Source organism: Sturnira hondurensis, unplaced genomic scaffold (assembly GCF_014824575.4).
Source record: "Sturnira hondurensis isolate 20B ecotype Veracruz unplaced genomic scaffold, ASM1482457v3 Scaffold0016663, whole genome shotgun sequence".
Taxonomy (NCBI): domain Eukaryota; kingdom Metazoa; phylum Chordata; class Mammalia; order Chiroptera; family Phyllostomidae; genus Sturnira; species Sturnira hondurensis.
This window is the reverse complement of record NW_028089294.1, coordinates 15631667-15702152: the sequence shown is the minus strand read 5'-3', so window position 1 is coordinate 15702152 and position 70486 is coordinate 15631667. Positions and strand designations below refer to the sequence as shown.

Here is a 70486-nt window from a genome sequence, read left to right as displayed (position 1 = left end):
ACCATGGTGGGAGGGATCTAGAAGCCAGATCAAATGTCAAATAAACTGTGAATATTGAGTCTAGAGAAGAGCAAATGAGGGAGAATGCATAACTGTAAGTGAGAACTCTGCCTCATAAGATAAATGCAATCAATTAGATGATTGATTGGCTAATATAAAAGGGAGGATTGATTATGTAGGCTTCAGGAGTGGCGGGATCCAGAGCTCAACAATGTCCTTGAGGTCTCTGCCTCTCTCCCATCCAACTGCCTTTCTAGTCGGCACTACCCATGGCTGGATCCTGTGCCTCAGACTACAGCCTGAGGGCTCTGTCTCATGCCACCTCTCAAGTATTTTCTCTCCACGTAGCAGGAAGCCTTGTTGACCCCCAGGAGCCCTAGATTCAGATCCTATCAGTTTAGAGACCCTGCCGGATGGCCTTTCCCAACAGCTGTCAGGGACGTCCTGGGTTTGACCGACTGGCCCAAATTAGAAGCACAGGCTCCTCCCTGAACGGACATATGTGGCCAGCAGGTCGGGTGTGCCTGTTGGCCAGGCCTGGGTCACAGGCACACCCCCTGCTTTCGAGAAGATTGCACTCAGCTCTACCCGAATCACCTGGACTCGGTGCCTGCAGGGAGGAGCGGATCCATCGCTGCAGGACAACAGAAGAGGAGCTCGCCGCACATAGACAGCAGAGACCCACCACGGCTGTCTGCAGATTCATGAGGTAGTCCGGGCTGTTTTTCTTTCTATGTGAGGTAAGTTTGATCACATCACCGTCTTGCTTAATATCCTTCAGTGGCTCCCCAGGGCCTGCAAGATAAAGTCCAGTTCTTTAAAATGGCTTGCAAAGCCCTCCATGCGCTGGCCCTGGGTCCCCACTCAACCTCACCTCCTGCCGCTCTCTGCCCAGTTCTGTCCTCCACCCCCAGCTCCACTCCACCCAGAGCCAGGCAGGCCTGGGTCCCTCCGCCCAAATCACGGGCCAGGCTCTGTCCTAATTCTCTAGACCACAGCCAAAGGCACGTTCACAACACTGCCTGAAATCTTAAGGGGGCAAAAGGAAGTACATATTAGAAAGCACCCCCAGAGCGTTTTTAGAAGTGGCTCAGCTGAGAACCCCGTGCTAACTTCAGAGTTCTTCACTAGCCCACTGCCCAGCTCACCTGCCACTGCCTCCATGTGGTCAGGGGTGAATCTCCTCCCACCACCTGCCCCACGCCACACCCACCCAGGCTCCTGGAAGTAGTTTTTCCTTCTTGCCCACACCTAAGATCTCAAGCCCTCCTGTCCTTTCCCAGAATTTGCCTCCCCCATACAATGCTTCATTGACAATAGGGATATCAAAGCAAAATATCCATCAGGACATCTTTTGAAAGTTGGGACAGTCACATAAAAATAGAACCTCACGTGAAACACCACCCCCCAAGTGCAAGCTGGACTGTGCCAGTCGGGGTCATTTGCATAGTTGTTTTCTCCAGTCTAAGCTGTAGAAGTGGGCACGTCTCTCCCACATTCTTCTCCATCCCAGCCCGCATCTTGTGCAAACAACTGATCCAGAGAAATACACACCACTTGGCAAGAACACACCCATTTCAGGTGTAGGGTAGTCTGATTCCAAATTAGGAGATGCTCAGAGGCAGATTCTATACCTGACCTTCTGGCCAATCTAAGTAAAACGATACTCAGAGGCAGAATTCCACACATTCATTCAGTGTGTATTACTAAAGGCTATTAACATTTCAGACTAAGAAATCCCTCTTGGGGCCCCATCAGCGCCTTCCCCTATTCACCAAGAATGATAAGTAGGTCCTCGAGTTACGCTGGCGTAGCTGAAAGGGCCAACGCAGATGCTTCATTCCAAAACAAAGGAACATCAGCCACAAAGCAAATTTTAGCCTCCGTCCTAGAAGGCAGACAGTTCAATGGCATTTTTCCAGTTTTAGAAAAAACAACTTATTATAAACTCATTACAGAGTCATTTTGTAATTCCAGGACAAAAGACAAGAAGGGGCGCGATGAGCGAAGGCTGATTTCAAAGGTTTGTCTTGGGAGACCTATTGTTACCTTCAGTCAAAACCAGAGGCGAACTGGATACGGCAATTTTCCAAACCTGCTCCAAGCAGTGAAATTTTGCAAATTCTTTAATATTTTATTCAGTGAAAGCCCATAGCTGAGCCCAAAAGCAAGAAAAAGAAAAATTCTAGGCACCAAAAATGAAATAGAAACCCATAGAGAGTCAAAAGGTACAAACCCCCAAAACAGTAAGTAGAAAGAGGTGATGGTGAAATCAACCCACGAGAGGCCTTAATAACTCAGAGCGGTTACAAGACTGTTGTGAAAATAACCCCTACTGAAGATGACCTCACAGACAAAAATTATAAAACACATGGGGAAGTCCAATGCCAAAATAGCCATTCCGCTGGCTTAACAAATGGGAATCATTCACACCAGAGGAACCGGAAACTAAAAAATGATCTGAAGAGGACCCCAAGTTTGATTAAGAGTTTAAAGAGACAAAGAAAGGCCTGCTTAACTAGAGTAGGGAATTGTGAATTAAGGACAAGAGAATCTGCAGTCTCTGACTGTAACTGCGGTTTCTCTATTTCTCCCTGCAGTCCTGTCCCACTTCCTGTATTTTGCAGCTTTAGTAGGTGCATACACGTCTAGGATTACTACGTTCTCTTGATGAATTCGTCCCTTTATCACTATGAAATGGCCTTTGTCCTTGGAAATATTCCTTGCTTTGAAGTCAGCTTTGTACAACATGAATATATCCACTCCAGGATTCTTTTGATTCGTGTAAGCGTGGTGTATCTTTATCCAACCTTTCACTTTTAGCCTATCTATGACTATATTTAAAGTGACTTTCTTGTTCTGGCCAGCATGGCTCAGCTGGGTGGACATTGTCCCACAAAGCAAATTTCGCCAGTTCAGTTCCTGGTCAGGACACACACCTGGTTTGTGGGCCTGGTCCCTGGTCGGTGCGCGTGTGAGAGGCAACTGATTGACGTTTCTCTCCTCCTCCTTCTCCTTCCCTTTCCCTCTCTCTAAAAATGAATAAATAAAATCTTTTAAAAAATAAAGTGAGTTTTCTGTAAGCAGTATGTGGTTGGATCTTGCTTTAAAAAAAATCCAATCCCATAATCTATGCCTTTTAATTGAGGTGTTTAAAACACTTACATTTAATATGATTGTCAATATGGGTAAATTTAAATCTGCCATCGTTCTGTTTGGGTTCGATGTGGGCCATCTGTTCTTTGTTCTTGATTTTCTCTTCTTTGAGTTAACTAATGTGTTCTATGATTTCATTTTATTGTAGGTGTACTTTATTTGTAAGTTATCATGTGATATTTATTTTATCATAGGTCTATCTCATTCTTTTTTAACCTCAATACAGAGGTTAAAAGTAGTATGGGTATATCACAGCTTATTAATTCATAGAAATTTAAGTAATTTTCAGTTTTTTAATTTTACCAAATATCTTGCAATTAGCATCTTTACTCATGCTTCTTTGTATCACTGTATTTCTATAGAATCAAATCTCAGAACTAAAACTTCTGGGTCCAAGGATAAGCACCTTTTCATTTTGATAGAGTCCGCCAAGTTGCCCTCCAAAAATGCTATATCAATTTTTTCCACCAAGAAATGGCCGTTCCCTCATCCTTGCCAAACCTACATAGAATCAATCTTCTTTTACTTTTATTTTTTTGTCATTCTGTTGGGGAGGTTGTCAGCTATTGTTTTTAATTTGCGTGTCTCTGGTTTTTGATCATATTAAAATATTGACATATTCAGTGGCCATTTGTACTTCTGTGAATTTTCTATTGTTTTTGGCTGAATCGTGTGCCCTCCCCAGATTCGTAAGTTGACGTCCTAACTCCCAGCATCTCACATGTGGCTATATTTGGAGCTAGGACCTTTAAAGCAGTAATTAAGGTAAAATGAGGTCACGTGGTGGGCCCTACTCCAATGTGACTTTTGTCCTTATAAGAAGAGGAGATTAGCACACAGATTGTGTGCGCAGAAGGAAGACCATGTGAGGACAGAGTGAGAGGGCAGCCGCCTGCAAGCCAAGTAAAGGGATCTCAGAAGCAACCAAACCTGTCGACACCTTGAGCCTGAACTTCTAGACTCTAACTGTGAGAAAATAAATTTCCCTGTTGTTTAAGCCACCCAATATGTGGTATTTTCTATGGCAGCCCTAGCAAACTAATACTGATGTTTATATGTATTGCCCATTATTCTCCTGGATTGTTTTTTTTTTCTTATTGCTTTATAGGAGTTCATTATATATTATCAATAATAAGCTCTTGCCTATTATCAATAATAACCCTTTATCATTCATACCAAAACACTCTTGAGAATGACACATGCTAAACCAGATGAGACACCAGGACTACAGGTACAAACCAAAGTGCCCTGAGAAAACTAAATTGGATGCCCACCCTATTATTATCTGTTACAGTTGCTGCCAAATTTTTTGCCAAGTATATTGATTATTTTTTCATTTTTAAATAGACTTCATTTTTAGAGCAGTTTTATACTCATAGAAAAATTGAGCAGAAAGTTCCCCTATTATTAACATCTTGCATTAGTGTGGTAATTTGTTACAGTTGATGAACCAATATTGATACATTATTATTAACTAAAGTCCATAGTTCGCATTAGTGTTGGCTCTCTGCTCTGCAGTTGTATGGGTCTTGACAAATGCATCGTGTCATGTGTCCACCATTAATTACAGTATTATACAGAGGAGCATCTCTGCCCTAAAAATGCCCTGTGCTCCATCTATTCATCCCTCGCTTCCTCCCCTAGAACTCATGGCAAACATTGATTTTTTTTTACTCTCTCTATAGTTTTTTTTCCTTTTCAGAATATCAAATAGTTGGAATCATACACTATATAGCCTTTTCAGACTCACCTCTCTCACTTAACGATATGCATTACATGTCCTCCATGTCCTTTTATAGCTTGGTAGCTCCCTTTTTATCATCAAAAAAGATTCACTTGTATGGATGTACTACAATTTCTTTATCCCTTCACCTATTAGAAGATATCATAGTCCCTTTTAATTACAATTTTGAACATAGCTGCTATAAATATTTGTGTGAAAGTTTTGCATAGAAAAAGTTTTCAATTCATTTGGGTAAATACCTAGGATCAGGATTGCTGGATTGTATAGTAAGCCTATGTTTAGTTTTTGAAGGAACTGTCAGACTGTCTTTCAAAGTGGCTGTACCATTTGCACTCCTACCAGCAATGAATGAGTGTTCTTGCTTCTCCACATCCTTGTCAGCATTTGATGTGGTCAGTGTTTAAGATGTTAGCCATTCTAATAGATGTGTAGTGGTATTTCCTTGTTCTTTTGTATTGCAATTCCCTTATGATGTATGATGTTAAATATCTCATATGCTTATTTACCATCTGTACGTCTTCTTTGTTGAAGGGTCTGTTCAGGGTTGGTTTGTTTTTTTCTTCCATGTTTTAACTGGATTGGTTGTTCTCTTGTTGAGTTTTAAGAGTTCTTTGTATTTTGGCTGCAAGTCCTTTATGAGATGTTTTCTGCAAAAGATTTTTCTCCCAGCTTGTGGCTTGTCTTTTCATTCTCTTAACAGTATCATTCACAGAGCGGGTTTTTCTGTTTAATGAAGTCCAGCTTAGCAACATTACTTTCATGGATGGGTGTTGTGTCAAAAATTGTTGCCAAACTCCAGTGACCTAGGTTTTCTCTTGTGTTATCTTCTAGAAAACTTGTAATTTTGTATTTCACACTTAGGCCTATGATCTATTTTGAGTTAATCTTTGTGAAGGGTGTAAGTCTCCGTCTAGATTCATTGTTTTCGTATGTATATGTCTGATCGTTCCAACACCACTTGTTGAAAAGATTATTTTTTCTCTATTGGCTTTGCTCCTTTGTCAAAGTCTGTTTTACTATATTTGTACGGGTCTATTTGTAGTCTCTTTATTCTATTCCATTGATATATTTATTCTTCTATCAACACCATGTCTTGTTCACTTAGCTTTAGAGTAAGTCTTGAAATTATGCCACATCAGTCCTCCGACTTTGTTTTTCTGCAGGTTGGCCTTTTGCCTTTCAATATGGACTTTTGAATCAGTTTGTTGATGTCCACAAAATAACTTCCTGGAATTCTGACTGGGATTGCACTGAATCTATATACCAAGCTGAAAAGAACCAACATCTTAACAATTTGGGGCCTTTCTATCCATGTACATGGAACATTTGTCCATTTGTGTAGATATTCTTTGTTTCNTATATATATATATATATATATATATATATATATATTCCTCACATATTTTGTTAGATAGATACCTGAGTCTGCTTCTTTCTTTCTTTCTCTCCTTCTTTCTTTCTTTTCTTTCTTTCTTTCTTTCTTTCTTTCTTTCTTTCTTTCTTTCTTTCTTTCTTTCTTGTGTTAATGTAAATAGTGCTGTGTTTTTCAATGTCAAATTCTAACGATTTGTTGCTGATCTATAGGAAAGTAATTAATTTTTGTATATTTACTTTGTATCCTACAACCTCGCTATAATCACTTATTAGTTCCAAGAGTTTTTTTATTCATTCTTTGTAGTTTTCTACCTAGAAAGACAGTTTTATTTCTTCCTTTCCACCTCTATATCTTTTTTTTTCTTGTCTTATTGCATTAGCTAGGTCTCTCAGCACAGTGTTAAATAGGACTGCTCCTTCCCTTCTTTTATCTCTTATAGGCATTGTCCCAACAAATCTCTGGCCTTTTATACTCCATGTTGGTGTCTGCTTTCTAAAAGACCTAAGCAGATACAACTTTCATGAAGCTTTGAGTTGTAGGGGGAAAAAGACTGCAGAGCCTCTGTTTCACTAGCATAGATTCTGGCAGAGCCGGTGTGGTTTTGGAACAGTTTACACAGTTTACACAGCTGTAAACCAACTTAACAACAGGTATATTCTTGTTTTATTATTTATTATTTATTGTATTACTTTCCATACAAATCGTAAACCTACTTTGCTCACCCTGTACAAGTATATAAAATATGTGACCTGCTATGCATGGTGACTTCCTGAAAAGTGTGTAGAACAGCCTGGGCTTGTAGGTAATCCTACAAAAAATCTCCTCCCCACTTAGCTTCTAAACACCCATGCTGCTATCTGGCAGCTTCCACACTGTAGCCATGACATCTCCTTCAGTTGCTTGGTTCTGCACTGTGGCTTTAGAAGTTGTTCTGGTAAGCCCAACCTTAAGTTTTTCTCCCACACTCCCTCCAATTCTGGCAGCTATACATACCTTCTCTCCATAAATTCCTTTCTGATTAAGATAGCTAGAATTAATTCTCTTTCAGGAAGTAGAGCTATCACTAATATAATATCTAACCTTTTTTTTTTTGCTGAGTGGGTAATCTTGTCCCCACACCATTTGTGAATAGCCACCCCTTTCCTAGTGATTTAAAATGCCCTTATAGCACAAACTAAATTTGCATGGATAGGGTTTTTTTTTTTTACTCTATTCCATTTTTGGATTATCTGTTCTTACACCAATATCACTCTGTATTGACAACTTTATAGTAAAATTTTGTATCTGGAAGAGCTGTTTCTTCCACACTGTTCTTACTGTGTCAAAAATTCTCCTGGCTATTCATGTGCATTTTTCTTCTAGATGATGTTTAAAATGAGCTTGTGAAGTTCCATTTTTAGAACTCTCAAGTTTTTATTGGAATTTCACCAAATTTATATATTAATTTGGGAAGAATTTATGTCTCTGCAATACTGGACTTTCACCAGGACTTGTTTGTATTGGGTACTGGCTAAATGGTTTGGGACTGGGCCTAAAGCTTGAGGGCACAGGGCTATACCAAGCCAGTGAACTTGGCGAAGAGTAGTTTGTTGGTGTCATAGGTCTTAAAGAAAGCATGAGGGGGGTGCGGGCAGGGTTGGGAATATAAGACAGAAACCTGTACTTGAACAAGAATTAAATAAAAATTATATTTAAAAAAAATATAAAGAAAGAAAGCATGAGAAGTTCTGCAAAATGGTTGGAATGCAAGCCAGGCCACCTGGAGTCAAGGATGGGTCTAATGAAAATACATTGAAAGGTCATTAAACATCTTAGATGTAAAAGGAAGTAATTTAAACAGTACACTGTAGCTGAGGAAGGGACACTGTACTTACAAACTCTTCCATGAAGTGGCTATCTCTATGCATTGGTGTAACCAAAAAGGCCCCCAAATTCTGAGTGGCATCAAGATGGGACTGAAGAGCAAACAATACTGAGGCCCCCAGAGAACTTGGAACCAAAGGAGAATGAAGGAAAAGCTCCAGTTTCTGGTTCCCTGGAGACAAGGGCGACTGAGAAAGAGCTTGGCAGATGCTGTTGGACAGTGAAGTGGGACTGGGAAGGGAGGATAGGCTCCTCGGACAGCCAACAGGAGAGGGACCAGCCTTGGAAGAGATGGGATGTGCACTGGAACAAGATTTATAGAGTCAGGGCAGCCCTGTGCCGGATTCGCCTGTAAGAGGAGCCACAGATTAGTCCTGTGTCCAATTGGCAAGGTGTCCTTCATCAGGCCTCCCCCTACTGAAAGAAGCCTCAGCTCCTCTCGGTACCACTGGCGTGGATGTGCACTGTTGTTGGTTGTTGACTTATTCCAAGTGGAGAGTGAAGATCCATGAAGGTTTTATCTCCTGCGCAGGGCCAGAGCTTCGAGTCCTGCTGGGTGGCAGAGAAGGAGTCGGAAAAGGTGGGCAGCTACCCCAGCAGCTGCTTGGAGTTGGAATGCTCTCCAGAGGGTCTTCTGGATGGACCCAAGGTCTTCTGGGGCCATGCGGGTCCTTGCAGCCACTGCTGGGCTCCAGACTAAAACTTTTCTCTTCTACCTTTTCATTTAAACAAATTTGGCTAGAACTTTAGAGCTTGATCTCTATTCACAATCTCATTGACCTCCTCAAAATGCTGCGTTTAGATGCAGCTATAATTACTGATGGGGAAACTGAAGCTCAGAGAGATTTTTTGACTCACCAAAGCTACAAAGCTACTAAGTCTGAGCACTGTTTATTCACTCAGTAAATGTTTGCTAAGGGCCTGCTGTGTGCCCAACACTCTGGAGAGACAAAGCTGAAAGAAACCTGTCCATGGTCATCAGAGTGCCCCCAGGCTGGTGGGCAGGCAGGCTCATGAACAGGCAATTCCAAAACGATGCCACTGCCTCGGGGGCGGTGTGTTCCAATCTGGACACAGGAGAAAGTCCCCAGGATGACCTGGGGGAGTCCTCTCAGAACCAGAGGTGTCATTGGAGCTGAGACTTGAAGAATGACTAAGAGCTTCCAGGGAGAACAGTGGGGAGATTGTATTCCTGGAAGCAACAGCATGGGCAGAGGTGCCCAGCATGAGAGGACACGCAGTGTTCGGGGAAACTACACGCTGTTCTGGATCACTGAATCACTCAGCAGTGAGCGGGGTGCAGGGTGGCGGGGGGCAATGGCTGCAGAGACACAGATGGCCCCTCTGTCCCTGCACTGATTCCTGGTGGTCCTTGTTCATGTTTCCTTCTTCTTTCTCTTCTGTGAAGGCCTTTAGGATAAAACTTTACCTTGTTCATCTTTGCTTCCCTGGCACCAAGTCGGAGCCTGGCAGAAGGCTAGCAATCTGTGGATGTTCAGTAATTGGAAGAAAGGCGGGACTTGTTGGGTTTGCTCATTTCTGTGGTGCAAACACCTCCACCCCGGCCTACAGCAAGCTGACCAGCCTCAGTTATTGCATGTGGAATTGGAAAGAAAGGCACATTAGGTCACTGGCTTTCCGGAGCCAGGATGAGCTCCAGTGCATCACTTACCAAACGCACTTTACTGAAGAGAAAACCGAGACTCAGAAACTTGCCCACATTCACACCATCAGCCGGGACAGGATTGAAACCCAGACCTGACTGCCTGAATGTTGGGTTCCCCGCCTTCCATGCCTGGTAAACAAGCACTGTCTGCTGCCACGTGCTCATGGGCAGAGACTGAACCTAAATCCGAGGGTAGGTTTGGAGCTTGACTCCAGCACTCTCCACTGGTGAGACTTTGGTTGCACCCCTTAGCCTCTCTGGACCTAGGGCCTTGGGCTCCCCATCTGTTCAATGGGAGCAAGTGCATAGCAGACACAGCGTCTCTGCGGCTTCAGTGAACACAGCTGGCCGTGCCTTGTGGCAGAAAAGCTGTCTCTAAGTGAAAACAGCTGGCACCACGGCAGGATGAGGAATTGCTGCTGGCTCAGGGAGCCCACCCGCTTTGAGGACACTACTTCCCGCAGGCCTTGGGGCTCCTGCCCTGCCTCCTTTTGCTCGAGGGTTTGTAGCCAAAAGCAGGTGGAAGCATCCTTGGGTTCTGCTTCAGTCCTACCATAGACTCTGACCCCTCGACCTCCTAACTCTTAACATTCCTGCTCGGGGGCCCTCCCTTCTGCCTCTGCCTGGGAGCTCAAGTGGCAGAAATCAGAACCCTTCCCCAAACTGCTAGAATCTTGGCTCCATAGATCAGGGTGCATCCTGAGCCATGGGACCAAAGGAATGCTCTGGAAAAGTAAGTGAATCTCCTGATGACCACTTCCAAACATTGTCCCACACCCCGCTGAGCTCAGACCGGTCCCCAGGATTAAGCCACTCCCACTGCTGCTACCCCACCCCACCCCACCCTACCCCATAAGGACATTTTGTATTCAAGCAGCGTGGGGCAGAAAGGGCCCCTTGACAGGGCTGAAAGCTCAGGGCTCTGGAAACCATGCCTTGGTCTGCGATGTGACCCAGGGAAAGTGTCTCTGCCCTCTCAGGACCTGCCCTCACCTGACCTGGCTGACCTTGAAGGCGGGAGGCAGTCTTTGAGCACCTTTGTATGAAAGGAAAGCTAGTGTGCTCTCTCTGGGGACCAAGCCTATCCACAGAACATGTGACTCTCCCCTCACACACAAACACAAACACACACGTGCACCACACACTCCTACCTATGCCCACCCTGAGCTCCCNCCCTTGACAGGGCTGAAAGCTCAGGGCTCTGGAAACCATGCCTTGGTCTGCGATGTGACCCAGGGAAAGTGCCTCTGCCCTCTCAGGACCTGCCCTCACCTGACCTGGCTGACCTCGAAGGCGGGAGGCAGTCTTTGAGCACCTTTGTATGAAAGGAAAGCTAGTGTGCTCTCTCTGGGGACCAAGCCTATCCACAGAACATGTGACTCTCCCCTCACACACAAACACAAACACACACGTGCACCACACACTCCTACCTATGCCCACCCTGAGCTCCCTCGGATTTCTGAGATGCACCTTGCGATGTTGACTCTGAGCCTCAGAAGAGGCAAGGGTGAGATTTCTGGGTGACCTGAATCTCTGGGGGCATGTAGGGGGATGCAGAGGGAAAAGCATAGCTGGAAACTGGGCGTAAGAAGCAGGAGAAGGGGTTTCCTGAGTGAGGGGGTCCTGGAACTGCCCTCCAGAGGGGCAGCTTCCCTGGTGCTCAGTCACACTGCTCAGTAGGTCTGACCTGGTGCTGAGGGCTGACTTAGGACCTGAGGAAAAGACCATTCCTTCTGAGTGACTGGGGGAGCTCGGGGGAGGGCTCTGGCCTTAGGCAAAAGGATGGAAATGAGGAAGGGCGGGCAGTGCGGGGGAGGGGGCGACTGCAAACCCCTCTCAATGGGCCACAGCAACTGGCCAGAGTGGCCTGTGGGGGCCAGGGTCATCCCTGCCCAGAATGGTGGGCAGTGCCATTCCAGAGCTTTCCTTTAAGTGTTTGCTTGAGGAGCGGTCTGAACAGAGATAGGCTGGGGACGGGCAGAATTCGGAAGCAGCAGTGGTCTTGGGTCAGCATTTGTCGCGTCTTCTCGGCATCAGGGGAGAGGTGACAAGGCACTGAGATTCTCTCTGTGGGAACCTGAGCGAAGGAGAGGTGATTAACGGGAGTGGCGTGGGCGTGGGAGTCCGGCAGGCCAAGTAGCATTGACTAAAGGACCTCTCCGGTGGCGTTAACCAGGTAGATTGACCATCATCCTAGACCAGACCTTGTCAGGGTCTCAGAACCAATCCCATCCATGGGGCCAGCTTGCCAATCAAACTCCCAAGAGACAGGCACCTACAGACCAGCCTTGGCCAATGAGTTCAACACTAATGAAGGCCTGGATCTGGACCCCCTGGACAGGGGAGGCTGAGAGTGTGGGGTTTGTGTAAGGTCTGAGGGGCACTTTATCCTGGCCATGAGAGGCCCAATGACCTTCCCAGCCTGCAGTAGGGCATGAGGTCTGGTCCCTGGGGGAGTTCTAGATTCGGGGACGTGCCCCAACCTGGTGTTGGATAAACACTGCCCCTGTGGCTCAGAGCTCCTCTTTGCCTCTCCGGGGCCCATTGCCCTGATCCTGTGTGGCCCCCAGTCACTGAAGGGGATCAGTGCCTTTCACTGCACTCTCCCTGAGCCTCCTCTCAGGCACCACCCCAGTGAACCTGTGAGGGCACTGAGAGTATCAGTCCCAATACAGTCACTTGCCAACTCCTTCGGACCATGAGTCTTTGGGGGCAGCTGTGAGAGTGGACCCAGGTGCCGTCCATGAAAAGGGCTTGGCCTGGCCTGGACAGATGTGGAATCCTCAAGGGAAGGCCAGCCTCCACCAGAGGAACGCTGGGGCTGGTGAGGACTCTGTAGACCTCCCTGTCCACACCACGCTCTACACAGATGAGGGCCCTGAGGCCCGGACTGGGGACATGGCTACTGCTGGGTCACAGGGACAAGTTCAGGGCAGACTGGGCCAAACCTAGGCCTCCCTCTGCCCGTCAGTTCTTATTCCAGCTCATTCCACCACTGCTCAGCAGTGGAGACACAGGAAGCATTCCCGAGCCTGGCCTAGGCCCCAGCACCCCTCCCCACTTTCCAAGGACAAGCATTGGTAAGGGCCCAGGGGAGCCCTGGCCAGGGCAGGAAAGTGCTGTCTAAACAGGCAGCAGGGCTTGCGTGTCTGGCTGGGCTGGCTGTCACCGAGGCCAGGTGGGCCTCTGACACTCAGCAGGAATTTTCCATTCGCGAATCCTCTGGCTGGTTGGGATCCAAGGCATATTTAGGCCCCTTTTTTTTTTCCATTCCAGCTATCTCCCCTGCCCCGGGAAGATGTACCCCGGGGACCAGAGCATGTGTCCCTAAATTCTCAGAGAGGCTCCAGGGAGCCCCACTTAGGAACCACCTTTTGGAGCCTAAAATATAGAATTCTAGACCATAGGAGCAAGAAAAATGCTTTTTAAAAACCTACAGGGACAGTGAAATTGAAGTTCAGAGAAAAGAATGAGATATCCAAGGTCACTCCACTGGTAAGCGGTGCAGCCAAGATGAAACACAGATCGTCGTCTAACCCTCACACCACTTCATTTCCATGACACCGGTTTCCCAAGGTTAAGGGCCAAGGTCACTGAGAGACTCCCTGAGCCACATCAGGCAGCTCCACTGATTAAGTGGTAAGTGGGAGCGGGGCCACCCTGTGGGGAAACTGCCAGGTCCCAGGGGAAGGCCCCAGAACGGACCACTGAGGGGCCAAGGACTCACGCTTCCCCACGCTCCTTTTCCAGGCCCAGCAGCAGCTGTTCTAACAGCTACTCCCCAAAGGCAAGGCCAGTGGGTGGTGGCCACAACCTCCCGGGGCCCGTGACCCCTCATCTCACGTCACAGGGATGGCATGTTTCCTGGGTTGGGGCAGACTTGACCTTCAGGCATTCCTTGTGCAGCAATAATTCCTTGACCTGGTGAACGGGCATGAGATACAGACTGAGAGGCCAGGGCTGTGTGTTGCAGACCAGCTGGGCCGGAGCCTGATTCCTGTGGAAGTGTTTGTCAAACTGTGCAGGCGGCTGCGGTGGGCAGTCAGTGGCAGGGGGTTTGTCCCTGGGACAGTATCCCTGAGACGAGAGCAATGCCTGTGCCTGCAGGTCAAGAAGCCAAGGCTCTACCAAGTTCAGTGGCATTCCACAGACTCTCCCCCCGCCCACCCTGGGGATGTTTCCCAGAGCCATAAGTAACTCCCCAGAGTGCGGGCTTTCACAGACGAGGCACCTCAAGGAGCCCAGCCTTGCTCCCAGAGGGGGAGCCGGGGAAGGTGACGATGGGAAGCCTACAGTACCATTTGGCCTATGCAGCCTTTACCTTCATGAAACACAGAACAAGGTCCCCAGTTACCAGCCTAGCATTTCCCAAAGTCAGTTCTGTGAAATTAAGTCAACGGTTATGAGAGAGAAAAAAAAAATGTTTCCATGGTCAACTGAGTTTGGGAAAGCAGATTAAATCAATCCTTAAACATATTACAAATTCCCTGCAGATCTCTCAGAGCAGCAGTTCTCAGCTGGGGGCAAATTTACTCCCCAGAGGACATTTGGCAACGCATTTAGACATTTTTAGTTGTCACAACCAGAGGCCGCTAAACACCCCACAATGCACACAGAACAGCCCCGCCCCGAAGAAGTCGGGCCCAGAACGTCAACAGCACTGAGAGCGAGAAACCCTGGAGCACTGCAAACTCCCATGGGAAGTGTGGAACGTCCACGGTGAGAGAACAGTTGTCATTCTTGGGGGCCACTCAGCATCTGCTCTCCCTTCCTGTGTGTGAGGATTTCCTGTGGTGCAAAGCACCTGACGGTGGCCGTTTTCACGTCGTCCCCACCTCTCTTGAGCTAGAGTACAGGCACGTGACCTCCCTTCCCCAGCTAATGCACTTCCCCAGGCTTGGAGCTCACAGTTTGTGATGTGAAGCAGCAGAGGCTGTGCAGAGCCCTTCTGGAGGGGGCGGTGGCGGCAGCTGCCATCTGTTTCCATGGGCTACAGCAGCAACTTTGCTCCAGGCTACACCCAGTGCTGGTGGAGCTGGTGACACACGCTAACGTGTCTGTGCCCAGTGGTGGCAGCAGTGGGGTCTTCCTGACATCCGTCCTACGATATGGCTTTGGGCATTGATCCTGGTTGCTTTGCCTGTCCTTGGTTTTCTGACCTATGGGAGATTCTGTCGTTGACTAAATCCCTTATAAGCTCAGTCAGCAGACTTGGCTTCTGATGCTTGTAAATAACGAACTCTGAGGGATGCTCAGAGTTTCCCGAATGCATGTGAGCCCAGGATCCTTTCTTTTGTAAAATATCTCAAGGAACCTTTGTTCCATGAGAAAACCTTGAGGAATATTGACCAAACTGACAGACACACATTCTCGTGACCTCTGCTCCAGCCAGGACTGGGTGCTGCAGTGACCCACCTCTCCCCACGGCCAGTGAGGACCTTCAGCCTCTCCCTCCTGGTCCTTGCCTACTCGGGGCTAGCCTACAAATACCCTCCTCACCAGCCCCCAGAGTAATCGCACCTGGATGGAAATGCCTGGGCTTGTCAGCAGGAGGTGGAAGAACTGAAACGTGGGTCTGAGCTCTGCCGATTGATTGGGCCACTGATGTTGGCAGATTAGAGATAAGTTTAAAAAGAGACTTGTGGTTTTGAGAATCTGCAGAGTCAGGCGGGGAAAGGGGGGAAGTTTTAGGGAAGGACAGCCATCCACCCAGAGAAGAGTGAAGCTGGTTGAGGGAATGCAAGGCCGAGGTTCCACACACGGTGCTGAGGCTGTGTCACTGAGGGCAGTTTTAGATGCCCTTCACTCATAAGCTCATTGGGACCTTTGCAGCCCCAGTCACCAAGGAGGTGCTGCCAAGACGGCGCTGAGCCAAAGAGACACACTGATCTGTCCCCGCCCTCCCTAGCTCACAGTCTAGTGGGGGAGACAGACATCCAGTTCTTGTGGCACAACTGGTCTCTTTGTGGTGATGGTGTTAGGACGAGAGGACCATGAGGAACCTAATCTCCCTGGGTCCGGGAGGACTTCCCGGAGGAAGGGACATCAGAGGAGCAGCTGTGAGCCAGGCAGAGCCAGGAGCCAGGCAGAGGTAGGGATTCCATGGAGCCTAGACAGAAGAAACACAGTGGGCTTGGGGACCTGAACAAATGCTCCAAAAGCCCAGAGGGGCAGGGCAGGTGGACCTGGAAGCCAGTCTGGAGAGGGACAGGGAGAGGGTTTGCAAGGAGCCTGAATGCCAGTCCCAGGGCCCAGGTTCTGAAAGCAACGGGAATGAGGGTTCTCATTAGAACCACGTGACACAGGCTGAGGGGAACCTGAAACTACAAAAAAATAAAAACCCTGGCTTTTCCAGTGGCTGAGGGAGATGAAGAGAACCTGTTCTCAGATGCCGGATGGCTGAGCTAAAGAGGGAGGGGAAAGGAGGGAGATGGACTCTGGGAGCAGCTGCAGTGCGCTCAGGCCGCACGCAGGTTCCACCTGGGCCTGCCTTCAGAGCAGAGCCGAATCGACCTTGAAAGCAGCCCCGGCCTCCCACAGCCAGAATGCACGCTCTCCCACCCCACCCATTGCTGCCCAGGCCTAAAGAGAGTCAGAGAAGTTCTGGGGGATACGACACAGGCAGGGCCTTGAGAAGCAGGGGCTGAGGGAGGAAGAGGAAAATAAGCAAGGGCAGCAGGCTCCAGCAGCTCCAGAGGATGCGCTGGGAAGGAGTCTTAGAAGGCAGCCAGTCCAACCATGCCCCTTAGAGATGGGGAAACTGAGGCCCGGGGTTCAGGAGCAGAGCTGGAAAGAAAACCCAGGTTTCTCTGACACTCTTCCTGCTGCTCCAGGGGTGTGTGCGCACACATGCATGTGCACATTCATGTGTGTGCATATGTGTGCACACGTGTACCTGTGTGATGGAGAGGAGGCTGTCATCTCTCCAGCCATCCATCCATAATCCAGGCTGGCCATGATTCTGGCATGAACTAAGATATATATAGAAATGAAAAAAATGCTTAGGAAAGAAGTTAATCTCTACATGAGGCATATCCAGTTTCACAAGGTTAATATCTTGATTTTTTAAATCCTTTTCTGTTTTTTCAAAGAGGATTTGGTGTTCTCAGTCCCACTGAGAGCTCAGGGGAACGGCAGTGCCTCTCTGCTGGCTGCCTTCCCCACAGCGCCAGGCCTCTGTCGCTGGACCCGGGGCAGGGATGCCTGGACCCTGTCCCAGACCCAGGCCAGCTCTGTGCCTCAGTTTCCCTCTCTGTACAGAGCTGTGGGGATTCCCTTTCTGCGTGCCTCTCCCTGCTCTTGCTGAGAAGTTTGGTCTGGTCCAAGAGCAAAAGGGCTCAGCCACAGGAGGTGCGAAGTGGGACTTCCATTGAAAGAATCCAGTGGGACCTGGCCCTGCAGCCGAGGAGAACTGCAGGCCCGGAGGAAGGCTCCACAGGTGTGTGCAGAGAGAGGGGGAAGACACGCGAAGTGCAGTGTGTTGTGGGGAACAACCCAGGAATCCTACTCTCCCATTCGCTGCCAGGAGCCATCCTTCCTACTCGGAAAAATGGAGATAGTGCGAACACCCGCGCACTGGGTGTACTGTTAAAAATGAGTTTCAGGGCAAACAGGAGAATGTATTTCTGGGGTCACCATGGTGGGTAGTCTTGTCTTGCTGTATCACCCAGATAAACGCATGGAGATTGTCCACCTCCTCGCATCCCAGACCCCCAGACCACCCACCCTTGGACCTGATACTCCCAGGAGAGACCCGTCTCACCCCAACTCTGCAGAATGCTGGGCCCACATTGTGGCAGGAGGTGAGCTGGAGCCCCGCTCCAGGCTAATTGGGTTCTCAACAATTTTGACTATAATAAAAAAGCAGGTTCTAGTTTCTCCAGATTCCAAAGGTCAACACGAGCACTTCTCTCCAGTCTGGTGACCTGGCTGTCACCTAGGACGCCATCATCTCTTTGTCAGGCAGGGTTCCTTCCTATTAGGACACTGGGCAATAACATTTGAACTCAAGACCCAAGTGCCATCATGTGTTATACGCCCTTGACCCTGACCCGCTCTGGGCCTCTGTTTCCTCACCTGGTAAGTGGGAATTTAGAACAAATGACACCTCTGCACACACACATAAGTTCCCCTTGGAACTCATTTCAAATTACACATTTCTATTGAGTGTCTGCCTCTAACTGGCTCAGTCTCTCCATAGCCTGCCCACCCCCACCCCAGGCCAGACCCAGGAGGCCCTTCTCCCAGCAGATCTGTTCGGCCTCAGGGCTGGCTTCCTGGGGGTTGGTTTCCCTAGCCCTTATTTAGGAGGGAGGGAACAGAGTGAAGGGAGGAAAGTATTTTCAACATGCCAGTACTGACTTAATGCTCCCAACCCCCACCTGAAGAAGGTGGGTTACACAGCTGGGCGGGGGGGCAGGGCCCACCCGAGGACTCCAACCCCAGAGCCGGTGGTCTTCCTTCTGTTTCTCTCCACCACCTCCTTAGAGCCACACAGTTGAAACAGGATGGATTTTCTGGTCAGGTGATCTGTCCTAACTCAATTCAGCAAGCCTGTATTAACACATCAGAAGGTTTGCTCGGCAAGGCATTAGGGGACAGGGAAGGTCCATAGAGCATAAGGGGTGACTCCCTTCTGGCCCCCCGGGCTGGGGCTCAGGCCCTCCTGCAGGGCAGTGTCAGGCCATCACCAGACACCCCTGGGCCTCTGGCCGCTGTTTTCCCCTTTGTGCTTTTGGATCCAGCAAACTACAGCTCATTCCTTTGGCCACGTTGTTCATTAACGACATCACTTTTTCCATCTCCCCTCTGCCTAAATGTTGTCTCCCAGCTGATCTCCACCTCGAGGGCGTGCCGTGGTTTCTGTGGATCCCAGGGCTCTGCCATCTGTGTGTCTCCCGAGAGCTGCCCAGCATGGACCCCAGCTACCACCTGTGCCTCCCCCACTGGTGACCCAGCACCGTGACCAGCCCTCGACCTTGTGATTAAAGGGTAACTCCCCCTCAGATCACTCAGTGCCCTAGAGACACAGCTCTTTTCCCAAACACCCAGCTCAAAGGCCTCCTTCAATCTGTGCACATTGGTGGGGAACCCTCTGAGTCCCTATCTAGGTTGGGTGCCTGGGTACCTGGGTGCTGTGCTGTGCTGGGGCCCTGGGCCTGGGCCAGGGCCAGGCACAGGGATGACTCGGCCTCCTTCATCTCCACCTCGGACCCACCCCTGAATCCAGCTGGTTCATGGACAGTCCAGACTCCCGGCCCCTTTGCAAGCTGGAGTCCCTTGGCCTTGCCCACAGTTCTGCGTTATTCCCTACTCAAAGCCAAACACTTATCTCTCTTGGGACAAACCCAGACTCTGGGCCCTTGCCTTCCTTATAGCCTTCCTCTCTGAGCTGCCTATTCATTCACACAGCCACTGTTTGTTAAGCCTTTTAACTATGCCAGGCTGGTTGACAGCACCCTCTGTTCTATTCCCCTTGGCTGTCTAGCTCTGCCCTCAGTCATTTTCTAGAGGGCGCGTGGCAGAGAGGGGCAAGTGTGGACTTGGAGTCAGGCTTATCTGGGTGTCAATCTGGACCAGTCACCCACTTACCCACAAGAACTCAGACAAGTTATTTTGTGGTGGGCCTCAGTTACCTCAGCTGTAAAAGGGGAACGCTGCCATCCCGAGGGCTGCCAGGAGCATGAAATGCCATCGTGTATATGCTGTCGTAATGTGCGTTTCTGGCAGAAAGGCAAGAAAGAGCCTGGAGCATATGGAGGAACTGCAAAGAACACAGACTGGCTGGTGCAGAGCCCTAAGTGGGGCACGGGGGGTTGGGGGGATAAGGCCAGAGAGTCAGCTGTACGGGTGGGATCCAGCAAGACCGGGGACAGAGCCAAGGGCTGCAGACTTAGATCTGAGGGCAGCGAGCTCCTGCTGGAGGAGTAGCGCTGCCTGAGCACCTGTCTCCACCGCCCGCGAGCAGCAGTGCAGATGTCTCAGGCCGGCTCCCCAGGCTCTCCCACAACCTCTCGGTCCAGCCTGCCTTCCCACCGCTGGCAGAGTAGTGCACAAAATACAGTGGCTTCTTCCTTATAGCCTCTCTCCTGGCAAATGATTAATGTGGGGTGCTGAGGAGCAGGGCAATCCAGACCTGCGTGGTGCGCCCCCACCAGCCCCACATCCTGCCTCCTTCCTTCTCTTGCCCGCCAGCCTGATGGGGAATCAGCTCCCCTCAGCCCCAGTGTTGCTTCTCCTCCGAGCACCCCCTACCCCCCGCCAACCCACAAATGCCCAAGGGCTGGGCGTGGCCTCGCAAGGCCACTGGTTGCCAAGCCGCAGCAGGACTCCTCTTTGAGGACAGACCAAGGCTTTGGTCTAATAACACAAGCACCAGCCATCTGAGATCTCCAAGGCCAGGGAAAGCTAGGCGTCAGGTGGCCGCCATGGTCTGCCCCAGCAAGGCCAACCCGCTCTCAAAGATGCAGCCACAAAAAGCAAAACAGAGAGAAGGCCGGGGTCACAGAGGGAGGTCTGGATCCCAGCTGTTAATAACAATCTCACCTGTTTTTTCTTCTTTTAAAAACTGAGTAAGTTGATCTAGAACATTGCATTAGTTTTAGGTGTACAACACAGTGACTTGATGTGTATATATATATATATATATATATATATATATATATATGTACAGTGAAATGATGACCCTAATAAATTTAGCTAACATCTATCGCCACAAATAGCTATGGTTTTTTTTCTTGGGAGAACTTTCAAGATCTACTCTGTTAGCAAACTTCCACAGGCACCGCAGTATTGTTAACTACAGTCACCGTGCTGTGTATTATGTCCCGAGGACCGATTTACCTGGAAGTTTACGCTTTTCGACCATTTTCGCCCATTTCCATCTCCCCCAACCACCCCCCGCCCCCCCGGCACCAATCTGCTCTCTCTACCTTATAGGTTCATTTTTTTTTAGGTTCCACAAAGAAGTGAAGTCATACACCATTTGTCTTTCTCTGTCTGACTTACCTCCCTTGGCTTGACACCCAGTAAGCACATCCATGTCATTGCACATGGTAGGGTTTTCTTCTTCTTGTTGCCTGGGTACCACTCCCTTGGACCTTTGTACCACATTTTCTTTATCTACCCATCTCTCAGCAGGCGAGTTGCCTCCACATCTTGGCTATTGCAAATAATGCTGTAAAGAGCATGGGGGTGCAGGTATCTTTTTGAGTTTGTGCTTTCATTTTCTTTAGGTAAATACCCAGAAGTGAAATTCCTGGGTCCTGTGGTAGTTCTATTTTTAAACTTTTGAGGAACCTTCAGACTGTCATCCCCAGTGGCCGCAGCAATGCACACTCCCATCAACAGTGCACAAGGGTCCCCTTTCTGCACATCTCCGCTGACACCTTTTTTGTTGGCTTTTCGATAACACCCACTCTGACAGGTGTGAGCTGAGAGCTCGCTGCGGCTTTGATTCGCATTCCCCCAATGACTAGTGATGTTAAGCAGTTTTCGGTGCCTGTTGGCCATCTCTGCGGCTTCTTGGATAAACATCTCTTCAGATCACCTGCCCATTTTTTATTTGGGTTGTTTGTGTTTTTTTTCTATTGGTTTATATCTCTTTGTTACCTATTTTGGATATTAACTCCTTATCAGATACATGATTTGCAAATATTTTCTCCTATTCCACAGATTGCTTTTTCATTTCGTTGATGCTGTCTGTGTTATACAGAAGTCTTTTCCTTTACATTCCCACTTTTTACCAGAATTAATTAATTACATCCTGGCTGGTGTAGCTCAGTGGATTGAGTGCGGGCCTGTGAACCAGAGGATTGTGGTTCGATTCCCAGTCAGGGCACATTCCTGGGTTGCAGGCCAGTTCCCGGCAGGGGATACACAAGAAGCAACCATACACTGATGTTTCTCTTCCTCTCTCCTTCCCTTCCCCTCTAAAGATAAATGAATAAAATATTTAAAAAAAATTTTTTTAAAAGAATTAATTAATTAGCCTTAGCTTCACGTTCATCATCTCACCTGGATTCCCCCAACCACTGTGTGAGTGAGGCCACAAGGAGATTGCTCTCCTCAATTTTCCCTGTTAGGTAGAGGAGGAAATTGAGGCTCTGAGAGGGGCTGTGGCTTGTCCCCTTCTCGCAGCTGTTCACTGCCGAGGTCTCCTGGCCTCTGGTCCTCTCTGGGCCTCTCCACTAGGCTGCTTGTGTGGAGAGCATGGGCCACACTAGTTGCTTAGTACCAACGCAGAATCCTAGAATTTCAGCAGGAGAAGGAAATGATGTTCAAAATCCCTCCCCAGCATCCTGACAGTGTCCAAACACCTTTCAGGGAGGAAGGACTCCCTGAAGGACTCTCTCAGGAAGAGAGCCCGGCACAGGTAGAAAGGAGACTCCTGTGGCCTGGGGTCTCACCTGTCTCCATCCTGCTCAGCACTCCCTCATCTACCCCTGAAATTTCCCCTTCCATTTCTTCCAGCTCTGACATGACTCAACTTTCTCAGAAAATCTGGGACTCAACCCTGGCTGGTGTCACTCAGTGGCCTGAGCACCGGCCATTGGTTCAATTCCTGGTGGAGGCAGGCACAGGGTTGCAGGCCAGGTCCCCGCTTGGGGGCACACAAGCAACAACCGATGGATGTTTCTCTCTCACATCCTTATTTCCCCCCTCTTCTTCTCCCTCCCTTTCCCTCTCTCTAAAAACAAATAAATAAAGTCTTTCTTAAAAATCTGGGACTCAAAATAAATAAATCATAGTCAAAAAATCAGGGCTCAGAATAAATCACGGTCCAAAAAAAATCAGGACTGTGTTTTTGGGAACACACATTTCATTAAACTTCTAGAGGAAAAAGAATGCCAGAGGGCATTCATAGTACAGTATTTTGAATACAGTATTTTTTAAAAATACTGAAGTATTTTTTTTAAAAAAACATAGCCTAAATGGTTAGCTCCTGTAGCCAATACTCTTCACTCTGCAGACCTCAGACAGTTCTCTAGCTGGTCAGCTCATTTCACGTTGGACTAGAAGCTGGCATCTCTGTTTTGTTTTTTTAAAAAACCACTTATTGAGGTATGATTGACATGCCAAAAGCTGCACATAATTAATGTATACAACTTGATGAGTTTGGAGGTAAGTGTACATCTGGGAAACCATCACCAAAATCTATGCCATAAACATATCCATCATCTCCAGAAATTTCCTTCTGCCTTCTGTATTTTTAAATTTTATTTTAATTGTTGTTCAAGTACAGTTTTCTGTCTTTTACTCCCATCCCAGCTCACCCACCCAGCCCTTCCCACCTCCCTCCCATTTCCACCCCTCCTAGTTTTTGTCCGTGTGTCTTTTATACTAATTCCTGTAAACCCTTCCCCTTTGCCCCTGAAATTCCCTCCCCTCTCCCCTCTGGACACTGTCAGCCTATTCTCTATTTCAGTGTCTTTGGTTATATTTTGCTTGTTTCTTTTGTCATTTAGGTTCCCGTTAAAGGTGAGATCATATGTGTTTATCATTATTATTATTTTTATAGGACTACCTAAGATCTTCCCCCTTGAGAAATTTTTAAGTAATGATAACACATTATTGAGACAGACATGGGCTGGAGTTTCAAACTGGAAATGGGCCCCTCTAGTCTACCCACTTGGCAGACAGAGAAACTGAGGCTCAGCTCAGAGAAGTGCTCTCCCCAGTGAAATTCAGCTCCTCAGTGGCAGAAGCAAGTTGCAGCCCAGGTCTCTGAGTCCACATTCAGCGCTGCTGCCACAGTTCTGCAGCCCCACTGTGGCCTGGGTCTGGGCAGCCTGGGGAAAGTGCCAGGGACCACTTTCTGAGCAGTGGTCCCTGCCCACCTGCCCAGCCCTGAGCCTCAGGCTGCTTCGATGGTCCTACTCACACACGTGTCTGGCTCAAACAGCAAGGGGCTGATTAGATGTAATTGCTTTGCCTAGAGCGAGCTATCTGCTTAATAGAATCAGCTCCCAGTAATTAGCCTGCCAGAGGCCCATTTCCCGTGCTGGAGTCCTTTGGCCTCCAGGCCTTTACTCCATCCAACCTGTGAGCATGGGGTCTCTGCAGACAGCAGGGTGTCTGGTATATGTGGAGGGGTGGGGGGTATTGGGCAAGAGGGGAGAAGCTGGAAGAAAGAAGTTCTGTGAAAGCTCAGCAAGGACTTCAGGTATAGCAAACCCCCCCCTGCACCTGGGGCCAGAGAATTATAGTACTTCACAGCTGGAGGGGCAGAGAGCCTGGCACAGAGGGACCACTCCATAAATGTTGAACTGAGTCCAGCTGGACCACAAGGCGCATCCAGTCCAGCCCCAAATTCAGTGCCTTCAGTGATCAAGTCAAAAGGAGTTTCTTGCAGACCTACTATGTGCTAAGAACTGTACTAGCTCCTTGGATCCTTCTAAAAGGGCCTCTGGGATCCTAAGGGGTTAGTGAAGCTATGCTTGCATACTTCCGTGGACCAGAAGCTCATTACATTTTGGGCAGCCCATTTGTTCTTCAGAGGCATAGAGAATATTCTATCTATTTGGGGCTGCAATCTCTTTCACTGTAATGTCTCCTCACAGATCACTGGCCCCCTTCTAGGCCACCCAGAGCAAAGCTAATCCTTCTTGTATGTGACAGCAGACATGTCCCCTGTATCTCTTCTGCAGACACAATATCCCAGGTTCCTTCAGTTGTACCACATACATCATGCTGGTGAGACCCTCGTTAATCTATCCAATGGGCCTGGGGCCTGGGGCCTGCTTCTGCTAACAATTCCTTTCACCCTGCATGATCAGGAGCCCTGCAGTGGGGACTCCAGGGGGGTCAGAATTCCTCTCCCGGCAGAAAGAAGTGCAGCGGCAGCCAGAACAGGACACTGCCTAAGGAGAGCCTCGGTGGCAACCCAACTGCTCCACAGAGCAAAGGACACCTAAAATTCACTGGGAGGGAAGTCACCTCTCTTGCCCTCTCCCCTACCCGGACACACACACACACACACATGCACACCCACACACAATGCCGTGCGCACTCTAGGGGACCACTCGATACTCACTGGCTGATTAATCATTGCAAGTGCTATTATAATTATTGTGTTTAGTGCTGAGAACAGGCTGCCTCTGCTCAATTCTCAGAAGCCATAAACCTGCAAAGAAGAATTTCAAGATTGTGAGGCTGTGGACTAAGATCTCCAGGGTCATTTCTTCCTTCGCAGCAACACGCTTGTCTGTCAGGGGATACAGGCCGTGGCTGCTCCAGCATCTCGGCAGAAGACTGGCTGAAGAGACTGGTAAGTAATTTCTGCAATGGGAAGGGGACGAATTTAGGGAACTTATCTTGAAGCGAAGGTCTGGAGTTCACCTTAGCTGGACTTGAGCCCAGGCTCTGGCCCAGTAAGACGTGAGGCCTAGATGCTGTGGGGCAGAAGCACTGTGACACTTCTGGGTGTGTGTCCCAGTGAAAACTCCCTTCAGTCCCTAAGGCCACACACCCAAAGATGTTCATCTCAGCGTGGTGTTCAGAACCAGAGGAGCCTGCTGAGGGAGCCCTCTCTAGGGGAAGGGATTTGTCAAATGTGGTGGATGCTGACTTTGGACTGAGTCTTTCTGCTAAGGAGTGGAGTGAGCCTGACCCCCGCGGCCGTCCATGAAGACAGTCTGGTCCCCGCTCTCAGCACTAGGAGACCTGAGTCTGCATCCTGAACTGGCTGCCGCTCACGTGGGGCAGGACTAAGAACAGAGCCAGGTGTCTGCCTCCCAGCACGCTGCTGTCTCCCCAACAACTCCCAGAGCCTCTCCTTTGTGAACAGCTGACTTTCGTGTTTGGTTTGGGCTTGAGAAGTTAAACAAATAGTATTTCTTGACAAACGCAAGCCGGCTGCACTGGGACCAGTTATGTTCTGTAAATGCAGGCTAATCCTCTGTGTCTCTGCCTACAGAGATACACCAAGAAACACCTCAGTCACACGCGGAGCACCCTGACTTCCACCAGCTTGCCCTCCTAGGCCCTGGTGCAGCTCTTGGTGTCAGCCGCTTTCCTGTCTTTCTGCGGCTGCTCCTGGGCTTGCAGGGCCCCTTCCTGTCTCCAGCCTGCCCCTGGCTTGATGTTGAGAAGACTCTGAACATTCCTTCCTACAGCAAACCACGGGCCCCAAGCCCTGCCAACCCGCCTAGCCCAGACAGGCCACTGGAATGGGTGCAGGGGTGTTTACAGAGCACCTTTTTGTATCAGGTATTGTACCCAGAGTTGAGGGGCATGGGAATGAGTAAGGTCCTTTCCCTGCCCAGTAGGGTCTGGTCTACACAGGGTGGACCAGAATTTCATGTGGGGCTGCAGTCCAGCTAGTAACTGACAGAGTCAGACTTTGGACTCAGCTATCTGACTTTGGGTCAACTCTTTCACTCCCTACCTCCCTGCCCCCTGCCCTCATCCTCCAGCCAAACTGGCCAACAAACAGGGGCTTCAAAGCAACAGACAGAGATGGCTCTGGGCCCCTCATCCTTCAGATCACATTCTTGCCCATTGCTGGTCCCAGGGCCAGGCCTGTCATTAACATCACAGAATGTCAGAGCAAAAAGAGACCTTTTCAGACAGTCCACCCTTTCTTCTGTAGAAAAGGACACTGAGCCGCAGAGAGGCTACGTGACTCTTTCAAGTCCCCACAGCAAGTTGGTAGTTGGTGGCAGCCCTGAAGCCGAGCACCAGGGGTCTGGGCTCTCAGTCCAGTGCCATCTCCATGTGCTTCCTCAGGCCTCCGGACCCTCACGTCTGCCTTTATCCCCTTCCCCTAAACCAGTCCGGGCCTGCTGCGGCTTTAGAAGTGTCTGTCTGCAAAGTCTCACAGAAGCAGATTGCTGGGGTTGTCTGCCTGTGGACTCCACCGTCTGTGCCCCTCTCCCTGCTCACACTGCTGGTCTCTAACCCAGCAGGTGCAGGAAGGGTGCTACTGAGTACACAAGAAAACGCGCGGAGCAACTCCTATGTGCAAAACGTTGGGCTCCCCACTGCAAAAGGCACAGTGTGAGTACGAAGGGTCTCCACCCTGGTGAAGGTAATGAGCCCATGCAGAAGGCAAATGTCGAAGAGCTGACTCATCTCCTTCCAGGGAGAAGTAACTAGCGAATTGAAGTTCAGACAGGGTGCCTTGGGAGCACAATGAAGCCAGTAGTTTTGACTGATGACAACTAGGGAATGCTTCCTGAAGGAAGTGGCCTCTGAGTTGGGTCTTGAAGTCTGAATAGGAGTTCAACAGATAGAAAATGGAGGAGCCGGCATCCCAGGTTATGGGAGCCGTGGGAGCCGGGGGAGCCGGGAGTGGAACACGAAAGTACTTGGATGTGCCTACAGCTTAGAAAGGAATAGAGTGAAAAATAAAGCTGGAAAGTAATGTGTGCGTAATAATATGCAACAACAAATTCTAACTAATTTGTGCATCATTTATCCGAGCTCTCACTGCTAGCTTTCTCCCCACAGGCTAAAGTCTTAAAAGCAGTGAATAGAAACCTCCTCTCCTGATTCTTGGAAGAACTAGGGAGGCAGGAGCAGGCTGGGAAGGTCACGGGATGTTATAAATGGAAAGAGCATAGACACGTGCTGCTCGTGACCCCTCCACTTGTGGGTGTGCAATCCTCCATTGGTGGGTGTGCACACTTCCATTTTTGGGTGTGCAGACCGAAGGAGAGGGAAGGACTGCCCCCAAGTCCCACAGCCCCCCAACCCAGGCCTCCCAACCCTTCACTCTGTTCTTTTTACTGTCCAGGACTTCAGAAAATCAGCACACAGAAGGCAGACCCACATCATAATTTGAGAGATGTAAAAAAATCTCTGATTGGTCTGAAGCTACTTCCACATAAGTCACCCATGGATTGGGAAAACAAGGAAAAAGAACATGGAAACATGAAGCTGAGCCGTCTTTCTTGTGTATAATGGATGAGGTTGACGGAGGTGCTCTCTGACCCTCCGTGGAGGGCGCGCCTGTCAGGTGTGGGCAGGTCCTGGGAATCTTGGTTGAAAGGGTATGTGATAGCCTGTGAGGCCTGTCCCCCCCGCCCAGGTCAAAGGCCAGCTGATGGGACTCAGGACTAAAGGTCCTGAAGGCAACTAAGAAGCTTAGACAGGCACCAGCTTGAATTCCCCACCAGTGCCCCCACTTTAGGAGACGGGGGAGGAGGAGCAGGAGGAGACCCGGGCTGCCCTCCTGGGCTCCAGGGGCACTGTGGGTGTGCTGCCTTGCCCCCACTAGCAAGTGTCCTAATCCTACACATAATGGAGGCTACAGGAAAGACCCCCAACCATGGGACATGAGTCCTACCCCCTCACTCACTGGGTGACCTTGGGCAACCCCTTTCCTACTTTCTAGACCTCGGTTTCCTCATCTGCAACGTGAGAGGGTTAGGCTAGACAATCTCTGGAGGTCCCTCCCAGGCTGATGTGCTGTGAGAGCAAGCTTCTTCATAATTAATAATAAATGCCTTGCCCCCAAAGACAGCTTTTTCCCTTTTCTAAAGCTTTTACACTCATTGTATCGCCTTTCATCTGCACATCAGTCTGTCCTGGCAGCCAGAAGCAAGCAAACCCTCAACGCATAGCCTTTCACCCTGAAAACCAGGTCTGGCCAACCGCTGCTCACCTAGACCGGCTTCGGGGGAACTGGCCTCTGGGCGGGTTGTGGCCGGGAGCACAGGACCCAACACGTTCCCCTGCCCCTGGGAGCCAAGAAAGGCAGTGTTTCTCTCCCAGAAAGCCAGCAGACGCCAATGGGGAAAGCCTGCAGTAGGCTGGGTTCATGGTCAAAGGGGCAGGGCCAGAAAGTTTGTGTCTTCAAAGAATCAAAGATCTTGGGGGGAAGGGAGTGCCCATAGGGGAGAGGTGAGGTGGGTGCCACAGTGAGGGCCCTCCCATCAGGCTCCAGTGAGAGACCTGAGTCCTGGGGAAAGGAGATGTCACAGAGCCCTGTATTGTCTGATCTGCACACGTGTGGCCTTCCAATCAGGAAGGGAGCATAACTACCTATCCTCTTCCGGATCTTTAAAAACTGAGCCTTGTCACAGGATCGCAGTTCGATTCCCAGTCAGGGCACATGCCTGGGTTGCAGGCCAGTTCCCAGCAGGGAACTCATGAGAGGCAACCATACATTGATATTTCCCTCCTTCTCTCCTCTCTTCCCTTCTAAAAATAAATAAATAAAATCTAAATAAAGAAATAAATAAAATAAAAACTGAGCCTTGAGGCATCATGATGGAGAAGAGCATGGGCTTAGGAGGCGGGCTGAAGTCTCTTCCTAGCTGAATGGTCTTGGGTTATTCTCCACACTGCCTTTAGCCTCAGTTTCCCCATCTATAAAATGGACATAGCCATTTCAGGGTTGTGGCGAGGACTAGAGATAGTGAATGTAATAACACGCCCAGCCATCCACCCAGCAGATGCTTGATGCACACTTGTCGAAGGAAAGGACAGGCTGGTGGTACTCCCGGGAAAAGCAGTGCGGTGTCCGGCAGTGGCAGGCCAGCCCAGGCTGTGGGCAGATGGTGCTCCCGCTCCGGCTGGCTGGCTGCCTCCCGGGCCCACCCTCAGTCGGGGGCCTTGGGCCTCTTTCATGTCTCTCCTCGTGGCCCATGCCGGGGTCCCATGAAAGACTCTTGACCCTCCTTGGCAGTGGGCTGTGCATTCCAGTCATTCTGCTCACCGAGCCCATCCAAGTCTGGAGTTGTTTGCAGCTAAGCAAGGCCTGCGAGATCAGCTGCCGTGGCACCTAAATGAGGAGATAAGGAAGCGAGACTTTGGGAGGGGCAGTGACACCTCGCCTGGGGTCCCACAGCCTGCCCCGCCTCACCACCACTGCCGCCATGTTGACAAGTGAAGAAACTGAGGCACAGGGAGGCCTCCCAGTTCCTCCAGCCTGCCAGCAAGCCTCCAGATCTGGGCCCCACCTGCCCTGTTTCATAGAGATCTAACTTCTGCGAGGATGCCCCATGCTGCTATCAGCATTGTCCTGGAAGCCCAAGCCCAGCCTGGCCCGCTGGTGCCGGACAGGGGCCACGAATGAGTCCAAAGAGCCGGACAGGCGGTGGGCAAGCAGAGCAGGAAGCCCTGGGACTGGGTGCTCCTGGCCTAGGCTACCTGTCTGCGCTTTCTCAGCCAATCCTGGGAGCCATGCTCCCCTGGGAAGGGACACATTTTATGAGAGCAGGGTTTTCCCTTGAGTGCTGGCCCACAGGTGCCCAGGGCCACAGCTGTGCCCTCCAGTTTCTGAGAGAGTCAGCAGCCTGGCACAGAGGAGGGGCAGTGGCCTGGGATGGGGGAAAGCTTGGCTGAACCCGGGCGCTGGGACTAACTCACTGCGTGCCTTTGCCTCTCTGTGCCTCAGTTTCCTCATCCTCACAATAAACAGCAGAAGCAAGGCCCAAGGTCCCTTCCAGCCATAGCCTCTGTGATTTCTGTGGAGGGCTGAGGTGGGGTGGGCGCCCACTCTGCCTTTCCTCTCCTAGCTTCTCCGTTTCTGTGTTATCAGTTTATCTCCAGCTCTCCAGGTCTCCCTGCCATGGTCTGCCGCTCTCTGCCTCTCTCGCTCGGTATTTTTCTGCCTGCCTCTTCGTTTTCTCTGTCTAGGAGCCTACCTCGGGTTTTATCTCCGAGCCTGTCACACCCCCCTCTGCCTCTGTCTCTCTCTCTCTCCCTCTGTAGTTGCCTGCGTTTCCCTGCCTAGTTCTCTGGGTGTCTCTCTCCGTCCTGCCTGCTCCCTCCGCGGCCCGGCTGGCTCCCCGCCCCCTCCCCCTCCGCCGGCCCCCCTCCCTCCCTCGGCGCGTCTCCCCAGTCCTTATTTGGCTGGGCGGGAGGGCTGGCGGGAGGAGGCGGCCCGCGGGCGGGGGGCGGAGGGCGGGAGCGGGGCCGGGCGGAGGAGGGCGGTGGGTGGTGCTGAAGGGACAGCTCCGCGGCGGCGGCGCCGTTGGCCGCGGCGGCCCCGGGGCGCGGAGCGGGTGCCCGGCGCGGGGAGCGGCGAGCGCAGCCATGCCCCAGGCCGCGATCCNTTGGCCGCGGCGGCCCCGGGGCGCGGAGCGGGTGCCCGGCGCGGGGAGCGGCGAGCGCAGCCATGCCCCAGGCCGCCTCCGGGGCAGCAGCAGCGGCGGCCGAGGCCGGGGCGCGGGCCGGGGGCGCCGGGGGGCCGGCGGCGGCCCGGGCGGGACGATGAAGCGGCAGAACGTGCGCACGCTGGCGCTCATCGTGTGCACCTTCACCTACCTGCTGGTGGGCGCCGCGGTCTTCGACGCGCTCGAGTCAGAGCCCGAGATGATGGAGCGGCAGCGGCTGGAGCTGCGGCAGCAGGAGCTGCGGGCGCGCTACAACCTCAGCCAGGGCGGCTACGAGGAGCTCGAGCGCGTCGTGCTGCTCCTCAAGCCGCACAAGGCCGGCGTGCAGTGGCGCTTCGCCGGCTCCTTCTACTTCGCCATCACCGTCATCACCACCATCGGTAACTACTCGCCGGGCGGGGGGCGGGGACCCTGGGGCTGGCAGTCCGGGGCCGGCCCGGGAGGGGGCTTCCCGGGGGAGGGTCTGGGCGCCGAACCCCGTGCTCCCAGAAACCCGAGTTCAGCCTGGCGTATCTGCTCCGCGGGAACGGGACTCGGGGGAGGCGCCGATTCCTGGCTCCCGACCTGACTCTCCAGCCGGGCCAGCCCCAACTTGTTCCTGCCAGGCTGCGCGGGGCCCCGGGGGACTCTGAAGTGTGTGAGAGGGGCAGGAACGACCGGCGGAGGCTGGGGAGGAGGGGTGTGGCCCGGCCAGGCCGTGGAGCAGGGCGCTCACCGGGAGCCGCCGGGAGCGTTCCACTCCTCCGTGTCCCTGCAGAGGGGCTTCGGCACCCGGTACCGGTGGGGCTCGAGAGAGACCAGTGCATGCAGGTACTCGGCACTCTGGGCACTCTGGGTGCTTGAAACCTCCCGGAACTGCAGGGTGTAAGTGCCTCATAGTGTGTGTGTGTGTGTGTGTGTGTCCAGTTCCCAGAGTTTGGGCACCACCAGCCAGTGCCTTTAATGTTGTTAGGGTAGCAGAGGTGGTGCAGGAAGCCAGATCCAGCCTTGTCTGCCCACTTTGCTGTCCCAGGAAAACAGTCCCCTCACAGGAATGACCCCAGTTCTCTTCCCCCAAGCGAAGGCCAACAGCCGGCATCAGAAGGCACACACACACACCCAGATTCACAACTCAGGAGTGACTGCACACACAGGTACACACAAGCACAGGCAGAGCACACACAGGCACAGACATGCAGCACACAAACCGATGTCCAGGAAAGAAATCTCCAGTGAGGCCCTTGTGCTGTTCAAAAGTGTCCAGGCAGGAGTAAACACCTCGCCCACTCCCGAGACTCTGATTCCAGCCCAGCTCTGTCACTTCTCCCGCCGTGTGACCTTGGGCGAGTCCCATCCCCTGCCTGGGTCTCAGGCTCACCTCCCGACAGCCAGAGGTTGGCTGAAATGATCTCAAGGGCTCCTCCCCGTCCTGACGCACTCCCTGTCCACCTTCTCCGGAACCCACTGGGATGCCTCCAGGAGCTGTGTCCTCCATCTTTCCCGTTCCCTCTCCTCTCCCCGGTCCCCTCCTTGCCTTGGCTGAGCTCCCAGGGGCTCGTTGCCACTTGGCATCGCCCATGACAAGATGGCAGTGTTTTCCTGGGAGTCAACAGGAGTCGAGAAGGTAAAAGGCAGGCCTACACCCTGTCCCTGCAGTCTCCCCACTACAGGGCTCTGTGCCGAGGCTCTGCGGCTCTCAGGGGCCATGTGCAGCTATACTGTGTGGTCTCCGGATTCCTTTCTTGGAAGAGGAAAAAAAGGGGCCACAAGTGGGTGGCCCGAATAGGGGCACCTCTGGGTTCTGCTGACTCCGTGAGTTTAGAGCAGGATCATCACACTCAGGCCTGCTCCCAAATCAAGCAGCTTGCTTTCCTGGGGAGGACCAGACCAGGGGTCTGCTCCCTCTGAGTGCTGCACTGCCACCGGCTAGGGTTTTAGCAGCACGAACACCCTCAGCCCTTCCCTCTCCCACTTCCCACACATCATACCCTTGGTTATGTGCCCCCTTTTTTCTCAGTCCCCCACTATTCTCTGCTCCCTAGTCATCTCCCAATTAACCTTCTTGCCCCCAGCCTCATTCTAGCCCCTCACCCCAAACAACACTGCCAGAAAGAATCTCCCCAAAGCAGAGCCTGGACCATACCAGTACCCTACTCAGAAGCCCTGGATGGCTCCCCCTATGCGTGGAATCTGGTCCATGCTCCTGATCTCAGATTGTAAGGACCTTTGTACCTGGCTCCCATCTCTGTGCCCAACTTCATTTCTCACTTCTTGCTGACGTGATCCCTCCGCTGCAGCCAGAACTGTAAGCATGCCTGTCTGACACTCCTTTTTCTCTCTCTTCTATTTATCTTGTCCGAGCTAAACTTCCAGGTCCAGCTCAAACCCCATATCCTCCTTAAACTCTCCCAGAACATCCCGAGCCAGTGTTCTGTTCTGCATAACCACAAGGCTTACTGTCAGGATGACCTGGGTGATGGCAGAGGCTCTTGTGCATGGTTATTTACATTTAAGGGGGTTGTTTCATCTCTTCAACCACACTGTAATTAACCTCCACATGGGTAGGGCCCCATGGTGCCCATTTCCATGCTCCCCAGGCTGGCACAGTACCCAGAGGCACACATGAGCACTCAAAGGAGGCTACTGATGGGTTTAAGGTGTACAGAAATGAAAGGGCATGGTCTTTTCCCCGCGTCCCTACCGTTCCCCAAAGTGCTTATAGCCCTCACCAGGAGAGGTGCTAAACGCTGACAGACAGAGGCAGAGGCAGACAGAGCCATTTATTTATTTACAAAGTGCTGGGCAAGGGGGAAGACAGCATCAAAGCACCACCCAGTTCTGTGGGGCCCCCAGACTGGCACTGCCCACTCCCTGCCTCACTCAGCCATCCCTGGCTTTTTGTCACCTTTCACTGGCTGTGCTGCCTGGCTGGGAGCTGTCGACAGCTCTGCCCTAAGGAAAACCTGTCTGGGCTGTGATCAGACGGCTGGCAGGGGCCCTCTATTAGAGTGATCTTGACCCAGAACCTACAGGCAACAGCCTCTCTCCACCTGCTCCCTTTGGAGACCCGAATGGGTCTCCTGAGGCACAAGTAATCCCATCGGGGTAGAATAATGACAGAACCTCTCATTCATTCAGTACCTTAATGGTCACAATGCACTTTCATCAGGTCTTGAGCCCCAGCCTTCACAGCTCAGGGACGTTTCCAGGGCAGGCATTCTTAGCTCATTACACAGATGAAGGCGTGGAGGCCCAGGGAGGCGGGGGGACTTCCCACCGTAATGCAGCTGGTGAGCAGCGGAGTTAGAGCACGAAGCTGGGTCTTCTGACTCCAAGCCTAGTGCTCTTTTCCCTGCTGGTCTCTCGCTGTGTCCTCTGCCTCCATATGCTGTGACGCCCAGTGCCAGCCAGGATTGTTGGCATGACCAAGATGTGCTCAGTGATGCCAGCTTGCAGGACACCCACGGGCAGCCTTGATTGGTTGAGGGTCAGCAGGGTCTGTGTTAGTCATTCACCTGGTTAGTCACAGTCTCTGCTGGCTGCTAGGATTCCTCAGCTCCCTCATCTCTGGCCTCCCAGCCAGGAAACCCATCCTTTGTTGGGCCCTAAGTTCATCAAATGCAAACGGAAACTCTTTTCTGGGAAGCTTATCCTCTCCCTCTCTCACTGTTGAGTCATTAGACTCCTCCGGGGCCCCAGCCCCATCTATTCATAGCCCCGAGGCTGTCAGAGCAGGAAGGGGCCTTGAGATCAGCTGGTGCCACCCCTGCTCATACAGAGAGGCAATGGGAGCCACACAGCCTCCCAGGCCCCACTCCCTCCCCTTGTTCAGGATGCCTATTGTTATTATTAACAGCAACAATAATAGGAGCCACCATGTAATGCCTACTCTGTAGCAGGCTCTAACCAAAACTCTTTGTGTGTGTCCTGTCACTTTATTCCCTTACTGACCCATCAGGGTGGGCATTATCACCCACATTTTTCAGCAGAGGAACTGAAGGCTCTGCGTGTAAATGACTCCCCCAGGGCCTTGCCGCGGGAAAGAAGGCGCCTGCCCAGATCCAGCTGAGCCTCCCTGACCCTCGTGCCCTGGGTATTTTGCCAGTTCTTCCTCTGCTTCAAGAACTCAGCCCAGACCCTTGCATCTCATGGGCACGGGGTAGCCACAGCTTGTCCTTCCCCTAGTAAAGCCCTCCCCAGAACAGTGCATCCAGCTGGCTGTTTCCCTGCATCCTGACCCCTGACCAACCTGGTGCCCAGCACCAGGCCTCCCTGAGCCTGCCCACGGGCTCACAGGTGCCCGTTCTCCCACTGCAGGTCCCCAGAATCCCTGCGGCTCTAAGGCAACGAGAGACCAGGTGACCGACTAGCTGAGGGGCCGGAGCAGAAAGGCTTCTGTTCTGCTCTTGCCTAGGCTTCCAGCCTGCTCTCAGCTGAGCACAGGTTCCTACTGCCCGCCACCTGGCTTGGGACCCCTCTGCTTATGAGTTCAAGCCAGCCCCCCATGAAGGGACCTGTACTCATTCCATCCTTTCAAGAAGGGGGAAAGTGCAGAAGTGACCTGCCACCCCCACCCCCAAAGTCCTCCAGTAAAAGAGCTAGCAATCATCCGAACACCCAGAGAGGTGTGTCGGTGCCTGAAGTCACATAGAAAGTTGAAGGTCCAGCCTGGTTAGAGCCTGCACCTTCTCTCCATCACCCCAGCCTGTTCCCCTCACGACCCCCCATCATTCTTCCCACCGGGGCCTCAGCTGCTTATCCCTCCCCTGTTCCCAGTTTTCTCTTGACTTCCCTGGAGGACGGAAGGGCGGCCCAGCCTGGAACAGTCCCACTGCCCACTCTCAGTTGGCATTCCCTGCCTCCCTGCCCAGGGGCCACCCCTCTGCTTCCACCACACGAGCGCTGGCTGAGAGTGCTGTAGAAGCATGGGCACTGGCCGAAAAGCCAGAGTGCCTGGGTCCATCTCTCTGCCCACATCACCCCTAAGTCCCCCACCCCCCGCCGCCATCCCACCCCCCCACCCCTGTGTGATCTTGAAGAAATTGGTCCGTCTGAGCTTGTTTTGTCATTTACAAAATGGGTGGATAAAACTTGCCTCCCAGGATTCAATGGGACACTATACAGAAAGTGCCTGGTACAGAGTGGGCACTTAATAAACAGTATCTGCAACTATTAGTGTTATTTAACATTCTTGTCCGTGTAGTATGACTCACCCCCCACCGAAGGGGACTGCAGTTTCCCATGGATTTTCCACAACCACAGTGACTGCTGCTCCTTCCTCACAGGTGGGGACAGTGGGGTTGAAAACCAGAGGCTGCTACCCACTGCCCTTCATCCTTCTAAACCCACCCTCAGCCCCCACCCCAGGCTTTCAAGATCATCACCTATGTCTGGAGTCCGGGCTCACCAGCAGTACTCCCGCCTCAGAGCAGCCAGGGGCCGCAGACAGCCAGTCAGAGAGAGCGCGGGGCACAGTAATGGGAGAGCCTGCCCTGGGCTGGAACAAGAAGACAAAAGTTCCAGTTCTGCTCGGTTCAGTTACTGGTCCTCTAAGACCACCAGCTTCCTCCTCTACAAAGTGGGTATATTTGATCCGGGGTCCTCCCGACCACTGTGCCTCCCGTCGACATGTCTGGGTCCCACTGAGGACCCAGAGGGAGGACCTGGAGGGAGTCGGGCTGAGAATCAGACAGAAATACAAGGCACACGGCTGGCCACAGTGGAGACAGGACAAACACAATAAGTATTTCCAAAGAAAACATAAACAAGCACAGATGAATGCAGTGCAAATCACCACTACCAACAGCTTTCAGCTGGCAGCACAAATGGTGAATCTGGGCATTGATTTCATAATTTTAAAAAAATGCAAAAGTGATTTTCCTGCAGCCAGCAAGCAGGAAGGGAAGAGCACCCTGCTCTGACCGAGACAATGATCAGTTTGGGCAGCCTCGGGGGAGACCCAGGATGGGCACTCCGTCTTCCTGAGAGTGCCCAGCAAGCAGGAGGTGAGGGGAGCCACGAGTCTCTAACATGCTAGGCACTGTCCCAGGCCCTTCTCATCACCTGCATTCCTGCACTTGTCCCGGGAGGGCCGGCACTCTCTTCTTGTTACAGTCGAGGAAAGGGAAGCTCAGAAGGGGTCACAGACTGGCCCAGGGCCTGCACCCCGGACTGTGGGAAGTATCTTTTCTCAAGGCCACGCACCCCCTTACCCTGCACGGAGCCTCTGCCATCCTTCTGTGGGAACATCACAAATGACAAAAACGGGCACCAGGGCCCTCCAGCTGTGCCCTGAGTTGCAGGACCCGCTGCCCCTGGGACTGTGGATAAAGCAAATAGCCCAGAGAGAAATTCAAATTTTAGCCCCAGCCCTCTCATTTCACTGCATGGAAGCTACAATTCAGTTTGGAAAAGGGGCTGGCTAAAGGCCACACCTGCCATTGGCATCAGAGCTAGCCTTAAAGCCCCATTTACCCATGCCTCACTCCATGTTCTTGGGTGCCCTGAGAGCTCTGAGAAAAGAGAGCAAGCTGCCAGCCGGCCTGTTCTGCTGGCCCTGGGTCTCCTCCCGATCCCTCCGTTAGCCTCTGGTCCTCAGAGAGTCACCTGGCAAATGCCTTTTGAGGTTGTCAAGAGAGCAGCCAATGGCCAAGCTCATGCCACTGCCTCTCAGTTCACACTTGCCCGTTGTCCAGGAGCCGACCCTGCTCAGGTGGGGGAGACCTGCTCCTCACCTGGAGCTGCTCCATCCTGAGCTACCGCCCAAGTCACACTTTCCCTTTCCAGTTTTGCTGCAGCTGGTGAGCTGCTGCCTGGAGCAAACAGCCCCAGGCCTCCTGGTCCTGTGGCCTCCTGGGATGCCTGCCAAGCTGGGGCCGTCCCCACCCTGCTTTGTGAAGTGATACCCAAGGACCTCTTTGGGAAGGGGGCAGTGGTTGCTATGGATACAGCCTAGCCTAGGAGCTAGAAATGTAGGAACGGGGTTCTTTCTCTGCCCCAAGAGGCCCTTAGACAAATTGGTTCCCTCTCTCCTTCTCTCTCTCCCTCTCTCTCCCCCCACCTTTCTATCTCTCTCTCCCCTGCACCAGTACTCACCAGAGAACACACACTTCCCTAGTGTGCCTCAGTCTCCCCATTTGTCCAGAGGTGTACCACAGGGGGAACTGATGTAGGCTAACTCAGTGATACAGAATTTTCTATGTTAATGTTTCTCAACAGTCAGATCCAGGGGATGACCTGGTTGATCTCGTTTACATACAGATTCTGAATCAGCAGGTCTGGGATGGGGCCTGAGACTCTGAATCTCTAGCAAGGCCCCAGGATACCTGATGGTGTTCATCCATGGTCCGCACTTTTAGTAGCAAGATTCTAAATAACCTGGAGACCTGACTTCTGGGAATACACAGACATGTGGACCATGGCTTTAAGAACGAGATTTAGAACTGGAAAAATCCTTAGGAATCTGGTCATAAAATGTTAGAGCCAATGGCCTCAGAGCTAATGAACCATTCTCTGAGGCTTGGAGCGGGGCTGTGACATGCCCCATGGGAGCCAGCCCTGGAGCCTGGGCAGGGCCACGTGCTGTACAGTCACTGTGCGTAGGAGAAAGGGCAGCAGAGAGGGTGGATGGAGAGGAATGGAAAAGGCCTTGTCCCATAGGGAAGCCTCCAATCCAGAATCCGCTGGTCCTCAGCTGCCCCCCCTTTCCTCCCCACTCTGGCAGGGAAGTGCCTTAGATCAGTAGGAGATTAAACAGCAAAGCAGGAAACTGGCCCCTCCCTCGTGGCATCTAGCCCAAGTCTCAGGGCAGTAGGCTTCTAGCCCCTGTTAGAAGAAGAGAGGCAGGCTCATTTCTTCTTCCATGGCCTGGGGCCCAGACAGTGAAGGCCCGCAGAAGTCGCCAGGTCCTATGGTCACTAGATACACTCATCTGGTTGCCAGCTGCAGTGTGGAATGCAGGTAGCAGGACAAGTCTACTGTTTCCTAGACGTGTGAGGCCACGGGTGTCCACACACTTCCAGAAGAGCATTGACAGCCTAGGGGAAGAGTCAGAGGAGGGAAGCAGCATGTCACACGAAGGGCACTCGGTGCAAGCAGGCCTGCAGAGTATGAGTGCCGCGTTCAGATTTCTGCAGGGCTCTTGAAAGAATCAACCTGGGGCTGATGGGCCACATGGGATTGAATCAGCACTGGTGGGGAGAGTCCCTGAAAGACTTAAGTCCAATGTATTTTAGAACTTGTTAGAGTTGGACCTGGCCAAAGATGGACTGTGTTGCCTTAAGAGGTGGTGAGCTCCCCATCAGAGGAAGCATACAAAAGACACAGGATAGGCATGCAGCAGAGGTCACCTGTATCATCAGTCAAGGTTCAACTAGAGAAAGAACCAGTAGCAGATATGTATTAAGATATGTATTACAAGGGGTTGGCTTACATGATCAAGTGGAAGGTCAGGCAAGTTCAAAACCCGTAGAGCAGGCCATCGGGAAGGACAGGCTGGAACTCCTTCCTGCGCGAGCGGCCCTGTCCACTGCAGAATTTCTCTTTCAGGGAATCCCTAGCTCCAGCTCAACTCTTAAAGCTGATTGAATCAGGCCCACATAGATTATCTAGGATAATTTCTTTTACTTAAAGACAACTGATTATAGACTTTAATCACATCTACAAAATGCCTTCACAGCAACCTCTAGATTAGTGTTTGATTAAATAACCAGGGGCTTTATTTAGCCTGGCCACGTTGACTCGTCAAAGAGATGATCATGTTGCACGTAGAGCAGATAGGGGGTTGCGATCCATGGCTTTTAAGACTCTTCCCAACCCTGAGACGTTTTGATTTCTTGACCTTCAGCGGGGGCATCCTGGAAAGTTAGAGCGCCCGAAGTATTTCTCAGGCATGTCCTGGGGGTCCCCAGACGCTCTGAGTCTCCTCAGAACCAAGGTCAGCCTTCATTTCAGTCAGTTTACCAAAAATCACTGAGCTCTCCTGCGTGCCGGGCACTACACTAAGAGGATGAAAAACTAAGACCCAGATCCTTCCCCGAGGAGCCCCCAGTGCAGCAGAATCCGGAAACTACAAGCTGAATGGAGCATACGCTAAATCCTAGTGGGACGACCAGAACAGGGATCTGAGAAGGCTTCCTGAGGCAGGCGGTGCTTCAGGCAGGCGTGCATGGAGAGTGAGGACTCCGGCAGGTGGGTGAAGATGGGCAGTGGGCGCGCTCCGGGGTGCGGAAACAGCCTGAGACTGGCTGGAGGGCACGAGCATGCCGAGGAAAGGTGGTCAGGAGCAGGCCCTGGAGGGGGCTGAGTGCTGGACTCTGGGGCGGGGACTTGATCCGACAGGTGCTGGAGGAGGGAAGTGAGAGGCTCCAACCTGCGCTTGGCTGCGCTACCTGGATCCTGGCCAATGGGTGCCCCCATGACTCCGGTTGAACCAGAGGGCAGTGACAACCTGAATCCCGATTGTCCCTCTTCACCCTCTCCTGGTCACACTCAGCAGACCTCAGCCAGCCCCCAGGAAGTGCTTCCACCCCTCCCCCTCCCCATACACTTCCTTTTCTGGGCCAAAGGTCCACTGTAGAGCCCCGACCAAGCCCAGTCTTATGGGTGGCGTGCAGGAGCCCCCAGGATAGTGCTGAGCTGAAAGAGATGACACTTTGTGGCTATTCTCTGCAGGGACAGCCCCGGCCTCCTCTCACATCCCCTTCATCTCTGCTCAAGGCTCCACAGCTTGGCACAGGCTCAGTGTCCCTGGCCAGGAATGTGCAGGGCCTCTCCCGACCACAGCGCTGATGCAGAAATAACCATCTCAGAAACATCCAGAGGCACATTCCAGCCTGCCGGCCACAGGACCCCGTGGGGGGCTCTCTCCAGAGACCCAAATGATCAGGCCCGGTGGAGCTGCCCAGAGAGAGTGACGCCAGGCTCTCAGACAGGAGGTGGCCTCTCCTCTGAGGCAGGGCTGGTCCTCCTGGGGTGCAGGGGAGACCCCCGAGGCCTTGGGAACAGGCAGGCAGTTCCCAAGGCAGGAGACAAGGCAGGAACAGCAGCCCAAGGCAGAAGACAGGCTCAGCTCAGTGCAACAGGGGAGTCTTCCCCGGGCTGCTCCATCCAGATCTCAGCCCCCAAATTCCCCACAGAGCCTGCCTCGGCTTCCACGGTCACGAGCCAAGGCTGCCTGCCATTCCCTGGGAGGGGCCTGATTGAATCCTCAGTCCCCGAGGACAGCAGCACACTTATATATAATCCCCATTTTATAGAGGGGGACCCTGGGCTCGGGGGTTTGAGAAATGCTCCCAAAGTCACACTGCTGGCCTCACAGGGCTGCACAAAGCAGGCATGACCACTTGGTTTGTAAAGCACTTGGCCGTCCAGGTCCTCTGCAGAGCCTCACACCAACTTGGGGCCATGGGGATCATCATTCCCACTTTGTCAAGGGAGACACTGGACTCAAGAACATGAGGTTACTGCTACCCAGAGCCAGTAACTGTGGGAACGGGAGTCAAATCCAGGCCTTCCAACCCTAAAACCAAGCTCTCCTCCCGGGGGCTGAAGGTGCCGTCACNCAGGCATGACCACTTGGTTTGTAAAGCACTTGGCCGTCCAGGTCCTCTGCAGAGCCTCACACCAACCCGGGGCCATGGGGATCGTCATTCCCACTTTGTCAAGGGAGACACTGGACTCAAGAACATGAGGTTACTGCTACCCAGAGCCAGTAACTGTGGGAACGGGAGTCAAATCCAGGCCTTCCAACCCTAAAACCAAGCTCTCCTCCCGGGGGCTGAAGGTGCCGTCACTCCTCTGTGGATGTTGGTGTATTTGAGAAGCACGTGTCAGCCCACGGAGGGCAAAAGGTAGTGCTGTGGGGGTAGTGTTGTCACAGAGCAGCCCTAGTTCCAGGCATCTGCCAACACCATCCTTCTGAGCAGGACAGGACCCTGACGCTAGAAATGGGGACAGAGTGATGGTTCTTAAGAGTGGCCAGCGAGTGAGAAAGGAGACCTTGTTGGGGGTGCCAGGCCACTCACCTGCTTCCCAGTACATTGGGGGGGGGGCGAGGGTAAGATGGCCCCTGCGTGCTGAGTAGGAAGCTTGTCCCAGGAGCAGCCGTCGTTTGAGCCTGAGCTATGAGGGTCAGGGTCCGGCCCCCAAGAGTGAATTCATCATCAGAGCTGCGCTAAGTTTGAGAGGCTGTAAGCGTTAGCCAGTCCCCGGGCACAGGGAAGCAGAGAGCTTCCTGAGACCAGCCTTCAGCAGCTGGGTGGCCGGGCCCCTCGAAAGCCAGAAGTTGGTATTTTCTTCCTGGATTTCTTTGGTACTTAATCAACACCCAAGGGGCGGCTGAGGAAGAACCATTGGGGTTCACCAGCCAAAGCGGCTTGGAGCGAGCCAGGTGGCACGGACATCAGGAGTCAGTGGGTGGTCCCAGGAGAAGGTCAGTTTCCCCCACCTCCTCTGAGAAGAACAGGGACCGAGAGCCTCGGTGGGGACCCTGGGGACAGGCTGCATCTCCCCCTCATGGCTATAGCTCTCATCTCGGACTGCCTTCCACCGGCCCCAGGGAGTCAGCCCAGGGGAACGCCCTTCAGCCACGTGAGCTTTGCTCACCTGGGAACAAACTGGGGGCTTGGGCCAGGCTGAGCCCATGTGGTGCCCTCTTCAACATGGCCCACTTCGTGGGTTTGCCCCCACAACAGTGAGACAGCGAGACCCTCCAGAACTGTTCATGGTCCTTGGTCCACCTCCAGGGGGGGCCAGAGGGAAAGCGCCTGGACCCAGACTCCGAGGCAGCCTGCTTCTCTCTAGTGTCTTGCTCAGCTCAATGCCCGAGTCCTCAGCACCCTCATCTTCCTGGGGCACCAGAGGCCTTGATGTCCCCTGCCTGCCCCTCAGGGTTTTCAGTGGATTTACAGAGGCTACAAGGACTTTCTCAGAGCTGTGACTGCTGACCTCGTGCAGCTGACTGAGGAAAGTGGGGGACATAGCCCCCTCCATTGTTTCCCTGCTACTACCTGGCTGTGACACCTATGGCAAGTCACATCCCACCTGGGCTTATCTGCCGAGGACTGGGCTGGTAGTGTGCAAGCCCCTTACAGCGCAGATGGCCTCTGTGGGACCTCTGCTTCTTCCAGGCCCTCCCAGGAAGCACACTACCCAGGATTACCCTCTTGTCCCCATTTCACCCCATGCTGGCTGAGCCCTGGAGTGACTTCCTCTGTGTCCAATCCCAAGAACAGAGCTCTGTCCAGGACCTCCAAGTCACCCCGCTTCGGGAAAGAAAGCATTTCTGCCCGTGGCCTAGGCCCCCTTATCAGCAGAGCGAGTCCACTGCCCCAGCCCCTGGGACAGCTGGAATGCAGGAGCCTTCCACCCAGAAGGGGCGGCTACTCCCGCGGGCAGCTCCCACGGTAGCCCATGGGTTGGGTGGGAGGAAGCCGTGGTGCTGAGAGCAGGCTGACCCCGGCCAGCACTTTCTGACAGGGGTAGTCTGCAGAGAGGTGGCAGGCAGCCTTACTCCCCAAACTGCCTCTGGACCCGAACCGGCCTCGGTATCAAGCACTGGTGGCCAGCCCTGCAGTCCGGGCCCTAGGGCCCTAGGTTGACTCTGAGCCTTCCAGGCCCTGGGAGCTCAGATCCTGCTCCTGGACCATCCCTGGGCATTCCAGCCAGACCAGTGGCCTGGTAGATTGTGAGGGGCTGGGGTGAGCCCCATGTGTCCTCATGATGGTTTGATATCTCACAATGTTAAGGGATCGTACATGGTTACCCTTTGCAGAACACACACAGGCCAACCGTGGGTCACGGCAAGCATCTTCCTCAGTGGATGGCTAGAGTGGCGTCAGTTCAGGGGGCAGATACTGCCATGCCCACGCAGGACCAGGGCTCAGTCTGGCAGTGCCTGGGGTCCTTCGGACTCCTTGAGAACCACGAATTCACTCCAACTTCTCTCCCTTCCAGATGAGGAGACCGAGACCCAGGGCAGGGTGCGGGGGGAGATGGGGAGCAGCCCACCCCAGCCACTGGGGCTCTGCTGCTGGTTCAGGAGCAGTGGCAGAGCTAGTCCTCAAACCCAGGCCTCCCGACTCTGCTCCTCCTGGCACTCACACGGTCATCCTTCCGTCCCCTGTTCGTCTGAGCATCTTCCATGCGTCGGCACCATTCGAGGCCTCATGGTGCCTACACTTCAGAGGAAGCAGATAGTCGAAAAACTTTACGATCACAAATAAATCATCATCTCAGTGGTAACAAGTGCCAGGAGTCAGTTCACACAAAGATGTGGTGGAGAGTGATGGAGTGGAGATGGGCCATCTGGGAGAGGCTTCGGGGGAGGGGCCTGTGTAGTGCAAAGGTCAAAAAAGAGCCTTCTGGGGGGACAGCAAATGCAGAGGCCCCAGGCAGCCCTGGGTGTGTTGGGGGAACAAGGAGCAGGAAGAGCAGCGTGGGTACAGCATACTGAGCAAAGGGGTGGGGACTGGGAAGGGCCAGGTCTTGTGGGGCTGCGGAGAGCTTGGATTTTTTTTCTAAGTGGGACGGAAGACCTTGGAAGGTCTTAAGCAGGGCTGTAGTATGATATGACGTAAATTTTACCGGCGCACCCTGGCTGCCCTGTGGAGGTGAGATGGATATAGAAGGAGAGGGAAGCTGGGAGACCAGGCAGGCTGCCTGCAGTTCAGTGACTTGAAAGGGCAGGTGATGGAGCACTGGACCTGGTGGGGACCGTGCAGGGGTGGGGGTGTGGACTGAGTGTATGTTTGCGAGGCAGGCTTGGCCCGACCTGCTGGTGGGTTGGAGTCACGTGCTGGAGAGGAGGCAGGGAGAGGGCGGTGGGAATCGGGGAGAGAAGACAATCAGTGATGGTCTTTGGCCTGCCACTTGGTGGAGAGCAAGCACTTTCTGAGCAAGGAAATAAAACCTGGAGAATAATGTGTTTGGTAAAAAGATAAGATTTAAGACTTCTATTTTAGACATACAGGTTAATCCTGAGATGCTTGTTACAAACCCGTGAAGGCACTTGGAGAGACAAGCCTGCAACTCAAGGGAGAAGGGTCAAAGCTGAGATATAAATTTGGGAGTTATCAGATGGAAATAATATTTAAACTCATGTGGTTAAATGAGATCAGCTGGGGAGAGAGGAGCCCAGGGCCAGTCCCTTCTCCAACACCAGGAGGTGGAGCGCGGAAGGGGCTGCCAGGGGACCGGGGACACCTGGGGAGCATGGTGTCCAGGAGCCAGGAGGAGTGTTTCAGGAAAGAGAGCTGTCCTCGGCCAGCTGCTGCTGAGAGACGGGTTGGATGACCTCAGACAAACAACCAGTGGGCTTGGCAACACGGTGGCCATCGGAGAGACATTGACCATGAAAACGGTGTGACATTCAATGGCGCGTGCCCAGAGCATGAGAAGGTGAGGGTGGTGAGGAGTCTTTTGTGCTTGTCCAACCCGGAGTTGGACAGAGGAGCCAGATTCCAGGAAAGGCGGGGAGGGAAAGAACAATAATATCACAGATCAGTTTCAGGCCTTTTCATAAGTGCTTCACGGACCTCCTCCTGCAGTGGCCCACGAGGTGGATATCATTATACTCATTATGCAAATGAGGCCCAAAGCCCAGCAAGGTTATTGGCTCAGGGCATCCAGCCAGGGACCTGAGTCTAGGCCTGTGTGACACCAAAGTCCCTGCTCGCTGTGCAGTGACCTCACCTCCCAGCTCCGCCTGCCTCTCCTTGCAGCCTCTTCCACTTCCCCTCCCACTGCCCAGCGCCCAGCGCATCACTGTCCTTTGATCCCTTCTGCCAGCTCCCAGCAGTCTTGGCCTCTGCCTCCCTCCTCCCTGAAAGCTCCGCTTTTTCTCTTTGATCCTGCACGTCTGTCCCGGCTGCATCCTAAGCTGGGCTTCCTGTCGCCACCCCCAATCCCTCATCCGCAAGATGACCTCGCACCAGTGTGGAGGACCTGCAGGAGTTTCTGAGAGCCTAGCGCCTGGGCCTGTGGGATGGGAGTGTGGCTTCTGCCTCCTCAACTGCCATTTGTAAAGTGCCTGGGGGTTTTCCATCCCGGCCGCCAGCCCGCAGCTCAGCCCCTGCTCAGCCCTGAGGGTTCAGAGATGCGAGCTCCCAGGCGGGGTGTCTGAAGAGGCAGCCAGGAGTGGGCAGCCAGAAAGGCCATGCATCCTTACCTCACTGGGGCAAGATGGGGCTCAAAGGTCTTCTCAAGAGAATGGTATGGACGAGAAGTGGTAGCCAGGAGTCCTAAACAGGGAGACACAACTGGCAAGACTGGCCACCCGCCCACCGCCACCGCCACCATCACCACCACCACACACGCACTGCAGAGCATCGGGGGAGGGGCACTCAGGACCTCAGAGTCCCTTCTGGAGTCTGAGTGGTGCCAGTGGGAAGTGTGGATGAGGCCCAGAGACCAGGCTGGTAGAGAGGCCCTGGCAGGAGCAAGGGCAGGGAGCTCTCTGCCAGCCTGGCATCCCCCTTGCTGCCTGGCCCCTCGGAGAGGCCGCCCAGGGCGTCCAGAGCCACCTCCAGCTGCTCCATCAGATTCTGAGGCCTCGCCCACCCCAGGCTGCTCTGGGAGGGCCTGGTGCCTGGCTCCCCACTGGAAGGGAGGAGCAGGCAGAACCCAACGCACAGGCACCTGGGGCCCAGCCGCTCTCCTGAATCCCTGACAGGGGGCCGCAGTGGTAATTAGCTTCTCACACGTCCCCTGGGTTACTTTAAAAATAACACTGGCACATGGCTGGCTGGCTGCCCTTGCCAGGTGCTCACACCACTTTGGGCAGGAATGGATCAGGACAAAATTCGACCTCTCCCCAGGGCCCCTACTGAGTGCCAGAGTCCACCAGCCCCGTGCTGCATGGCCAGGAGGTTCCTGCTGGGTCTAAAGCCTGGGCCCGGCCTGGGAGGAGCAGGTGGGCCAGCAATGGGGGACCCCCAGGAAGCTCCCACATCACGGTCTTTGACCAGGTCACCTTATCTGCCAAGCCTTAGCACCCTCATTTCTCTGTGGGGTGTGTGATAGTGGTGTCTGCCTCTCTCACTGTCAAACACTGAAAAGTAAGCAAAAAACTAAAACGCTGTACAAATACCCCCTGCCTGCTTACTAGCTGCCCACACTGTTCTGCTAACACCCCTCCATGCCAGGCCCTTTTTTCTGGGTGAGTGACTCCCAGTCTGAGGCTCCTCTGTTCCTTTCACCCCTTCCCCACCTGCCCTGAAACCTGTCCCCTTGGGTGGGGCACACAGCAGTAGCTGAGGCTGCAGAGGTATGACACACAGCAGGGGTGTCAAAAGCAGGCTGCAATTCTGGGCACTGGGGAGCCATGGAAGGTTTTTGAGCAGAGGAGTGGTGTGTTCAGAGTGGAGCATAATCTGGAAGTAGATGTGGGGAAGTAGTGGGGGAGAGGGGGCTAGAAGCTGTGGAGGATGACAGTTAGGAACTGCTGCCCAAGCCCAGCTTGGAGAGGGTGGTGGCCCCGACGATGGTGGTGGCTGGAGGAACAGGAAGGGCAGAGCTAAGGAAGGGGGGAATGAATGGCTGAGACTCAGTGTGAGGGAAGAAGAGGAGGGGAAGACAAAGTGTTCTTCTAGTTGGCTGAGGAATGAGGACATTCTCAGAAAGCGGGTGGCACAGAGAGGCCCAGCATGGAGCAGGGCAGGAGGCCAGACCTCCGTGGCCTCCCTGGAACCAGCGTCAGAGCACCCAGGCAAAGCCGTGGTCCATGCTTACAAGCAGGGTGCAGAACGAAGCAGAGGCAGCCAAGGACACTGCAAAGGACCAGTGGAAAGCAGGAAGGTTGGTTTTCAACAGAAGGAGGACTGGCCCTCAGGGCTGAGTGTGGCCAGAATATAAAGGAAAATGCAGAAGCCAAGGGCCAAAGCCACCATGTGGGATGGTCCCGAGTGTGCACTGTGCAGAGGAATCCAGCCGAGGGGGGTGCATTGCTGAAGTCCAGCCTGCTCACCAAGCTGGGCACTCCCAAGGCTGCATCTGCCCGGACGGGCCCATTTTGTTCTCCTTTGTCCCAGAGTGTCGTGGAGCTAGGGCAGCCCTGGCCACAGGGCACTGGGTCTGGGACTCAGGAAATTTCTGACGCTCCTGGGGAGACCAGTATTAGTAGATGAAGTGGGGACAGCTGACGGGTGAGGGGAGAGCAGGACTGAGGAGAGGCACGGTGGGCCTGCCCCCCTTCCTCCTATCTCCCTGTCATTCCTTTTTTTTACAGATTTGACACCAGGGGTGTATGAGGGGACTAAAAGGTAATGGGAAAAATACAATAAAAATTAAATTGAAAAACAAAAAAGACTCGGGGCCAATCATGAGGAGCTAGCAGAGGACATTTTGAAAATTCCCTCAAATCGGGTGACTAGGAGCTAGCCAAGAGGAAAAGCACAGGGCCCCTGCAGAGGACAGTTAGGGGATCAGCCTCCCGGCCTCCTCTGAAATGGGAGGAGGGGGGAAGGGAGCAAAGCAAAGAGAATAGAGAGTAGAAGAAGCCATATAGGGAAGGCCTGGCCCAGCCATGTACTTGCTACATGACCTTGAGCAAGTCAATCTCTCTGTAGCTCAGTTCCCGCATCTTTAAATGGGGATAATAATAGTACTTACCAAACAGGGTGTTTGAGCATTCACTGCCTTAGAGCAGGGTGGTACCTAGTAAGCTCTCTATATAAAGGTCCGCTGATATTGTTTTGAATTGGGGAGGAGGGAGCGATGACAGAGGCATCTAATCATTTGAATAAAGTCAAGTGCAGAAAAAGCCGGCTCTCCCAGAATCCACATTGGAGTTGAGGGGAAGGAAGGAGAGACATGGCAAACGATAAGCAGTAGCTGGAGAGAGCTGGGTCCTGGGGACACTGACTGGATCCTGGGGACACTGCCCAGCTTAGAGCTCTTGGCACCATAAAAAGCAAGCTCAGGACACCAATGCATAAATAGGCAGCTCCTATAAGCCATAGGAGCCATGAAGTCATGCTCTTATTATACCCTGGCCCGGCCAGTCTATGGTCCCTTCCTGGGCTGTGAACAGCGGTGTGGATGGAGGGCTTGAAGGCGGGGGTTGGAGTGGCAGAGTTGATTGAAAAGGCTGGGAAATCAGAGGTCAGAGGAGGGGTGGCAAGCCTGGGGTGAGTCAGGCAGCGGGGGGCTGGTGGGGGGATGAGCGTCTGCCTCCATGTCTCTGGTGAAGGGCAGTGTCCCCAAGGATGGGGACAGCTGCTTGCTATCTCCACTGAAGACAGGCTGAGCAGGAATGGCCTGAGCCTTGGTCACTTCATTCTGCCTAACGAGTGTTTTTCGACAGACAGGGCGTAGGGTTGAGTGCAGTGCGTTTCCATGGAGAGTGGTGGAATCTTAGCCTCTGAGAAGAGCCTCTCCGGTCCTTTGGGCCTCTGTGGGGGAAGGGCTGGACTTGGTGGCTTCTTTACATGCCTAATGGTGTAGAACTTGAAGGATCAGCAGGTCCCAGAGGCCAGGTCCTGTGGGGGCTTCTCCTCCCCTTTATGGAGGTACAGACTTCCCCGCCTCCCTGGGTGTGCTCACCCCATAGCCTATCTGGGTCTCGCACTCTCTGCCCTGACTGGTGGAGGGAGTTGTGCCAAGAGGCCAGCATGGAGACGTGTGGGGTATGGAAGTGAGTGTGTAGGAGGGGACACATCTGCAGGCTGGCTCAAAGGGCGAGAAGGTCCTGGCAGCTGCCTCCAGGCTGAAGTCCCTGTTGCCGGGACTCCCTCTCCTCCTGGGCCATATGCCAACCTATACCATCTGAGCTTCTGAGCCCCAGGGAGGGTGCTGAGCCTAAGAAACACCTCCTTCACATCTCCTGGCATCTGCTGCCAAATTGCCTGCCAGCCCAGATCTCTCCGGGCCACTAGCCATGACCAGAAAGGAGAGTGGGGAAGCAGGTGATGGAGACGGGGCCCACGGGGCCACACAAGATCCACCCCACCAAACACAATTCACCCATCAAAACCAGCTTCATGTATCCACTGAAATCCACCACAGACACTGAGCAAGGAGGGCCAATGGGAGAGGGACCCCTCCTCCACACAAAGCTGGGGGACAGGAGAACGTATTCCTGGAGCTGTCCTTGTGGGGCGGAAGAGATGAGGCAGGGACTCCAGACAGCCCCCAACAGCATGAAGAAGTGCTCAGAGGCGAGGCATGGACAGGCACAGAGAACCCTTGCAACAGAGGGAACTAAGATGTTGGCAGAGTCAGGAGAGGGGAGGCCAGGTAGAGGGGGCAGGTGAGGCTGTGGATGGCCAGCCTTTGAGCTGGACCAGGAAGCCCTTAGACTATATTGTGTACGTTTGGGGAACTAAGGGAGGTTTTCGGAGTGGTGAGTAGCAACTCCAATCTGTATTTTGGGAAATAATCAAATTGATAACAGCCTCTTCTTCCTGAGATCCTCCACATGCCAGGTCTTATACTAAGCACTCTACACACTGTATTTCTACCCCCCAAGGCCACCTAGTTAGATGGGGATTGAAGCAGCAGCGTGGGCTGTGGGAGAAGCCGCAGGCCTGGAATCGGGAAACCTGGGTCCCAGGTCCAGCACTGGAGCTGCAAGCTCCGGTGAGACCCAGCGTTTCTAAGCTTCACTGTCCCCACCTGTCGAATGGAGACTGATGGGAATGCTCCCAAACTGTAGAGGGCAGCATCCACGAGGAGCCCCTAAAACCCAGCCCACTGGGCTGTGGGCTCACCTTGCAAGCACACCTAGGTGCCTGACCCCCCCCCTGTCACTGGAGTGGCTAGAGCTCCACCTGGGCACAGTGACCCCCTTGGACCACTGCAAGTAATAGGGACTTCAGAAAGGAAACAGTATCACTTAGCCAGTGTCAAAGGCCCACAGTCAGAAGCCCAGGCCTCTCCCTTCCCCTCTCAAAGCCACACCGTCCCTGCCTCTGTTCTTCCCGGTCACTCTAGCTTCTCTTCCCTTGTAACTCTGACTTGCATGTGACTTTGGCTCACCCAGGTCCTGGCGAGAACCAGCCACCCAGCCTCTGATCACAGTACCTGGGAGAGACAACCCGATCTGCTCAGTGCAGCCAATAGCTTGGGTCCTCTTGGATCGGGGGTCCATCTCTGGCCCAATCCACTGTGACCTGGGACAGGGTCACCTGGTACAAAGCACTGCCTAGGTTGAGTAGGGTTGTTGTGAGAAGAAGAGCTCCAAAGAAGCAAGAAGGGAGCAGGCACCCTAGACATTTCCACCATCGCTGGCCTCCCCCAGAGCCCTCACCGCCCGCCCTCCGGCTTCCCCCTCCTCCCCTCCTGCCATGTCTGGCACAGGACCTTACTAACACATCCCAAGAGGCCTCCAGGGGCTGCTCCCTAGGACAGAAAGGACTGGCCCCCCACCTCTGGGTTCATCAGCTAGATGGGGAGGGGCTCAGAAGAGGGTCTTTGGAGGGATGCCATCAGGACACCATCTCCCCGCTCCCGTGGTCTGAGTGCCCACTGTCTGCAGAGCACCAAGACTCTGGAACCAGATCCTGCCCTGGGGGTTGGTTCATACTGACCTTAGGGTAATGGCCTGCAGGACACCATGCTCGGGAGTAAAGCGAGTGGTCCCAGGGGCACCTGACAGTGCGGGGACTTAAATGGCCAAAGATCTAGGTTGAATCCTAGACTTGTCAATCTTTATCGGTCTGACCTTAGGCAAGCCGTCTCTGTTTCCTCATCAGAAAGAAGCTAATAATGCCCATCTTGAAGGTAGGTCAGGGTGAAGACTAGAGAAAATTGACAAAGTACAGGTCTCTGGATCACCTGGTACTGTTGCCATCATCAGTAGGGGCATTAAGAGCAGAGAATGCACAGGCTCTGTTCTGGCCCATCCGTGCCCTCGCTTCGTCTCCCCTCCCTTCTTCTTCCGCTCCATCCCTTCCCTGCTTTCGCCTGCCACCCCAGACCCATCTGGCATAGAGGAGAGGCCAGGAGGCAAGACCAGGGGACTTGCAGGGGACTGGGCCTGGGCCCTGACCACCTCCCAAAAGCCTCGTCCAGTGTCCGGCATGACCCCAGGCCAGCCGGCTCCCCTCATTCTGCGCAGGCAGACTTGACTAGAAGGAGCTTTGCTCACAGAGACATCCCTGTGCATAAGGAGATGGGTAAACATGCCAGGGAGTGTGCGCCAAGAGAGGCCGAGTGAGCTGCAGAGACCAGTGCTGGGTGGAGAGGGAGAGATGGGGATGCGCGAGGGCCAGAACAGGGGGAAGGCTTCCTGGGAGAAGGCAGCGGAGACGGAGGTGGGAACACGGTGGCGGCCGGTGATGCGTCAACTCAGGGGAGGCAGTGAGTGTTAAAAAAAGGAAGGAAGGTCTTCATAATACTTCTGTAAAACCTAACGTTGTTCTAAAAGAAAAAGTTTACTTAAAAATAGTAAATGGTGAAAGAAGGAGGAGAAGGAGATGAGAAAGAAGGAGAAGAAAGAAAGGAGCAGAAAGGGAGGAAAAAATCCGTCCTCAGTCAGCGACCTTGATCCAATTTCCAGTGATAGCTGGGACCAAGCAGCTCTGTGGACCAGCCAGGTGTTTACACCCACCCTAAACAATGCTTCCAGGTGTCCAGGGCCACCTTGGAAGGCCACAGGGAGCAGAGCGTGCCACACTCCCAGTCCCAGGAGCGTTGGCAAGGTGGCTGCCGCAGCCCCACCCGCACTGTGGCCCTCTGGCTTAGACTCAGTCCGCCCTGCGGCGAGGCTCTGCTTCAGGGACAGTCTTCTCTCCCCTGCCCGCTGACTCGTCTCTTCTCCCAGAGGGCAAAACCGAGCCATCCTTGTCTCTGCTTCCTCTCTCCCAGCACTTAGTCAAGTTCCTGGCACAAAGCAGTAGGTGCTTAAGAAATGTTTGCTCAATTAATAAATTAAGACAAGCTAAGAGGGAATGGAGCCATTTTCATTTCCCTGATTTTCCAGCTGATATTCTTGAGAGCAGCCAAGGGTTACAGCCTCCATGGGGCTCCTGCTTCCAACCTCAACCCCTCCAGGTGCCACATTCCCTCTCCTAGAACTGGCTCAGGGTGGCGAAGCGCACCTCCTGGGGAGACCAGTGCACCCTCAGGCCAAGCCTCTTGGGAGAAGGGCCCGGATGGGGAGAAGGAGGAATCTTAGCTGGAGAAAGCACACTCAGACAGGCCAAGGACCCCAATCCCTGGGTCCATGAGATGCTGGAGGCCACTGAGAAGTTGAAGAAAGAGAGCAGGACTTGGCCTAGGAAGGCCTGGCTTGGCCACATACCTGTGTGGCCTTGTCCGAGTCACCCAGCCACTGGGCTCAGTCTACTCAGCGGGAAAACCAGGGCTCCTGCTGCCCAGAACGTGGCATCTAATCACCTCATATCTGTGTGGCTGCGCAAGGTGACAGGCCTGAGCTGGTGCCCTGACTCAGTCTCTCACTAGCTGCGTGGTCTTGAATGGGTTACAGAAAACTTTCTGGGCCTCAGTTTTCTCATCTGTAAAATGGAAATAATACCTAGTTCATAAAATGTTTTCTGAAGAGTCGATGAAAGGCCGTGACTAAAACACTCAAGACAGTGCCCCTGGTGCACAGATGCTCAGTGGACGTGAACTTTATCACTAGCCACTATCACCACCCCCACTATTGTTAACCACTGACTGCCACCATCACCACTAATGCCAGCTGCTTCGGGCTCCCAGAGCTGCTGAAAGGTCCCAGACACCTTCTCGTCCTCAACGCCCAGAGGGAGACCTAGAGGACAAAATGAGATGACGAGGAGGAGCAAAGAGGGAAAAAAAAAAGAAGGAAGAAGCAGCTGAAGTGAGCAAAGGCGCAAAGCCGGGGAGACTGGTCTCCAGGGCTAGACAGAGGTGGGGTTAGGGCCCCTCAGGGCTCAGCAGTAGGTAGGGAGAACCTGAGGACCAAAGAGACTTCCTGAGCCCTCTGGCTTGTCTCGGTCCAGGGAAGCTCAGGCAGGGCCACGCAGCCACCTCTTCCTGACTCCACGTGGCTTCCTGTGCTAGGAGGCTGCATAGAAGTGGAGTGGAAGAGACACGATCTTGTGTCTCTAAAGAGCTGACACTGGCTGCCCCTCTGCTTCCACTGGGGGCATGTTACTCAGAGCAGCGCTGCCCAGGCCCGCCCAGCTCTGGCCCTCCCCTCCCCCTGCCCCGTCCACAGCATCTGCTCCGTGCCAACTGGGACAGCTCTGCAGACACACGTGGGCCCCGGCAGCTGTAGATCTACTGCATGCCCAAAGGCTCAGTGCCACTACTTTGAGAACCAAACAGAGTCCCTCTGAGATTCCTGCTTTCTCCAGGGAGCATGGCCACTCCGAATGCCCAGGACCCTAGAACGTTGCAGGGCTCCAAGAATATCTCCTCCGGCCTCTTCATTTCCCACAGCAGGGGCTCTAGGCCCAGAGAAGGACAGGATATTGCCTGTGATCACACAGTGCCACAGCTAGAACCAGATCCCAGGTCTTGTGACTTCCATCCCTGTGCAAGAGTCCTGGGGCATCCACAGTGAACCGGGAACTGCCTTTGAATTTCAAGTTTGGTTCTAGCATTATGGACTGAGATAAAACCTTCTATGTCTCTGAGCCTCAGTTTCCACATCTGCAAAATAGGAATAATAATAATAACAACACCCCTTCCACAGGAAGGATGTATGAACTCACACAATAGAAGGCATAGAATTGCTTATTAATGACAAAGCCCTGTAGAAGTTGAACACGGGAATTATTGATGTTCTAGAACTTAGAGCACTGTGTATATTAAGGACTCAAAAATGTCTGTTAGTTGAATGGATGAATGTTTGAAGCATTGTGAGTGATGATCAAGGGCTCCAGAAGTGCTGATTTGTTTAGGTGGGTGAGATCAAGGAAGGCTTCACAGAGGAAGTGACTTTTGAGATGAGCTATGATGAAGGAGTCGAAGCCTATCAGGAGGGGAAAAAGGAAAGAAAGCATGAACAGTGTCCAGGAATGTGGAAATGCAGCTGTGGCCCTCCAATGGGCTGTGGATACCAATTCCACGTGCAGTCTGGGGCTCCAGACCCCGCTCAACACTCATCCCTCTCCACTACATTGAACAGGGAGTTAGCAATCTATTTATACAAATAACCTTCTAATCTAACTTCCCATTTGATAGGTATGAAGACTGAGGCTCAAGGAGCTGACACGCCTTAACAAAGGCCCTACCACAGGCTTAGCAAACGAGGGCCCAAACACAGCCCCCCACCTGTTCTTATAACTAGTGTTATTGGAGCATAGCCACACCCATTCATTTGTGTGTGACTGGCTGCCTTCTTGATACAATGGCACAGTTAGGTAGTTACATACAGACTATGAAACCTAAAATATTTATTGTCTGGTTCTTTACAGAAAAAAGTCCTCCACTGCCTGGACTACAGCAAGATGGGGCAGAGCTGGGACGGGAGCCAGGCCTCCAGTTCCCGGCTAGGTGCTCTTTAACCCTGTTCACCCTTGCCCCCCTGGGCCCCACCCCACCCCACCCCTGCAACATGGCCCAAAGGGTGAGATTTCAGCAGCCAGCCTCTGGGCGGGCTCAGCTCCAGGACACATGGTACGGCCAAGAGGGAAGCCCTGGGCTGGCCGCTGTTGCTCCATGACCTAATAGGGCTTCTTGCTGGGGGCAGGTCAGCCCTTTCTGGGGAAAGCTGACAAGGAGATGCCAACAGGCACCTGCTTCTCCTCCATGGGCAAAACAGGAAAAGCCAGAGAGTGTAAGTGTAGGACTCTGGCCAGCCGGGTGCGGGAGTTACAGGCATAGCCTTTCAAGAAGTTTACAGAGGAGGGCTGGCATCTCAGCAGATGGCTGAGTCCACTTTAAATCGCGCCGTAGAATTCCTTTCTCAATGCCAGGCTGTCCCTGGTGGATTCATGTAATTAAAACCCCACCAGATCCAATCTGTTAGAAGTTCTGTGTTCACACATGTCCTGTCCAGCTGGTCATAAGGATGCAGACAGACAACAGGCCTAGGTTGTGGCCACCTGGTACAGCAGCTGGCCTGGAACACACCCCATGGGCCCCAGGTTGGTGCCCAGCCCAGGACACCTGGGTTGCTGCCCTGTTCCATGACACTGCCCACTCCGGGCCTTGTACTCTGTCCATCTTCCCTGACTCCGCCCCTTTCCATCCTCAGTCTCATCTCTGATGCCTCCCCTCCTTAAATCACTCACTCCGCGTAGGTTTGTCAAATGCCAGCCACGTGCCAACCAAGCACTCTTTTTGGTGTGAGGAAAGAGCAGCAACAACAGAGACAAAAATCCCAGCCCTCATGGAGATTACGGTTTGAACCCACAAATACAAGAGCCGCTCACACACTGTGGGTCTACTCTCTCCTCCCTCCCCTTCCCCTTCTGAGCTCAGTGTGCTGCTAAGCCCTTGACAATGGACTTGCAGAGGCCTCCTGATGGACCCTCCTGCTCCCCATATTCCACTGCCAAGTCCTGCACAGGGATGCCAGGAAAATCCACCTCTATACATCTTGGACACGGACCTCCCCTCCCGAGGAGCCATCAGTGGCTCCTCATTGCCCTCAAGCCAAGGGTCAAGTTCCTGCGCCTGCCCTTCAGAGTCCTCCAAGCTTTAGCCCTTGCCTGCCTTACCAACCTTCACCCTCCAGTGAGCTTTCTGCTCCAAGGAAACCAGGCTTTCTGTTGTTGTTGCGTTGATAATGCTCGTTGCGGTTTATTTATAAAAGTGATAGGTTCCTGTAGGAAGTATAAAATATATCAAGGAAAATTCAAATTAATCATGAGCCCATAGTTCAGAGATAAACTCTATGAACTTTTTAGTATATTTCTTTCCAGCTTCTCTTTCTGAGTACGTGTGTATGTGTGTGTGTGTGTGTTGACACTTTTTTTTACATTTCTATATTCAGTGCGGGATCCCATTGTACAGAGAGGGCTCCACCCTACCATTTTTATTTAGCATTCTGTGGTGGTTTTCCATGTAATTAAGAGACTCCTCAAGAACAGCACTTTAATTGCTGCACGATATTCCAACACATAAATATACCTTAATATGTTTAACCAAGCCCTATAGTGAACATTAGGACTGTTTACAATTTTTCACAATGAAAATGCTGCTATAAATATTCTTGTTCATAAATCTTTGTTCCGCTCTCTGGTTGTTTTCCCAGCATGGATCCCTAGAAGCGCCACTGCAGGTTCAGTGGGCGGATGCGTTTCTAAGGTCCCCGATGCCCTTCGTGGAGCTGCCTGCCTGAGGGAGCGTGCTCTTCCCCTCTGCCCCCCAATATGTGAGGGGGCCCACCAGCCTCAGAAAGGCCTATTTTCTCCGCACTCCACCCAACTCCCTAGCATTGCATCTCTGCTTAGGCCACTCCCCTGTGTCCCCTGCGGTTCCCACCCATTCTTCAGAGCTCAGGGGCAAGACCACCTCCTCCGTGAAGCCCTTCCTGATATACCAACTGAAGTTCTCCACCTCTAGCCCTCCTTCAGCCCCTGTCTTAAATTCTTCCAAAAACATTTCTCACTGTTGGCCATGCGTTTACATCATTTGTGTCATAATAACCTCTTCTTTGTCCGGGATGCTTTCAAAGTGCTTCCACTGAGCTATTTCATTTGATTTGCCTTCAGACAGGAAGTGTTTTGAGATCAAGGACCATGGCTTGATCCTCTGGGTCTATTTATACTTAATCTGACCCCATCACCAGCCTCAAGTCTAGCCCTCGATTTACTGGAAGCCTTCACTGTTCCTTGGCCCACCCGAACAGACTTTAGGTTGCCCCCCTCTGCGGGGAAGACTGAGCTGGGACAGAGGGCCCTGGGTTCCAGTCTTGGCTCTATCACTGACTCACCTTGACTTAGAGCTGCTCCCTGCCCCCTTCTGGGCCTCAGTTTACGCATCTATAAAATGAGTGAGTTGAACACACTCCAGAACTGATTGCTCCCTCAGCCCCTGGCCCCAGGCACCCAGAGCAGCCCCAGGGTGCCCCTGAAGGGCCCCTTGTGCAAAACCACCCTCTGGGACAGGCCAGAGGGAGCTGGCCAGGGAGGCAGGCCTGGCTCCAGGCCAGGCTGTGTCTGCAAACACTGACCTTGGCTGCCGCAGGGATTTTCCATGACACCAGCACCCTCCCCCTCCACTCCCCCTAATCCTGTGGGTCTAGGGAGGGTGGGGGATGGGAGTGATGACGGCCATTCTATGCCAGGCGACCCTGAATCAGAGTAATAGAAGCACCTGTGGATGGTAGCGAGCTCAAGGAGAGAGAGACGAGAGAGCAGTGGGCCTGCACTGCAAAGTCTGGGAGGAAAGCAGAGACAGGAGAGAACTTGCTGGTGGGGAGTGGGGAGAAGAGCTGAAAGAGTAGCTGGGAAGATGGGAAGAGAGGCCTTAGAAAGGGGGAGGGTGGGGGAGGGAGGGTGCTGTGCTCCAGAGCTGTCCTTCCCAGGAGCTCTGGCCTAGAGGGGACAAACTCCAGACCCAGTTCTGCACACTGGTCCCTCCCCCGAGCCCAGGTTCTTGAGGCCCTGGTGGCTTCCCAGGCCTTGCACAGGCCTCAGTCAGGCCCTGAGCAGGGGGGATTCCTTCTGGGGCCCTGACACTGATCCCCTTTTGCAAGGGCCTCTGGGCCACAGGGAGGGCAGGAGATATGAGTCACTGAAGGCTCTCTGCCAAGGCCACCACCCTGCCCCCTGCTGGTGTCTAAGGGGAGGTTTCTCTCATCCACATCCCAGACTTGGAGGCTGTCTGGCTGAGCCGCTGCTCCCGGCAGGCCTTGTGCAGGACACCGAGGGGACTCACTGGCCCTCCAGGAACTCATGCCCTGCTGGACTCATCTTCGAGCCTGAGTGCACAAGTTCCAGGCATTTGAGGAGGGCAGACAGGCCCCTCCAGCTCTGGAAAGGAATGTTCTTAGAAAAGGAGGTGTCTGTGCTGGATTCTAAAGGAGGGAGACGGCCTGGACTTCTCCCCACTGCACCAAGCAGGACAGCCCCCTCTGTCCCTCCGGAGGGCCTAGGTACCTCTACCTTCTGCCTGGTCTCCTTTACCACACCCCGTAGGCTCCTCGGAGACCCTGTCCTACTTCCTGCTGCCATCTCCAGGGCAAAGGGGCAGCTCCTGGTCTGTGCCTCAGGGCCCTGGGGAGGCGGGGCTCTTGGTGGGCCTTTCTGAGGTGCTGCTCTGGCTCAGGCTCGGCAGGAGAGCCCGGCTCCTCTCTGGGGCAGCTGCGTCTAACAGCCCGTCCCCGGGAGCTGCCTCTGCCTCCTTCCACCCCCACTCCTCTCTGGCTGTGCCCCAGCCCCAAGCAGCGCCCTCAGGTCAGGCCCCTTCCCTGTGTCCAGCTTTGCATCAGCCCAGCTTGGCCCAGAGTTCACGGTCTCTGGGCACCTCGCACCCCAGGTCACTGTTCCATCTTCCCTTCGGGCAAACATTAGCCCGGCCAGCACCAGTATTTACATTAGATAACTAGGTCTGAGGGGAATCAGGAAACAGCTGCAGCCAGGCATTGCCAAGGGCTGTGCGCCCCTGATCTATGGAAGGGCTGAGCCAACCAGAGAAGGGACATCAGAGAATCTCAAGTCCTGGAAGGGCTTAGATGCCACAGAGGAGAGCTCCCCAAACCGTGCCCCAGGGAATCCTTGTCCAGCAACGTGTATTGGGAGGAAAGTGCGGGAAGGTCAAACAAGTGGGAAAATTCAGCCTTTTCTCCCAACTTGGACTGCCCTTGCGTGTTTAAACAGGTGCGTGGCTCTGATAAAGCCGACACAAATGAAATGGCCATGAATTCTGTTAAATTCAGCCTTCCTGCAATTTCATTTAACTGAGCACCTCTGTTCTCACCTGAGAGTTAGTAACTGTCCGTGAAACTGGTCTCCCACGAAATTCACTTTGGTAAACACTATCACGGGATGAGGATGCTGAAAAGAGCTGTAGAGTCCATCAAAATATTCATCCTAATGATGTGTGTTTATTGATCCCAAGGTCCTAAATATTTTAAGTCTACTAACGCGCCCAATCCCACAGCAACTCGGCGAGGGAGAGTTCCCGTCGCACAGACGAGGAAGATGAGGCCCTCAGAGGAGTTACCGTGGCTGGAGCTGAGAGCTGTTTGGCTCCAAAGGCCAGACTCTCATCCACGCCTCAGATCCCCTGTAGGAACTACAAATCCTGTTTTCAGTATTTCCAAAGCGCAATAATACCTTGGTTCAGTCTCATAAAGTCAGTTATCCCATGCTAATCAAAGGTTGTGATTGGCAGACATGTTCTTAATGAATTTTGATGGGAAAATAATTAGTGCTGTCCAAGTTATTTATTTGGTGCCTGTTCTGTGTGGCAGCTATGCTGCCCTGATTGACATATGGTACTTCACAAATCAGATCTTTCAAAATTTAGGCTCTATATGAGTGAACAGGAAGAAATAATAAAAGGGACCCATTGCAAGGAAAAAAGATGGGAATCTTTCTTCTTGCCCTATCCTCCCATGTCACAGATGAGGGAAACTGAGGCCAGAGAAGGAGAAGGCCTTGCCCAAGGCACAAAGCTAGTTATAGTCAGGGTCAAGTCAGAACCTCCACCCTGACCCCATCTCCTGCCTCCTAGCCCTATTCTCTTTCCCCGCCCAAGGCTGTGGCCAGCCTTCTGGCTTTGTGGCACGAGGTCAGCCACACAGGCTGGCAGGCACATGAGCCAATGGGGAGTGGGCATCTGAGGTCAGTGGGGAGCAGGCAACTGAGCCCTGTCCAGCCAAGGCCATTACCAAGGCTCAGACTGGTCATTTGTACTTTGACAAGAAGGAAACGGGCCACAGGGAGAGAAAGCCCACCAGGAGGCATGGCTGGGCCCCCGCCTTCTACATCTCCCTAGAAGGCAGAGCTTCGGCTGGTTTCCGAGTTCCTTGGTGATGCCGGCAGGAAAATGGGAGAACTGAGGCCCAGGGATGCCCATCTCACTTCTCATTTTTCCTCCTGCCCCCAGATATTCATAATTAATATTTATGTCCAGCACCTGGCTTCCTCCGGTGACGTGCACGCCTCCAGCTAGGTTCCAGGAGCACCTCTTCGCCAAGTCGCTCCCTCTCAGGGACTGCTGGGCCACGGTGGAATGAGCAGGTCAACCTTGGTCACACTGAGCCAGAGGGCAGAGGACAGAGCACTGAGTTCAGAACTCAGTATCCTGGGTTATAGTCCTGTCTCTGCCATTCACTAGCTTTGTGACCTTAAGAAGGTCACTTCCCTCTGTGGGCCTCCATTTCCCCATCTGCAGGATAGAAGGAATGAGCCACATGATTGCTAAGGGCCTCTCTGGCCCTTAGAACCTTTAAGTTGATGGAGGATTCGGGCAGGGTGGCTGGGGCTGGGGAGGTGGGGACAGCCCTGGGGACAGAGCTCTGAGAGATAGCCACTGGAGTCTGAGCAAGAGTTCTGGCTGGTCAGTCCATAGGATAGTGTGAAGGAGGGTCTCCAGATGGCAGCCTCTGTGTGTATCAGTGACACATGAGGACAGATGGAATCCCTCACGGGGAGATGCAGGGCTGGACAAGAGGGAGAAGATGGCAGCTACCTTCTGCCCCATTCTCCCTCATAAACCCAAGCCCGGCATGGGCATTGACCAGGCAGGCAATGGGCCGGCTGGCAGGCAGACAGGCCTTACCAAACTCCCAGTCACTTCCCAGACCTCCCAGGGTCCCCTGGGAATGGCTCCACCCCAGCTGGCTCCCCTCCGAGCGGAGTGCCCACGTAAGCAGGCCCTCGCAGCTCGTGTCCTTTCGCCCAGTGACAGCAGAAGAGGCAAAGGGGCAGGGGTGTGCTGACCCTGGGCCCGACGCTTGCAGCAGCGTCTGATTCCCTGGGCATGGTGCTGCCGTTGCCACTTCTGCCATGCCCAGCTCACGGCCATGCCCAGCTCTCGGCCGTGCCCAGCGACAAGGCCTCAGGTAGAGGGCTCCCCTCTTGGGGTCCCCATTTCCCATCCCAGTCACCCTTTCTGGGCAATGAACTGGCTCTGAAGCATCAGAATGAGCGATGAGTCAGAAAGTCCTAGAGACCTTGGCCAACTCACAAGCCCTCTCCAGCCTTTATTATTCCTACTAGCAAATGGAGTGGGTTATAATAATAACCTTGTAGTGGGACATTTTTGAGAATTAGAGTTAAAAGTGGACCTGAAGGATAAGACCTTAAGCCTCAGCCTGTGGTAGGAAATGAGGGTGCGCCCTGGGAGCATCTCAAGGGTGAGGCCCATCCAGGCTGGGGCCACCCTGCACAGGACAGTGGCTGCAGTGAGGCGTGAGGCTCTGGCGTGAGCGGAGCCTTTGGTTAAGCCTGGATGCATGGCTTGCTCTGAAAATCACGGCATTCAGCAGGAGGCAGGCCCTTCTGGCTGGGAGACAGGGGAAGCATGGGGCACTCAGGACCTGGGCAGGCAGGGGCGGAGAGGAGGACCATCCAGGGGAAGAGGTGGCTGTCTTGTCTGCTAGGATGTGGGCTGTGTTCAGATCAGGGAGAGTCCCCCTGAAGCTGGGGGGCTTTGTGGGCAGTGAGGCTGCCGGGTAGGTGCGCGCTGGGTCTTCCTAAAGGATGCTGAGCCAGGTGAAGTCACGGCCTATGAGCAAACACGGGGTGTGGTGGTGGTGATGGCCAGAGGGGTTCCTTTGCCCTGACGGTGGGATGTGGCTGCCTGACCCTGCAGAGACTCCCCCCACCCCCAGGACTGCACTCGCAGGTCAGCTGCCCCGTGAGGTTCTTCCACTGCTGCTTCCGTCAGACACTCCACGGATTCCAAAGTACTTCCACACAGTCTCTCCTCTACCCCCGAGACTGCTCTGCCAGGCGGCCAGGACAGGGATTAACAGCTGTAGTTCAACACCTCCCCGCCCCCCTAGAGTGCACAAAGGTAAGAGTGGTCCAGCGAGGGGGGGTGGATTTGCCCAAGGTCACACAACCAGCATGTGGTCAGGCTGGGGCTGAGCCCTGGCCGCCCAATCCCTATCCAGCCCCATCCACAGTGCCAGGCCCTCCCCCACACCGTGCTCGGTGTGCTGGCCTGGGGGACAGGGAAGGACAGGATGAGAAGCAGCTCTGGCTCAGGGCCTGCCCAGCTGTCGAGGTGAGTTGTGATCTGGCTGCCATGGCTGAGCTGGCGGGCACAATCTGTTCTCACTCTGCTGAGACGCGGACAGGCAGCCATGGTGGCTCAGCAGCTCAGCCGTCCAGGCCCCTGGCAGAGGGTGACGAAGTTGCCAGCTCGATGCCAGGATTGGGAGACGGGACAGCCCATTCTCAGAGTAGCCCATAGCCTTGCACACCCCAAGCAGCTGTCCCCAGACCTTCCTGAGCTCTAAGACTCCAATGACCTTGGGCTGACAGAGGTGTCCACTTTCCTGGAACCGAGCTGACCCCCAGCCCAGGTGCTCTCTTGGCAACATGAGGGCGATCTGGGTCTTTGCCCATTATGCATCTGAGTGAGCTGTTACTGGGCACTTGGTATGTACCAGGCTCTATTATCTCACTGTTATCCCACTATTTCATTATCTCACTATAAATACATTATCTCACTCTTTCTCCCCAAAGGCCCTATGAGGCAGGTGCTGCTCATTAGCCCCATTTTATAGATGTGGAAACTAAGGCCCAGAGAGGTTTAAAAACACACACACAGAGTCCATGACAGAGTAAAGATCTGAATTCAGATCAGACACCAAAGCACACAGCATCCTGCCCTGCCTCATCGAACGTGTTTTGGGTACATCACCTGGGCGTGAACTAGAAAGGAACATGACAAGGACCAGCAGTGCCCACCCTACAACCCTAAGCTCCTGTTTCACTGTACGTGTCTGGTTGGTGGCCCTGGGGACAGAGTCGGGGTGGTGGTAGTATTGGCCTGGACTTCAAAGCTGAACATTCCGTGCCACTCCAAGCAGAGATCACTGCCAGCTGGGAAGAATCCAGACAACTGCATGGAAGAAGCAGCATTCGGTTAAGTTTTGATCAGGCTTAGAAAGGGGAAAATTTGGAAAGACTGCCAGGATTCCTTTATTATAATAATACTGTTAATACAAGTAGTAAATATCTTAACAGCCCAATGCAGGAGGAAGACCAGGACCAGTAGTCTTCATTTTACAAATGAGGGACCGTGCTCAGAGAGGGAAGGTAGTAGCCTAAGGTCACACAGCCATTGGTGACAGGGTCAGAACGTGTGCCCAGGTCTTCTGAGTTCCTACCCAGGGTCCTTTCCCCTTCTGGTCACCAGACAGAACTTGTGACTAAAGGCCATCTGATGCTTGGTTGGGGGGGATGCTGCTGCCTCTGCCTGGCTTCTGGGCTCTGTGGGGGCTGGTGGGGCCTATGGGGTCTGTGGGGACAAGAGTGGGCAGAGACAAGGGGTCTCTGCTAGTGGTAGTAACATCTGGAAGGACATCCAGGGCTCCTGTTTTGACGAGGACAATGCCACTTTCCCCCTGAGGACAGACCCTACTTTGGGCCCAGGCACAGACAATGGCCCAGAGGCCCAGACTGGGGCTGATAAGAACCCTGAAGCACTGATTCATCCAGCTAGGGAGAGAGTGAGGAGAAGGCACTGTCTCCTTTCTTCTTTGCTGGTCCTGGTGGGCCAGCTGCCTCGGGATATTGGGGGAGGGGATGTCTCCGAGGGAAGTCATCAAGGAGCCATCCATGCCTCAGTTTCCCTCTCTCCGCCCTGAATCATGGGATCTCGGGAGCTATTCAGTACAAGCTTCTCCTCTTAGAGTCAAGGAAACTGAGGCCCAGAGAGGACTAGGCATGGGAGCAAAGCCCACAGACACCAGCTAGAGCCCAGATCTCCTCACTGGCTCGCCAGCGCCCTGCACATCGCCCCCACCTCCGGATGAAGTTCCCGGCAGCCCCACAGATCAGCTCCTTCTCCAGGCAGAAAAGACAGGTCAGGTCTTTGAAGCCAAGCAGTTCAAACAAACACTGGTAGCTCTGCTTCCAAACAGTGTGACCTTCTACCGACCCCATGGAGTCGACACCAGAGTAACAGAAAAGCAACAGCAAGGAGCTAGCACAGAGCATGGGGTATACGCCCGAACTGTGTGTTGTCCTCTCTTTGGCTAGAAGGAAGGAGAGGCCAGACCCCACAGGGTGGGGGAGGCACAGAGCAGAGAAGACAGGCAGGGGCAGGGTTTCTGGAAAGGCGGGCCCATAACTCTCGCTTTCTCTCCTCTCCCACTGCTTTCCCCCAGGCTACGGCCACGCAGCGCCCAGCACAGATGGCGGCAAGGTGTTCTGCATGTTCTATGCGCTGCTGGGCATCCCGCTCACGCTGGTCATGTTCCAGAGCCTGGGCGAGCGCATCAACACCTTTGTGAAGTACCTGCTGCACCGCGCCAAGAGGGGACTGGGCATGCGGCGCGCCGACGTGTCCATGGCCAACATGGTGCTCATCGGCTTCTTCTCCTGCATCAGCACGCTGTGTATCGGCGCCGCCGCCTTCTCCTACTATGAGCACTGGACCTTCTTCCAGGCCTATTACTACTGCTTCATCACACTCACCACCATCGGCTTCGGCGACTACGTGGCGCTGCAGAAGGACCAGGCGCTGCAGACGCAGCCGCAGTACGTGGCCTTCAGCTTCGTATACATCCTCACGGGCCTCACGGTCATCGGCGCCTTCCTCAACCTCGTGGTGCTGCGCTTCATGACCATGAACGCCGAGGACGAGAAGCGCGACGCCGAGCACCGCGCACTGCTCACGCGCAACGGGCAGGCGGGCGGGAGCGGCGGCGGCAGCGGCAGCGGCGGTTTGGGCGCGGATGGCAGCGCGCACACCACCGACACCGCCTCCTCTACGGCCGCCATAGGCGGCGGCGGGGGCAGCGGCGGCGGCGGCGGCGGCGGCGGCTTCCGAAATGTCTACGCTGAGGTGCTGCACTTCCAGTCCATGTGCTCGTGCCTCTGGTACAAGAGCCGTGAGAAGCTGCAGTACTCCATCCCCATGATCATCCCGCGGGACCTCTCCACGTCCGACACGTGCGTGGAGCAGAGCCACTCGTCGCCGGGAGGGGGCGGCCGCTACAGCGACACGCCCTCGCACCGTTGCTTGTGCAGCGGGGCGCAGCGCTCTGCCATCAGCTCCGTGTCCACAGGCCTGCACAGCCTGTCCACCTTCCGCGGCCTCATGAAGCGCAGGAGCTCCGTGTGAACGGCCGCGTGGGGCCTGGAGCATTTGGGAGCGCGGGCTGCGCGGGGTTCCTGCCTGGAGGAGCAGCAGGGGTCGGCGAGGGGGCCACCCCAGCCGCCTTCAGCCCGTGGGCCACCCTACACATCCCTCACCACCCTCCCCGTCTCCCCCCACCCTTCTCCGACTGTGCCTGCTCGCACCAGCCAGCAGGAGCTGGGGCTCTGAGGACCCCTGGAGCCCCTATCTGTGCCCTGCAAATTCCGAGAAATGTGAAACTTGGGGGGAAGGGAGGGGAAAGCAGACGCTGGGAGCCTCCCCATCCCTTTAGAAATCAAAAGAGATCCCCGGTTCTCAGAGGCCCTGCTGGTACCCAGACAACCCCACCCCCACCTCCTCTGTCCGGAGGGAACTTCCTGTGTGTTCCTCATACGTTTGCATCTCTATTTATACCTCTGTCCTACCGGGTCTCCCACCCTCCCATGGCTCCAGAAGCCAGGGTGTCTTTGTCTAGGTCACCCCTACTCAGTCCACTGCCCTTCCTCATCCCCTGTTGTGTCTCCCAAGCTCCCACGACCTTCTGTGTTGTTTTGCATGGCTTTGCAGTTATGAGAAAGTGGAAACCCAGCAGTCCCTAAAGCTAGACCCCAGCGGGCAGGCAGACAGAAGCAAGGGCAGGCAGGCTACAGGAGGGGCAGGGAAGGGAAGGCAGAGGCAGCAGCCCTCGGGTCTGCAGGGTGGTCCAGCCGGCAGGTGAGAACTAAGTGGCCTCCAGTCAGATTCTCAGAGGGGGCAGGTGGAGTCTAGCCTTCCAGACACTCCCCTTGGATCAAAAAGGTCTCTACTTGCCATCCTGGCCACGGCTCACCGTTACCAACTCAGACAAAATAAGTTTTGGAGTAAGTTTTAGCCTCTGAAAACCTTATCCTGACTATCCATCATCTGAGTCCCACAGCACTCCAGTGAGGTCACCAGGGTAGGAGTTCTCATGCCCCCTTTTGCAGATGATAGTGAGACACAGACAGGCGTTTGGGACTTGCCCGAGGTGACACAGACAGCAAAAGGCAAAGGGGAACAAGAACCCAGGCTGCTTGCTCCCAGGCTGAGTGCTCATTCCTTCCAGCTCCTCTGCCCGCTCGTGAAAGCAAAGCTCCTGCCCTGTACACTGGCGTCGCGCGGGCACCTGGGCCTAAAATGGGCCCAGAACCCAGGACTGAGCCAGGAGGGGAGCTCAGCCTCTACTCTGTGGTCAAGAGGCAGGGCTCTGAATGGACCCCTGAGGCAGGGTAGGACCCCTGAGTTAGACTACCTGCTTACAACTAGGGGAGTCCTTGGGACCAAAGCAAGCAGGATGGGGCCTCGTGGAGAAAAGGCCAGAAGCTGGCTCTCCAAAAATTTGGGAGTTGGACACAGCAGCCTAGAGGACTAGCATGGCATGTCCTGCAGGGACCTTGTCCCTGACCCCACAGCCAGTGTTCGTGCCTATGTCCCAAGGCTGGAGATAAGCTAAGGCTGCAGCAAAGAATGTCCCTCCCGGGTGGGGAGCTTGGAGTTGGCCTGCCCACTGCCTACCACCTGCAACCCAGAAGCCCAGACGGAGAGCAGTGGATGGGGCCCCACAACTGGAGCTGGAACTGTGACTCGGGATAGCATCAACGGATGGATGAATGAGGGGCTTCTCCCCCCTCAATGCTGCCCTCATGCTCTTCCCATGTCAGTTCCTTAACACCGCTAAGCGAGGCCAACCCTGGCACTGAGGAAAGCTGGAGCAGGGGGCCCACAGGGTGCTCAGCCTTAGCCCAACCCCGGCCACATACTCAGCCTCTGGGAACCCCGGGAGGGAGGAAGTCTGGCCCAGCCTGTGTGTGAGTCCTGTCTCAGTGTGGAGGAGCTGGCTGCCCACGTGCCAAGGAGAGCAGGCCCAGAATCTGGGGGTGTCCTCTGTGTCTATGCCGGAGTGGGGAGCAGTGCTGGCTGCCTCTGTCCTGTGTGTGACCCTGCCCTCGAGGGGTCCCGTCCTGTCAGTCCCGAGGGAGTCACAACCAAAGTTGCAAGGAGATGGTGGGGAAGGAGGCTAAACGGCCCTGACTGGGCGGGCAGACCGCTCGGTCTCCGGTCTCTGGTCTCTGGCTGGGTCTTTCCCAGGGACCTGGAAGGCCAGTGTCGCTTCCCACCCCCCCGCCCCTCTCGCTGCAGGCAGCCTTTCTGCTTCCCCAATGCCTTATGCCTGGGCACACTGCCACAGAATATGCAATACGTGTGGGCGACATGCCCCCACGCCCACACCCCCACCCCGGGCAGCCCCTGGACCCCAAAGGCTGCGGCTGCCATGGCCTACTTTTAGCCCCTTCTGCCTATCTGTCTTCACACTGAGAATGGCGCCTAATAAATGCTGTCCATGGAGACCAAGCTCCGACTCAGCTGCCTCTGTCGTCGCAGACCGTGAGCGCTGCCAGAGAGCAGCCATCCGCTGCCCCACCCCCACCCCTATACACTCACCAGGGTCTACAGACACACCCAGCTAAGGCACTGAGGGCCAGCTAGACCTGTGCTGCCAGAGGCCTCAGGGAGAAGCCTGGGCACAGTACTGGCTTCCCTTTTGTGATTTCCTTCAAGACCCAGAATTTCTGTGTCACCCTGGAACAGCTATACTAACAAAACAATACCTTAGGAAAATAATCACCTGGTCCAGTTCTCCCCTTGTACATGAGTAAACTGAAGCCCAGAAAGGGTAAGTCACTTTCCCTGGGTCACACAGCAGTTGAGTGGCCGGCCCAGGATTAGAACCAGAATTGGGGATGCCAAGTCCAGTGCTCCCCCTTCTTAGACAGCCTGCAGCGTCTGACTGGACACCCTCCAGCTGACAGTGACAGCCAGGAGTGGGAAGGCCCTTTCCTTCCCGCAGGGCCTTCCAGGCTCAGCAACTTGATTGACACACACACACAAAATGCCCCTTTCAAAGGGACACACATCACAAGCACCTCTCTTCGGGACACATTTTTCTCTGCAGTGACAACTTGGCTGGGACTGGACCCCGGAGCCCAGGGCAGACCTGGACAGCAGTTGCACCCTGACCAGCTGGTGCCAGCCCCTGGAATCAGCTAGCCAGTGGCTTTGAGATGTTGCTGAGTGAGACACAGAGTAAGGCCTTTTGCGCTGCAACCCTGCACCCACCTACCTCTCCTTCGTGGAGCAATGCCTAACCCCTCCTACATGCAAAGCAAAGCATTCTACGACATTCTGTTCTAATTCAGGCTATAGAATGCTGGTCACAACCTACTAAATTTATTTCTCTCCCCATTAATGTTTTGATCCCTGCAGATTGAAAAATACTGGAGAAATAAAGGGGGTCAGGGTAGGGGCACTTTCTCCCAGTCTTCCCACCTACCCACATAAGTCAACTGAAAGAGAGAGAGAGAGAGAGACAGAGAGAGGCAGAGAGACAGAGAGAGAGATTTATTGGGGATTTGGGGATCAAAGAAAGAAGCAGTGGCCCCTGCACCACCACTACCCTCCACCCCACCCCAGGGGGTGGAACACAGTGTCACAGTGCTCCTGGCTGCTTCCTGCAGCTGCTGGCAGGCTCCTGGGACAGAGTCCTCATTGGCTGGTGGCCTCAGCTCCCATTGGCTCACCTACACCTAAGACCACCTTGTCAAAAGCCTGGGCTTCCTGCCTACAGCCCAATGAGCTGCCTCTGACTCTCTTAGGACAACGGCAGCAGAAATGTCATTTCTGAGGTCAGCAGTGACCAGTACAAGATTGCTTTTACTTTCTTAAACAGTTTCTGCAGAACGCAAACGTGCTGACGGTTGCCCTCCTTTCTTCATCACCCAAGACAAAATAACCAAAGCTCGAAGGAATCCTGGCAGGGCAGTGTTCATTCACCCCAGTCTTCCCAGGGGTGATCAGATTTGTGGCAGCAGTGATTTGCATGCCAGCCCCTGCCCACAGCTCCTAAGGGCTCAGAATTGCCCCAGTCCCAGCATGGGCTCTTTGTCTACAGGTGATGCCAGACTGCCCTCCTCACTCCCACAGAGCATCTGAGGCATCCTGCACTAAAAATTACGTGTACAGCGTTGCCAAAAGCAGAGTGGGGGCGGGGTATCAATACACCAAGATCCCAGCTGATATGGTTACTCCATGTGAGAGTCAGATGGAGACAGAAGCTTCCTGGGAGCCGAGAGAGGAAGAGGCCTACATCAGCAACTCGCCCCCAAACCTTTCCCATCATACACCTCATAGAGGAGGGCTCCTGGGTCAAAGGAACCTGGGGAAACACTGTGCACATCACTCATGCACAGCACGGCACAAGGCATCTGAGTTTAGAAAGGTTCTGAAAAGCGCTGCAGCCAGCACAGCTGCTTATGCCAGCTGACCCCAGCCTCGCCCGACCCACGCCCAACACCTGCCCCTCTGTGTCTGCAGTACCTCTCCGGGTCCTATGCTCCACTGAGCAAGTCCGGGGAAATGTTGGTCTCTTGAAGTCTCTTTGTCTGATGAAGAGAGAAGGCCGATCCTCCCCTCCATAA

General features: G+C 53.6%; 1 protein-coding gene across 1 annotated transcript; it reads left to right on the top strand.

The window, feature by feature from the left end:
• Positions 1–30863: 30863 nt before the first annotated feature.
• On the top strand, positions 30864–68356 carry KCNK3 (potassium two pore domain channel subfamily K member 3). Its single transcript, XM_037066759.1, has 2 exons — positions 30864–31249; positions 65020–68356. The coding sequence occupies exons 1-2, from the start codon at positions 30967–30969 to the stop codon at positions 65976–65978; spliced, it is 1242 nt and encodes a 413-aa protein (XP_036922654.1). The 5' UTR covers positions 30864–30966; the 3' UTR covers positions 65979–68356.
• The last annotated feature ends 2130 nt before the right edge of the window (positions 68357–70486 follow it).

Coding starts and splice junctions, on each gene's coding strand:
- KCNK3 (XM_037066759.1), top strand. CDS start 30,967: ATGAAGCGGCAGAACGTGCGCACGCTGGCGCTCATCGTGTGCACCTTC. Junction 31,250..65,019: donor CACCGTCATCACCACCATCG/GTAACTACTCGC, acceptor GCTTTCCCCCAG/GCTACGGCCACGCAGCGCCC.